Source organism: Phragmites australis, chromosome 23, assembly GCF_958298935.1.
Source record: "Phragmites australis chromosome 23, lpPhrAust1.1, whole genome shotgun sequence".
Lineage (NCBI taxonomy): Eukaryota > Viridiplantae > Streptophyta > Magnoliopsida > Poales > Poaceae > Phragmites > Phragmites australis.
The window spans coordinates 9,177,922-9,250,010 of record NC_084943.1 but is presented as its reverse complement, the minus strand read 5'-3'; the positions used below and the strand labels follow the sequence as shown (position 1 = coordinate 9,250,010).

Genomic DNA, 72,089 nt, shown 5'->3' with positions numbered 1-72,089 from the left:
AAGGATGCTTTAGTTTCACTTGAGGATATATCTACCTCTTTGCCTCCTGCTGTTGCTAACCTTTTGCAGGAGTTTGTGGATGTATTTCCAGCTGAGGTACCCCCGGGATTACCACCTATTCGAGGGATTGAACATCAAATTGATTTGATTCCGGGAGCAACTTTGCGAAATCATGCTGCATATAGGACCAATCCAGAAGAGACTAAGGAAATTCAGCGACAAGTTCAAGACCTTTTGGACCGTGGGTATGTACGAGAAAGTCTTAGCCCTTATGCTGTTCATGTTCTTTTGGTTTCTAAGATAGATAGTATTTGGCGTATGTGTGTTGATTGTAGAGCCATCAATAATATTACTATCAGATATCATCACCCTATCCCTAGGTTAGATGACATTCTCGATGAATTGAGTAGTTCTATAATTTTCACTAAAATTGACTTGCGAAGCGGATACCACCAGATTAGAATGAAACTTGGAGATGAATGGAAGACTGCTTTTAAAACTAAGTTTGGTTTGTATGAATGGTTAGTAATGCCTTTTGGGTTAACTAATGCACCTAGTGCTTTCATGCGATTGATGAACGAAGTTTTACGTACTTTCATTGGAAGATTTGTGGTGGTTTATTTCGATAATATCTTGATTTACAGCAAGTCACAAGAACAACACTTTGATCATTTACGTGCTATTTTTAATGCTTTGAGAGATGCACGTTTGTTCGGTAACCTCTAAAAGTGCACCTTTTGCATGGATCGAGTTTTTTTCTTGGCTATGTTGTTACTCCACAGAGAATAGAGGTGGATGAAGCAAAAATTGAAGCCATAAAGAGCTGGCCGACCCCTAAGACTATTACTCAAGTAAGAATCTTTCGTGGTCTTACGGTTTTCCATTAAATGAGTTGACAAAGAAAGGAGTAATATTCAAATGGGGACCTGCACAAGAAAAAGCATTCAAGTTGTTGAAAGAGAAACTTACCCATGCTCCATTGCTCTAACTCCCTGATTTTGATAAGACCTTTGAACTAGAATGTGATGCTAGTGGGATTAGAATTGGAGGTGTGCTAATTCAAGAAGGTAAACCTGTTGCTTATTTCCACGAGAAATTAAGTGGGCCAAGTCTGAATTATTCTACTTATGATAAAGAATTGTATGCTTTAGTTCGTGTTCTTGAAACTTGGCAACATTATCTATGGCCCAAAGATGAGCTTGAGTCGAGGACGACTCCAATTCAAGAGGGGGAGGATGATGAGCCCATGGCTCCTTCGGATACGATCAATGCCACCAATAATTCACAAATCATATAAGGTCCAATTGTAAGAGCACGTGCACGACAATTAGACCACCAGGTGAACTCGTTCCTTACTGTTCGTGTTTCCTTGGATGGATTACCACTAAATTCTTGTGATGTTTTATTGCATAGGAACGTGGGAGAAGCACCACAACCTTACTCGGACGTCACTCCTCGAAGGCCAAGTCTACTCGGACTCAAGGCTGAGCTCTAGTTGTGGTCGTGGTCGTGGTTGAAGTCATGGTCGTGGTCGAAGTCGAGTTCCAGGATAGCACATCAGTAAAATAGGCACAACTCTCTCATACGAAGTCCGTTTTAGGCCATCTTGAACATTCTGGAAAGCTTACGATGAGCCCTTTCCAATGGATATGAGCTCGACCAAATATTCCATATAGTTTAGTCAGAGTTAAAGGAATAAGGTGCTGCATCACCGTTTTGAACCCTGTCGGGTTTGTAATCGTGTCGGAGTCGGAGTCTAGGTTGTGCATGCCTCTCTCCACGGTTGCACAACCCTAGGTCGACCTCCTCACGCCCCCTATATATACACAGTAGCCATCATAGTTTAGACTTAGGTTTAGCTTAGATTATTCTATTTAATATAGTTTCGCCGCTTATCAGTTTATTGAACCCCAAACTTGAGTGCTTCAATGGTAATTAGCAATATTCAGATTGCATCTACCTGTTCTTGCTTGTATTCTCGATTCGCTTGCAGGAAAAGCCTTATTAGCGAGGTCAACCACGTCTTGGCACGATTGATAACCACGGAGTAGTGGTGTAGTGGTTTGCCAGGGTTCTTGATCTGTTCAAATCGGAGCCTTTGGATCATCAATGTTGAAACTCCACTAATCGACTTATCATATTACCTTCGGAAGATCGGGCAAATGCGCATCACACTTGTTCTCCAGGCCTCCACCTGCCACCTATATATGATAAGAATGATAGGTGGATGGCTCAGTACTGGGGTTAGACAAAAACCTCTTGGAAATCTAGTATTGGGTCATCCGCCTTGAAGCAGTAGAACTAGTTGCATGCAAATCAATATTAGTGCACTGAGGGCGAGTTCCATGATAGGGAAAACATGGTCCGCCAAAGCGCTACAACTCAAAGCGTCTTACACGTGAAACAAAACCATATGAATCATGGTAAGATCCACATCGGGCACCACCTGTAGGAGGAAACTGAGAAACACTGAAACCTCATGAGTAAGAGCGAGGAAAAAACTCATGTACACAAAAAGAGGGGTGGTACATGTCCTGAGTACTCCACTCCCACTCACGCCGCTCATCCCTCCTGGTGAAAGCAAAACCCAACTAGGTGACCCTCTCTCCGACAGTGGGTGCAATGTTAGCGTTTCTCAGAAGCTAGACTGCCGGTCACTCTATGTTCTCTCACAAATACTTTAACGTTTATTATGGAGCTCTCTTGGGTGGTGGTGTGGGTTTTTTCTTTGTGGGTTATGGTGTGTCGTTCTTCTTTGTGGGTTGTGTGGGGTATTGATCTTGGATTTCTCGACCTCAAGTGTAGTAGGTGTGGGGAAAATAGTCTTTCCATCCCCATTGTAAGTGACTCTCTCAAAAATCAACCCCAAAGCTAAATTCACCTTATCTGTGCACCTTTTGGTCTTGGCCAAAATGAAGTTCATCTTGCCCTTGCCTTCTGAGAATTTCTCCACAAGAGAAAAAAGATATTCTCATCCATAAGCTTTTCCACTTGCCCTCTAACCTAGCTAAGATTGTCCTTAAGGACGATGCAGGTAGAACAGTTTGGCTGCACATCCTAAGAACACTCAGCACTCCCTAATCTAGACTCTAGCTGATGTGTGTTTGCCCGATCATTCGAAGGTAATATGATAAGTCAATTGATGAAGTTTCGACGTTGATGATCCAAAGGCTCTGAACAGAATAGATCGAGAACCCTCGCTACCACTACACCACTACTCCGTGGTTACCAACCGTACCAAGACACGGTTGACCTCGCTAAGAAGGCTTTTCCTGCAAGAGAATCGAGAACACAAGCAAGAATAGGTTGATGCAATCTAAATATTGCTAATTAAAAAGGAAGTACTAAAGTTAGGGTTCCACAAACCAAACAAGCGGTGAAACAGTATGAAATAGAATAATCTAAGCAAACCAGAGCCTAAACTACAACGGCTACTGTGTATATATAGGGGGGATTTGAGGAGGTCGACCTAGGGTTGTGCAACCATGGAAAGAGGAGTACACCACTTGGACTCCCGACCCCGTCATGATTACAAGACCCAACTATGTCCAAAATAATGGCATAGCACCTTATTTCTTTGACGCTAACTAAACTATAAGTAATATTTGGTCGAGCTCATATCCATTGGAAAGGGCTCGTCGTAAGCTTTCCAGAATGTCCAAGATTTCCTAAAACGATCTTCGTATGAGAGATTTATGTACGTTACTAACGTGCTATCCTGCGACTTGACCACGACCACGACTAGAGCTCAGCCTCGAGTCTGAGTATTGGCATTCGAGGGGTGACATCTGGGTAAGGTTGTGATACTTCTCCCACATTCCTAAGTAATAATACATCACAAGAATTTAGTAGTATTCCATCCAAGGAATCATGAGTAGTAAGGAACGAGTTCACTGGTGGTTTAATTGTCGCGCACGTGCTCTTCTAATTGGACCTTGTACATTGATTGTATCTGAAGGAGCCATGGGCTCATCATCCTCCCCCTCTTGAATTGGAGTCGTCCTCAACTCAAGCCCATCTTCTTCTCCCAAGTATGGCTTCAAATCTAAAATGTTAAATGTGGGACTAGCCCCAAAATCTACAGGTAAGTCCAATGGTATGCATTGTCATTGATTTTCTTAATTCTCTTAAATGGTCCATCAGCTCTAAACATCAATTTTGACTTTCTTAGTTCTGGAAACCTACCCTTTCTCAAATGCAACCAAACTAAATCACCTAGTTCAAATTTTATTTCCTTCCTACCTTTACTTCCAGTAATATACTTTTCAGTCATGCTCTCTATATTCTTTTTAGTTGTTTCATGCAACTTAAGAATAAATTCAGCACATTTCTTAGCATCTAAATTAAGTCTTTCAAAAGTAGGCAAAGGTAGTAAATCAATAGGAGCACGGGGGTTAAATCCATACACTACCTGGAATGGACTTACCTTGGTTGTGGAGTGTATCGACCTATTGTAAGCAAATTCAATATTTGGTAAACACTCTTCCCACATCCTCAAATTCTTCTTTAGAACTGCCCCCTGTAACATGATCGATAATGTACGGTTGACAACCTTTGTTTGACTATCAGTTTGGGTATGACACCTAGTAGAAAAATAGTAGTTTCATCCCTAATTTATTCCAAAGTGATCTCCAAAAGTGACTCAAAAACTTTGTGTCACGATCCGAGACGATAGTATTAGGCACTATAAAATGTGCCATTTTAGAAAAACAATCCACAATTACAAATATGCTATCCCTCCCCCTCTTTGTCCTAGGCAAACCTAAAACAAAATAAAATGTGACTCCTAATATGTTTCAACGATTCATGATCAGAATGTATAACAAAATCTTTGGGCCACAAATAATGTTGCCAAGTTTCAAGCACTCGAACTAAAGCATACAATTCCTTATCATTGGTAGAATAATTCAGACTTGGCCCACTTAATTTCTCGCTAAAATAAGCAATGGGTTTACCTTCTTGAATTAGCACACCTCCAATTCCAATCACACTAGCATCACATTCTAGTTCAAAGTTCTTACCAAAATCAGGGAGTTGGAGCAATGGAGCATGTGTGAGCTTCTCTTTGAACAACTTGAATGTTTGTCCTTGTGCAGCTCTCCATTTGAAAACTACTCCTTTCTTTGTCAACTCATTTAATGGAGCAGTAATGGTGCTGAAATCCCACACAAATTGCCAATAGAAACCTGCATACCTATGAAAGCTTCTCACTCGTGTAACAGTCTCAGGAGTTGGCCAGCTCTTTATGGCTTTAATTCTTTCTTCGTCAATCTCTATTCCCTGTGGAGGAGCAACATAGCCAAGAAAAGAGACTCGATCCATGCAAAAGATGCACTTTTCGAGGTTACCAAACAAATATGCATCTCTCAAAGCATTAAAAATAGCACGTAGATGATCAAAGTGTGACTCATGTGAATTGCTATAAATCAAGATATCATCAAAGTACACCACCACAAATCTCCCAATGAAAGCATGTAAAACTTCATTCATCAATCACATGAAAGTACTAGGTGCATTAGTTAACCCAAAAGGTACCACTCATACAAACCAAACTTAGTTTTAAATGCAGTCTTCTATTCATCTCCAAGTTTCATTCTAATCTGGTGGTATCTACTTCGCAGTTCAATTTTAGTGAAAATTATAGAACCACTCAACTCATCAAGCTTATCATCTAACCTAGGGATAGAGTGACGATATCATTTAGTAATATTATTGATGGCTCTGCAATCAACACACATACACCAACTACCGTCTTTCTTAGGAACTAAAAGAACGGGAACAATACAAGGGCTAAGATGTTCTCGTACATACCTGCGGTCCAAAATGTCTTAGAGTTGTTGCTGAATTTCCTTAGTCTGTTCCGGGTTGGTCCTATATGCAGCATGGTTTGGCAAAGTTGCTTCCGGAATAAAATCAATTTGATGATCAATCCCTCGAATAGGTGGTAATCCTGGGGGTACCTCAGCTGGAAATACATCCACAAACTCCTACCAAAGGTTAGCAACAGCAGGAGACAAAGAGCTAGATATATTCTCGAGTGAAACTAAAGCATCTTTGCATATCAAAGTATAGCATGACAGCTCATTATCACAAATTTCAGCAAGGTCAGATTTAGTTGCAAGTATAACACACCCTTTTAGTCTAATTCTATCGGACTTAGAAGTTGTTGTTACTTTCTCCTCTTTGGGTGGAAAAACTTTTTCTGCTACTTGCTGATTTTCAGAATCGTTCTCAAACTCTTTTCTCTTATTTTCAGCTATTTCTTGTTCACATTTCACAATTTCAGCAGGGGTTAAAGGTAGAAAAGTTATTTTCTTTCCTTTATGCATAAGGGTGTACTTATTACTTCTACCATGATGTGTTGCATCAGTATCAAACTCCTATGGTCGTCCTAACAAAAGTGAACATGCTTGCATTGGTACTACATCAAAATCAGCACAATCATGGTATAAACAAATAGAAAAATGCGCCCTTGCTGTTTGCATTACCTTAACCTTACCACTATTGTTGAACTATTGAATATGATAAGGGTGAGGATGGTCTCTTGTCAGCAAGACAAGCTTCTTGATCATATCTGAACTTACCAAGTTGTTGCAGTTTGCTCCATCAGTTTCCCAAGGACTAGCAAAATCAAAATAGCGAAATTCATGATAATCTTTGACTATAAGGAACATCTGAAACAAATTGTGGCATTGTAGCAGTTCCACTTGCTACATTTGAGTGCTTAACACTCGCTGCATAATAAGGGTACGATAATCCTCCGTGGCAGCGGCATCAAACACTTCCTCATGATCGATATTTGTCTCACGACCATTCTCATCACCTGCTTGGTTAGCTGCTAGAGCATATTCATCCTCAACATCACTAGCACTTATATATCCACCATCTTCTGTTACAATGTACGCTCGCTAACTTGGGCAATCCTTCATGACATAGCCCATTCCCTTGCATCGGTGGCATACAATCCTGATCGATTGGCCTGTAAAAGAAACCGAAGAAGAGCTCTTGGCTGGACCCAACAAACTTATGGATTTTCTTACCTCAGGAGCGTGCAACATTATCGAAGTTACTGCTGAACGCGTCCTACTCAAGAAGGGGGCAACAGACTATGTAGCTGAATGTGGGGCTATTTTGACTTGTCTTGGTGTTGAATTTGAAGTGGTCGTGCTTTCAAAATTGCTCCTTGGCCTCGGTTGTCGTCCCTGCAATTCTTTTTCTGGTAGACATGCAAGTTGGAACAATCTAGGAACACTATTGTATTCTTTGTAATCAATTATGTCCTGAATTTCATGCCTTAACCCTCCATAAAAGCATGCCATTGCAGCCTCTTCATCCTCAATAATATCACAACGCAACATACTAATTTGTAGCTCCTGATAATATTCTTCTACGGTTCTATCACCTTGGTTTAAGTGCTACAATTTCTTAAGCAAATCACATCTAAAAGAGGGTGAACAAATTTGTTACACATAGCAACCTTTAAAGCATTCCATATAGTAGGTGCTAATCCATCGATGCATACTCTATTCCACCAGATAATTGCAAATTCTTTAAATTTACCAGTGGCTTGCCTAACTCAATGCACTTCAGGAACCAAATGAGCATTAAAGTTCTGTTCGACCGTCATCTCCCAATCTAAATACTTTTCAGCATCATAAGCACCTGCAAAAGATGATATATTAAACTTAACCTTAGCAAATGGATCATCATTAACACATGGGTTTCGTTGCAGAAAATTATTACCTCTCATACCTTGACGGCTGAAGTTCGATCAATTCTGTTGTCATGCATCAAAGGCGTCTTGTTCTTGCCTCAAAATTTCATCATTTGTGACGGACTCCTCATGCTCATGGTCTGCACCATGAAGATCCACACACAGCCATGGTTTGGTGGCTGATTAACCACTCGATCAAAGTGTGTATTAAGCATGGAAATACTATCATTAAGTCGTTGCAATGTAGTGTTTGTCTCTGCAAGCTTCTTATCAAAGTCATCAGTAATAGCTTGTCGATGATCATCCAACAACGTTGCGAGTTCTTCCCTCAAAACACACTCCTATGCATCTGATGCTTCTCCTGCCATGGTTAGTCGATGATAGAAAACCACAAAAGATAAATTATCCCTATCGACTACTAGGTGGTGGAGGTGGAGTCACACACTCTCAAGTGTCTTACCATGCTCTTGCAAGTGTTATTACTAATCACCGCAGTTGGTACACATGGTGGCTGGTTCGTGATACCTTATCGGGTGCGAGTGAGGTAGTTGCAAGGGGAGAAACCGTTCTGATTGAGTGAAGGTGTAGTTTGCACAAGCAATATTTAGTAGCAAGGAATATAAATAATTGAAATCAAATTAGCAAAGTTGAATAAAAGTCCACAGTACTCGTCACAGTTGCTGGCTCGAGCATGTTCTAGAACTAGCTCAAGCAAGCGGAAAACTATAATAGACACAAGCATAATAGAACAAAATTCGCAATGCAAACTGATTCTCTTTTTTTGTAATTCTCTCTCTCTTTTTTGCACTCTTTGCTTCTTCTTTTTTTGCACTCTTTGCTTCTTGCTTGCTTTTTTTCTTTTCTTTTTTTTTTGCGAATGTGACACAAACTCAAAACTCTTCTACTGCCTTTTCTAAGACCAGTGAGGTACGTGGGTCACAATCTTTTTCTAAGACAATGCTCGAAATGATTAGTACGTAGGGTGTCCGAGAGCAACCAAAAACAGGTAGACTCCGACTAGGTTGTGGAGGCGAAAATGAGTCGATAGTTGAATTCGACTAAGTGGTCGAACCCGAAAGGATGGTTGAATCGAACTAGGTGGTCGAGTCCAAGGTGTTGGGGGTTGATGTCCCGTACCCCTTCGTATGGCGAGTCAAAGTCCACTGGTGGCTGTACACTGGGAATATAGTAGTGATGTTTCAGGAAGTGCAGGCGCAAACTCTCACGGGCCTTCAGACGGAGTCCAAAGGTCGACGCGCGGCACCAAGAATCAGCGTAGGCAGAGACTCTAGCGGGCCTTCGGACGGAGGCCGAAGGTCGACCCACGGCGGCAAGAATCAGCGCAGGCAAAGTCTCTGGCTGACCTTACGAAGATGGAAGGGTGACTCGGAGCACAGCGTCAAGGTTGGCTGAAGGTGCCCTGAAGGCGTTGAAGCCCGTGTAGCCGTCTGGGGTATAATTGTAAATGTGCAAATGTACTTGATGGTACCAAAATACCCTCGAATATGCAGGAATGTGACAGTTAGGGGGGTAATTATAGCATGGAGTGGTTGAGTATGGGCTATAAATAGGCTGGCACTCTAATTGAGGTGACATATGAATTAAGATTACTCCACCCCACGAATACGTGTTGCATTACGAAGCCTTCAGCTTTCTCTCTTAAGCGAAGCACTTCCCTATTGTTCGGCGGCTTAGATTCCAACACAAGGAGATTGTAGAAACGGCTAGTGATTGAACCTGAGTAGATGGTCGAAACGACTAGTGATCGAACTTGAGTAAATGGTCGAAGCAACTAGTGGTCGAACCCGAGTAGATGGTCGACTCGACTAGTGATCAAACTTGAGTAGATAGTTGACACGACTAATGGTCAAACCCAAGTAGATGGTTGACTCGACTAGACACAATCTCGGCTATTGCAAACATGGGCAGACTGAGATACACGTCGACTAAACAACAAGGCTCAACACTAGAAACTAAATCATGATGACTCAACCAGCAACAAAGACATCGACGATGGACTCAAACTCAACAACACGAATATTAAAAACAAAATTTCGAACGCACAAAGTGGTTTGGACAACGAAAAAGTTAAGATCTAAATATTTTTGTGGGGCAATTTTTTGGACTCTATGTAATAGAAAATGACGAAACAAAGGGAAGAAGTGAGAATACCTTACGGCCTACCAAGGCTCTGATACCACTTGATGTGCGTCTGCCTGATCTTTCGAAGGTAATATGATAAGTCGATTAGTAGAGTTTTGATGTTGATGATCCAAAGGCTCCGAACAGAACAGATTGAGAACCCTCGTAACCACTACACCACTACTCCGTAGTTATCAACTGTGCCAAGACGCAGTTGATCTCACCAAGAAGGCTTTTCCTGCAAGTGAATCGAGAACAAAAGCAGGAATAGGTAGATGCAATCTAAATATTGCTAAGTACCAATGAAGTACTCAAGTTGGGGTTCCACAAAATGAACAAGCGGCGAAACTTTATAAAACAGAATAATCTAAGAAACATCCAAGCCTAAACTATGACGGCTACTGTGTATATATAGGGGGACATAAGGAGGCTGACCTAGGGTTGTGCAGCCATGGAAAGCGGCGTACACAACTTGGACTCCGACACTGATACGATTACAAGACCCAACTAGGTCCAAAACAGTGGCACAACACCTTATTTCTTTGACTTTGACTAAAACTATAAGGAATATTTGAACATGCTCATATCCATTGGGAAGGGCTCTTGTAAGCTTTCCAGAATGTCCAAGATTGCCTCAACTGACTTCGTATGAGAGAGTTATGCCCATTTTACTGACGTATTGTACTGCAACTTGACCATGACCACGACCATGACCATGACTAGAGCTCAGCATCGAGTCCAAGTAGATTTAGCCTTCAAGGGGTGACATCTGGGTAAGGGTGTGGCGCTTCTCCCACGTTCCTAAGTAATAAAAAAATCACAAGAATTTAGTAGTATTCCATACAAGGAAGTATGAACAGCAAGGTACGAGTTCACCTGGTGGTTTAATTGTCACACACGTGCTCTTCTAATTGGACCTTGTAGGATTTGAGGAATATTAATAGTATTGATTGTATGTGAAGGAGCCATGGGCTCATCACTAGCTCCTTTATACACTTGGCTTTCACATCAACATTGAGCAAAGGGCAATTTTTTGCAAGTACCTAAGATAGTAGTCTAAACTGACGACTTGAGCATGCAAAGTCTGAAGCTCGGCAAGATTACTCATGACCATAAGGAAACTATCAACTCCTCATCCTTGGCCCTATACTAAGCAATTCAAGCTCAAAAGATGAACATTCTAGCCTAGACTTGAGTTCCTTGACTTCATGAACCACTTTCTTGAACAATCTATCATGGCTAACAAGCACATCATTCAAGGTATCAACCTGAACAAAAAGTTGGTCGTAGGAGGGTGATACCTCAGAAGAATCAAGATTCGTGTCGCTATCATTGTCGTTTGCCATGAAGCAAAGGCCAGTGAAGTCCTTGTTCTTTATGGGCAACTCCTCCTTCTCCGAGCTTTCCTCCTCACTTGAGGAAGTGTTGACGTCACTAAGCACTGCTGTCGGAGGATTAACTCCAGTCGCAGGGATCCCGAGAGACCCCTTTTTAGAGATTCGGCCAGGGGGATGATCCTGAATACGTTCGTCGGAGAAATAAATGGGAATGAATGCAACAGCCGGTGGTGGGGGTGTTGACCTAGTGCAAGAAGAAGTAAATGCACCGGAATTTAGACAAGTTTGGACCTCTCGGGGGCGTAATACCCTACTCCTATATGGATACTGTAACTATCCTGAGGAAGTCCCTCAAGGATGTTGCTAGTTACAAGAATGTTGGTCTCTCTAAGAGCTTGAGGCTCCTTGTTCTTCGGCTGGGATTGGGCTCAGCCTTCCTCACAGTGTTCTCTTGCGCTGTGTTCTTGTCTATTCATTACCTCTAACCATCTTCTTCAGCTCTGCTCTTTTCACTTGGTCTCTGTTTTTCTATTCTTCGTCTCTTGTGTCTTCTGTTTGTGCCGCCGGCTGCTTTAAGTACTTGCCGGCCGCGACATGCCCCGAACGGAAGGAGAGGGCTCGAGTTCCGAGATGCCATAAATGGAAAGGGCATCATCATTTCCTCTGGGCGAAGTGACCGGGGGTGTAAAATGCGTCGCACGCCCGGTCATCCGTCACCATAAATGCCCTGGCAACGGGCGTCGTGGAGAGGACCCACCGGGCAGCCGCAGTGCAACCCGGCGTGCCCTCCCTGTCTTGTTTCCCTGCCATAGCAGCGTGGCAGACGGAACGCCTTGGTTCTTACGACGTTATCCCGAGACAAGCCGGATGGCACGGGACGGGACCCGTGCAATTAATAACCCCACGCCTCTATGCCGAAACATGGCAGGAATTGATGCTGAGTGCGGCGGGAGCAGTTGGAGGCGACAGGCCACGCACGCTCATTAAATGCGGCCTCGGGCCTTTGACTGGTTGACACCTCATTGGTAGGCCCCTCGGGGGTCTTTCTGGGTCGTCGGGGTACGGAGTGCTCGGGGGTACTGTTCACATCCCCGAGCACTCTCTCCCGAGAATGCCTTTCCTTGTCCTCGGGGTGCCGAGTGCTCGGGGATACTGTTCACCTCCCCGAGCACTCTCTCCTGAGCACTCTTGTACGGACCCTCGGGGAACCGAGTGCTCGAGGGCTGCCGCATGCAGCCCCGAGCACTCTGTCCCGAGCACTCTTGTACGGATCCTCGGGGAACCGAGTGCTCGGGGGCTGCCACACGCAGCCCCGAGCACTCTCTCCCGGGACTTAGCTCTCCTGATTGTCAGGGGACTAGGGTGCTCGGGGGTGACCATACACCTCCCCGAGCACTTTCTTCCCGGTACTTGAATTCCGTGGATCATCGGGGAACTGGGGTACTCGGGGGCCACCGACCGTGGCCCCGAGCACCTTCTCCCGGGACTTGACCTTTTCTCATCTTACAGGAGAGACCTCACGGGATGGCGCCATGTGGCGGATGGCTGGCCTGGCCTCGGGATTCGGGGACCCCCGGTTCCTGATACACCGACAGTAGCCCCCGGGCCCATTGGCAGGCGATAGCCCAGAGACTGCGGATGGGCCCTTCGTCGCGAACGAGGCCGAAGCCGGCGCGGACGCCACGTGGCGATCTATCAGAAGGTGGTCCTTTTGGTCTAGGCCTTCGGTACGGCCCAACGGGGAGCTGAATGGACACGCGTCCACACAACTCCCGAAAGGTATGACAACGGGACGGGCAGTGCGTGATGACAGGGCAGGCGGCACGCGTGGCAGCCATGCAAATAGAGGAAAATACACCTGGCAACCGCTGACACCGCACGACCTGTGGGAGACTCGCCTGGCGGTTGTGTCGATCGAGAAAAATGTCCCGCCGAGTGTGCTGTGGCAGGAGACGTTTGAATTCCCTGAGGTATAAAAGGAGGAGGGGAGCGAACGCTCCTCTTCTTTACGCCATCTCGTGATCCAGCCCTTGCTTTCTTCATGCTCTTGAGCCCTTAGACTCTCCCTAGGCGATCAGAGCACATCCCCTTCTCCACCGTCCAGACCATCTCCCGCCTCGACGAAATGCCGAGAGCTGGAGGAAGCCGCCGTGACAGGACTCCTGACGGCGTGCTGCTGGAGTCTCGCCTGTCGAACGAAGAGGCAGCGGGGAAGATCAGGAAGTTGTTGGTCCCTGAGGGCCAGCAGGGGGCCCTGGTGGTGACGCCAGCGAGCTTCCCGCCGGCGACGACCCGCCCGGGGTGCATCGTCCTGTTCACCTCCTTTGTGGCGGCCGGGCTAGTGCTGCCGTTCTCCACGTTCTTTCTTCAAATCCTCGACACCTACAGGATCCAGCTGGTGCACCTGAGCCCCAATTCGGTCGTCATCCTGGCGGTCTTCGCCCACTTCTGCGAGATGTTCGTGGGAGTGCCGCCATCGGTAACACTCTTCCGGCATTTCTTCGCGCTGCGATCTGCCAGGAAGAAGAGGGGCTTCTCCACTGCGGACGTCGCGTGGTGCTGCAGCTTCCGGCTGTGGGACGGCCTGGGGTAGCGATACATCCCCCAGGTGCTACAAAGCAAGTGGGAGGAATGGCAGCGCGATTGGTTCTACGTCGACGTCAACCCCCAGGACCGTCTCACCCTGCCGGAGGTGGTGGTGGAGCCCCAGAAGGCGACCTGGGAGGTGCCGCCGCCGACGGACACTCGGCTGGAGCCGGTCTTGGAGCGCATCCAACCATGCCACAACCCACATCGAAACTCTACGACCAAACCACCCCAATCCAACCATGCCACAACCCACATCGAAACTCTACGACCAAAACATGGTCGCTCGGTGGAGATAAGCGATAGCGATGCTCATGACCGAGAGCGCGGCAGTTCGAACTGATTATACACCCTGCAGGGGGATACTCCTGGACCCACACGACACAGGGACCATACGGCTTGTGCCACCCGCTAAGATGCACACAAGGGGGTACCCGTGACAACCTTTCCCAACCAGGCCCAACCATGTGGATCAACCATAGCTCGGCGAGGCGGTATTAGAACTACTCCCTGAGCAAACTAATACCGCTAAAAGCCCGGACTCAAACCGGACTCACACCGTCTATGACGAGGCCCACATGACCACGTCTGCGAAGGTAATCAGCTCGCCTACCATTATATCAGCATGTGGTGAGTAAGGTATGTGCTAAAGCCGACTACACCGATGATCGGTGCTTAACCGGTGCAAGCGGTCTACGGTGTCCGGGTTCCCTCCCCGAACTGCCTGAGGACTCCTCGTGAGCAGATGACACCCCTAACACCGCCCACACCTCGTCTCAACTCACCACTCACCAAACCGACTCATCATCAACACAACCATAAGTGTGAACAAGTAATAAGTCCTAGGCTCACGACAACGGTGGACGCCGTCGTCGACTTCTACCGGAAAGCCTAAGTACCACTAAGCATAGCGAACTAAAATTAGACCTCGATGACACCACTAGGCTCCTAGGAACAACACATGACACGTGACCGAAATGGGATAATGCATCGGCATAGGTTCTACCCAACTCAATACCTGACACATGCAATGTATACATAAGTGTAGATAACATATTAAATTTTCAAGTAGACACGGTGCAATATGAACGATGCTTGCCTTGCTACCCTCGATCAGAAAGGTGGGGCGCCTCACGCTCGCCCACGGCCTCCGGGATCGACGGATCGGCGTTCACTATAGAGAGCAACGCGTGCAATGTAATGAGCATGTATGAAATGCGACCATGTAAGAAAAATATGCTCCACAACACATGACAACATTATTCCAAGATCGTACTGTCCAAACCAGAATTTTCCAAGTGGTCTCATAAAGTTTGGAGTTCGTACGAATTTACTACGAATTTTACAAGCTATCAGCTATCAGGAAAGCCTGATAAACCGTGCTCGGGGTGCCCGGGATAAACAGTACTCGCGGGGTACTCGGGATAAACAGTAACCAGGGTGCTCGGTGAACAGTACCCCCGTGCTCGTGTGAACAGTACCCGGGAGTGCTCGGGGTGCTCGGGTGAACAGTACCTGGGGTGCTCGGTAAAATCAGCCTCGTGCAGCTCCAGAATAGCAGCTATTACGAAGGGAAAAACTAGGCTAAACTAACCTGGGAGTCTCTCTAAATCAAAGGTAAAAATGCCTAGAAGGGTGTACAGGGTCTAGACTTTGCTCAACCGTCTAGCAACATGATTCCTAACTCAAATCCACATAAATCCTCATTTGTCCCCAGACTGAAGAACTTTGCAACCCTAGTTCCAGATTCAAGATCTATCCAACCAAAAATGAGCATACTTGCCATGGGAGCCTAGCAGACTCACCCAAGGTCCTTTGCTGAGATTGGTGACCGCCAGTTGAAGGAGGAAACGACGGAAAATGGCTTGGAGAAGGGTGGAAAAACTGCTGCTTCCTTGCTTCACCCAAAGAACACCAAACAAGTTCAGAACCAGCTCGAATTCCTTCGGGGAAACTGAAAATGAATTGGATGGACGAGTAGTCCTTGAGCTGGTGGTCACGTGAGTACCACATATGTACCTTGATCTTGCTCCCAGAGGTAGGGATCCAAAAGGGGAAAAAAAGGGAGCCTAAGAGAGAGAGTGAGAGACAGCCAACTCCAACTTGCTTCCTCAAAAAGCCTTATCTGGTGGAGTGGGTGAGTAGTACGTATGGGCAAGTTTCTTCTTTTTAGGGGGAGAGAGAGTGTTGTTGCCCACCTATAGAGAGATATTTTCCACCCAAGTGGGCCCCATTTACCTAGAGGAAAGTCCAGACTTACTTCTAGCTCCTTTATTTCTCTTAGTTTTCCTTCTCCCACCTCATTGATTCAAAGTGAAGTGCTCCAGTGACCCAAACTGGAACATGAGGCTGAAATTGCATGTTTTAGGATTAAAACACACAATTACGGATTTCAGGACGTGACACCGGCGTGGACTAGTGGCCCGGGCGTCGCGAGCGGCGAGCTGCAGGCCAGCAGTGGGGCTGCTGTGGGCAGGAGCCGCCGCACCGGAGGAGGAGGCGCCACCGGCAGCGGGTCGGCGCCGGCACCGGAGGACCGGGGGAAGCGCCCCCGGCTCTTTATTCCTATGCTGGAGTCCCCGCCATCACCATTGCCAGGCAAGGGGGGAAGCCGGGACGGCCAGCCGTCTTGCGCGGGGCCGTCGGCGGGGGCGGCATCTGCAGTTCTGGAACCGCACTTTGGTCTGCTTGGGCCCGATCCGGCGCTCGGAGACCACGCGGCAGCCCCGCAGAACCCCCGGCAGAAGAGAAGGAGGGAGGACTCTGGGCCAGCGCCATCGAGCCCGGAGTTCAGGATTCCGGTAGCAAGATGGTAGTACCGAAGACCCACGACCACGTAAGTTTCGTCCTTCATTCTTTCTTGGGCGTGCTTTGCCCAAACTAAGTTCTGGATTTTGATCTTGTTCTTCTCCTGCAGGCCGCCTACGGGCGCCGCTGAGAGCCATGGGCGGCCGGAGGCGCCGGGGCCGGTGCCAGCCCCTGAGCCGAGCGCGCCCGAGCCTAGTGCACCGGCGGAGCCAGGGCTAGCAAGTGCGGCGGCGGAGACGGAGCCAGCGGACACGGCGGCGGAGACAGGGCCGACGGACGCGGCAGCGGTGCCGGAGCCGGCAGAAGTGGCGGCGGAGCCAGAGCCAGAGGGCGTGGCAGCGGAGCTAGGGCCGGCAGACGCGGCGGCGGAGCTGGGGTCGGCGGACGCGGCGGTCGAGAAGGGGCCGGCGGATGCGGCAGCCGAGACAGAGACGCAGCCGCTGCCCGAGCGTCCGACGCCGTCCGAGCCCGCCCCAAGCGCGCTGAGCGCGGGGTGGGTGACCGCGTGGCAGTTTTTGGGGACCCCGAGCCCCCCGGGGGAGGCTCGCAGGGGACCCAGCACCCAGCCGCCGCCCAGCCAACCCGCCGAACCTCTCCCGGTCGTGCTTGGGAGCGCCCGGGAGGTGATCGGGCGGCTGGAGGCGGCCGTGGTGGGGGAGATGGCACAGCGAGAGGCAGAGCGCGCCGCTCTGGCCACGAAAAGAGCGCAACTCACCGCGGCTTGACGCGTTTTTGACTCCCGCCTTGCCGCGGCGCGTGCCACCAACGAGGACGAGCAGCGTGCCATGGAGGAGGGCCGGAAGGCCTTGGAGGAGGCCCGCACGGAGGTCGCGCGGGAGTGGAAGGCTCTGGAGGACACCCGTGCGGAGGTCACGCGGGAGCGGGAAGACGCCGCCCGCCTGGCTGAGGCATCGTGGCAGCAGGCCACCGAGGCCCTTGCCAGGGAGAGGCAGGCGCTGGAGCGGGAGGAGGCGGCGGTGAACCGCGAGAGGGTAGCAGAGGCCTTCCAGGCCGACCTAGCTCGCCAGAAGGGCAAGGTCGACCGGACCTGCGCCGACCTCCAATACTGGGTAGAGGAGGTCCAGCACGTCGAAGGGGATCTCCAACACCGGGAGGAGGACGTCGGAATCTGGGAGACCGACGCCGAGATAACGGTGGTGGACTTGGGCGCCCGGGAGGATCTGCTGGCCCGCCGGGACTCGGGCAACTTATGGTGCAGACAAAGGGGGGAGGCCCTGGCCGGTACGCCCTAGGCTTCCAGCAGGTCTGCGACCACCTCGAGGCGCTACCCTAGGCCGTCCAGGAACTCGCCACCCGGGAGGGGCGTGGCTTGGCCCAAGCAGTGGTCAAACACGTCCTGGCTTGCTACCGGAGCCGAGACCCGAACTTCCCACTGGAGCCAGCTCAGGAAGGGGTGGTTGAAGCCGAGGAGGAGGCTGCCCGGGAGGCAGTTCTGAGCATTGCCGCCGTGGTGGCGGCCGGTTTCAAGCGGGAGGTGCTGCCACCCCCAGTCCCGAGGAGCGGCAACGAAGGCTCCGACTCCGACTCCGACTAGGCTTTTGTAGTAGTTTTTTCTTCTTCTTTTCTTTTTGACTTGATGTAAATATGGGAGTGATCCCTCAGAACAACTATCCTTTTTTGTGAATATAATGGAAGCCTTTCTTTTTGGTCGCAACTCCAGTATTCTTGAGTGCTTAGTATAGTCTCCGCTGTTTTCACTTGGTGTCCCAAGGAGTACTCAGTCGGACCGACCCCGACCTTTCCTTCCCTGAGAACGAAGTCGCCCCGATCGTCCTTCTCGGTGCGTTCAGCCCCCGAGCCCCCGTGAGTCCGCAACAGCTAAGTCAAAAGACAAAGGCACGAACTTCCTTGCTCGGGAGATAGATCGATCCAGCACGGAGCATGCCATGACCGGTGAACAATTTTCCACCTTGCGACCACTCAGTCAGCAGACTGGAGACACGCGCGGGTGGGAATGCGACCAAGAATCCCCATGGTTCGGTGGTGCCCAGGCTTAGGACGGACCAGACCGAGCACCGACAGCCTGCCCCTGAGGCCTAGGCTTCGTACTACTCGAGCAGCTCGAGCGATAGGATTACCCAGGGCGCCTAGGGACTCGGTAGTGCTCGGGGCCCTAAAAGTGGACCGAACACCACGACCACCATGAAAGACTTCGATTGGACATTACCGCACGTACGGTACACCTTTCTACGGACCGTCCTGTCATTCTAGGAAAAAGTGGACACGCGGTAGGGTTTTATGCGCGAGGAGACCATCTCACCGGGTAGATTAGAATACGAGGGCCCCCGAGGATGACTCGGGAACAAAATTTTATTGAATGTAAATTCGTCTGAATTTAACCACTCACCGGAGGGGCATGCGATCCAGGAGGGGCATGCGCTCTGAGCTCGGGGTGCCTGGGGACTTGGTTCCCATAGCCGGGGCGCCCGAGCATCAAGGGGCGCATGAGGAGCCCGGGGTCAGGCGATCTCGACCACTCACGCTTGAGTGGTAGGACCACCCGAGGACCCTTGGGGCCCAGCAGCGACCTAGGCACTGAGGCCCTCGCGGTCGAGCTGCTTTTGCACTTAATTGTCGACCTGTGACTTGACAAAAAAATAGAGAAATTCTTTGCTTGGTGCGCTCTGTTAGTGCGGTACTCGTTATAGACTGCTCTCGTTTTCAACCCGAGACCTCTCGAATACCCAGATCGGCGGACAAGAGCAGATAGAGGCATAACCTAGAGGTCCTATGGTTCGGTGGCGCCCAGGTATGATAGACCAGACCGAGCACCAACAGCCCGCCCCTGGGGCCTAGGCTCTGGACTACTCGAGCAGCTCGAGCGATAAGATTACCCGAGAACCCCAGGGACTCGGTAGTGCCCAGGAGCCTGCCACGACACCGAACACCACAGCCTACCACAACAGACGTAAGCCAGCGGTAACTGCCCGCGCGCATACCGATCGGGATTCTTTTATCAGTGGGGAAAAAGAGAGAGCGAACTTTCCTCGCACAATCGAGCATCTCACCAGACAGATTAAACATATGGAGTCCAGAAAAACGAAATTGACATGAGGATTGCACAATAACATTCATATTGTATTGACAGTTTTTTACAAGGTTGGGTGACTTACCCAGTTAGTGGTAGCCCCCGGTCAACTTGGTCGGGGGGGAAGCCCCTGGCCTGGTTGACCTGAGCCGCGAGCATGGCCATCTACGGGTAGAACTTGCGCAGGTGCTCGATGTTCCATGGGTTGGGGAGCGGTTGCCCATCTTCTGCAGCCAACCGGAAGGAGCCTTCTCGCGGGACACCGATCACGGTGAAGGGACCTTCTCACATAGGGGATAGCTTATTCCTTCCTTCGCGTGACTAGATGCGTTGGAGAACTAGATCCCCCACCTCGAGAGACCGGGCCCGAATGTGGCGCTGATGGTAGCGCCGCAGGCTTTGCTGGTAGCGAGCTGCCCGGACGGCGGCACACCGCTGGCACTCCTGCAAGTAGTCAACATCGTCGCGCCTCTGTTGCTCCTGTTCGCCTTCAGAGTAGGCATGCACCCGAGGGGAGCCTAGAGTGAGCTCGGAGGGGAGGACCACCTCAGCGCTGTACACGAGGAAGAAAGGAGTCTCCCTGGTAGCGTGGCTTGGCGTGTTCCGGTTGGCCCATAGCACGGCAGGCAGCTCGTCGACCCACCCCTTTCCATGCTTTGCGAGCACGTCGTAGGTCCGGGTTTTGAGCCCCTTCAGTATCTCCGTGTTGGCGTGCTCGACCTGCCCGTTGCTCTGAGGATGAGCGACGGAGGCGAAGCAGAGCTTGATGCCGAGATCTTCGTAGTAGTCCCCGAATAGGGCACTTGTGAACTGAGTGCCGTTGTCGGTGATGATTCGGTTCGGGACACCAAAGCTACTGGTAATGTCGCGGATGAACTGGAGCGCCGTGTTCTTGGTTACCTTGATGACTGGGACCACCTCTGGCCACTTGGTGAACTTGTCGATGGTGACGTAGAGGTACTCATAGCCCCCGATTGCTTGGGGGAATGGACCCAGAATGTCCAGCCCCCAGACCGCGAATGGCCATGATAGGGGGATGGTGTGAAGAGCCTGAGCTAGCTGGTGAATCTGCTTTGCATGGAACTGGCATTCTCTGCAGCGTCGAACCAGCTCGGAAGTATCCTGGAGAGCTGTAGGCCAGTAGAAGCCTTGCCGGAAGGCCTTCCCGACCAGCATGCGGAACGATGCATGGCCACCGCACTCGCCCTCGTGGATCACAACGAGAAGCTTGCCACCTTCTGCCCGGGAGATGCATTTCAGGAGAATACTGCCTACGCTACGCCGGTATAGATCCCCATCTACTATGGCATAGCGTTTGGACTGCCGAGCAACTCTTTCGGTAGATGCCTCATCCCCAGGGAGGAACTTTTCCTTCAAGTACCCTTGGATGTCGTCCATCCACGAGGCATCTTGAGAACATTCGGCAAGCGCAGCGCACTCGCTGGACGGCAGCACCCTGACGGGGCTTCCCATTGAGGGCGTCGCCGGGGTCCCCTGAATTGAGTTCGAGGTTTCCCCTTCGCCCTGTTCGGCAGGAAGGACGGAAGGCCGTGTGAGTCTTTCTTCAAAGTCTCCGGCAGGAACACGCGCACGGGAGGAGGCCAAGCGGGAGAGGTCGTCGGCCAGAGCGTTGTCACAGCGAGGGATGTACCGCAGCTCCAGGCCATCGAAGCACTTCTCCAGCTTCCTGACTGCTGCCACGTATGCCACCATTTGAGGATCCGTGCACTGGTACTCTTTGGATACCTGGTTGACCACCAGCTGGGAATCTCCCTTGACCAGGAGGCGACGAATCCTGAGGCCCACCGCGGCTCGGAGGCCAATGATGAGACCTTCATATTTCGCCATGTTGTTGGATGCGCGGAATTGCAGCTGCACGCCGTATCGGAGTTCTTCACCCGTTAGGGAGGTGAGAACCACTCTGACCCCCGTGCCTTTCAGCGAGAGGGAACCGTCGAAATGCATAATCCAATACCCGGGCGCATCGTGCCCGGGATATGCAGAGATCTCTTCTGGGATGACCTCAGTGACAGGCGTCCACTCTGCCAGCTCCACCGCCTACTTAACCACACGCCCAGTGCCTTCTCGGTTCCGGAGGATGGGTCCCAGTGGATACATGGTAACCAACGAGACCTTGTGTGCCTCGAAGTAGTGGCGCAGCTTCCGGGAAGCGATGAGCACGGCGTAGAGCAGCTTCTGAGCCTGGGGGTACCTTGCCTTGGCCTCCCAGAGGACTTCACTGACGAAGTACACCGGTCGCTGTACCCAGTGAGCTTGGACGGTGTCCTCGCCCGAGGGCCTGCTACAGCCCCCAGGCTCAGCGACGTGGTTGGGGCAGACCGGGTGCTCGGGCTCTACTCCCTGGTCAGGAGTAGCCGAGTGCTCGGGCTCGACCCCCTGCTCGGGGGGAGCCGAGTGCTCAGGCTCGACCCCCTGCTCGGGAGGAGCTGCGAGGATGGGGGAGTGCCCGGGGGCGGCCGGGAGCTGGGACCCAACACCTGGCCCCGCGCACTCGTCGTGCTCCACCACTAGCACCAAGCTTACGACCTGAGGAGTGGCCGATACGTAGAGTAGCAGTGGCTCACCTTCGAACGGATCCACCAGCATGGGTGGTGAGGTGAGATACTTCTTCAGATCACGAAAGGCCTTCTCAGCCTCCGGCGTCCAGTCGAAATGACCGGTCTTCTTAAGAAGCTTGAAGAGGGGGAGCCCCCGCTCCCCAAGTTTGGAGATGAAGTGCCCGAGGGCCTCCATGCAGCCGGCGAGATGCTGAACCTCCTTGAGTCGAGCCGGGGGTCGCATCTGCTCGATGGCCCGGATCTTCTCTGGATTGGCCTTGATCCCTCGGCTGGAAACCAAGAAACCGAGGAGTTTGCCTGCAGGTACCCCAAAAACACACTTCTCTGGGTTGAGCTTCAGGCGGGTAGTGCGGAGACTATTGAAAGTCTCGGTAAGGTCTTCGAGCAGGGTGGTGCGGTCTCGGGATTTGACCACGAGATCATCGATGTAGGCCTCGATGTTGCGGCCAACCTGCAAACCAAAAGGCATCGACATATAGCAATAAGTCCCCACCGGGGTGGTGAAAGCAGTTTTTTCTTCATCCTCTATGGTCATGCGAATCTGGTGATAACCAGAGTTTGCATCTAAAAAACACAAAAGATCACATCCCGCGGTTGCGTCTACAATCTGATCTTTGCGGGGCAAAGGAAAAGGATCTTTTGGGAAAGCCTTGTTTAGATCGGTGTAGTCCACGCACATGCGGAGCTTGCCGTTGGCCTTCGGGACGATAACTGAATTCGCCAGCCACTCGGGGTGGAGGACTTCTTGGATAAATCCGGCGTCAAGGAGCTTGCTAACCTACTCCCGGATGAATTCCTGGCGCTCAGGCGCCTGCCGCGGGACCTTCTGTTTCATCGGGCGTACATCCGGACGCACAGCCAAGTGGTGCTCGATCACCTCCCTAGGGATCCCGGGCATGTCAGATGGCGGCCATGCAAACACGTCGGCGTTAGCCCGGAGGAAGGTGACGAGCGCGCTTTCCTATTTGCCGTCCAAGTCACCACCGATACGGATAACCTGGGAGGTGTCTTCGCCCACCACGACCTCCTTTGTAGGAATGGAGGCGTCGGTGGCGAGTCGGGGTTTGGATGAAGAGGGTCCCGGGCCCCCTGGACAGCCTTCGACTTCGGCCTGAGCTGAGACCAAGGCCAGGTATGACTGCTCGGCGCAGGAGATAGCACTGCCGGAGTCGGCGGTCACAGAGATGGGGCCTGCTGGGCCCGGCATCTTGACTCTGAGATACGCATAATGCGCAGCCATCATGAACTTAGCGAGCGCCGGACGCCCGAGGATGGCGTTGTAGGGGAGGGGGAGCTCCACGACGTCGAAGAAGACGTTCTCTGTGCGGAAGTTGTCCCGACTCCCGAAGGTCACGGGTAGCTCGACCTGCCCGAGGGGCAGGGAGTGCCCGGGTGTCACCCTGCAGAACGGAAGTGACGGCTTTAGACGCCTGGAGGGCACCTGCAGCTTCTCGAAGGCCTCCTTGGAGAGGAGGTTGAGGCCTGCGCCCCCGTCGATCAGCACCCTGCCGACCCTTACATTGCAGATGGTGGGGGACACTACTAAGGGTAGTCGCCCCATGCCTGCAGTACTGGCGGGGTGATCGGCTATACTGAACGTGATCGGAGCGTTCGACCATCTCAGGGGCCTTGTGGCCTCTTCGCTCGGGGTTGCCGAGCATACCTCTCACTGCATGGTCTTGATGCCGTGCCGCGAGGAAGGCGTATAGGCGCCTCCGTCGATGAAGGTGACAGTGTGCTCGGGCTCCTGAAAGCCGAGCTCTGCGTTGACGGGGGCTGCCTCAACATCGCCTCCCCCGCGGGACTCGTCGCGCTCCCTTTGGCGCTGCTCGATGAGGCCCTTGACCGTACGGCACTCCGTGAGGTTATGCCATCTGGTCTGGTGGATTGGGCACCTTTTGCCTGGCTCGGGCCCTGCGGGAGCGGGGGCCCTTGCTGGAGCGGGAGCCCGGGCGGGGGCCGGAGCCCTTGCGAGAGCCGGAGCCCTAGGAGGGGCCCTGGCCAGGGCTGTCGCGGGCGCAGGCCATCTATCGACGGCCGCCCAGCGTTCTTTCCGGCGGTCGAGCTCTTGGGCCGGCCTATGGGCGGGGCCCTGGACTGGCTCTACGGGAGTAGCCTCGCGCCTCCTTCTCTTTTTCTTTTCCCGCCTGTCAGAGCGGGAAGAACTTGGTTGGTCGGCGGCGGCCCTGCTGGACCGTTTTAGATTCTAGCTCGGCGTGGAGAGGTTGCATATCAATTGGAGTTGCCGCCGTCCCTCTCCGCGGTACATAATGTGTTTCATGTCTCACAACTCAAGAAGTGTCTCCGAGTCCTGACCGATGTCGTTGATGTTGCGCCCGAAGAATTGCAACCGAACTTGACATATTGTGAGAAGCTGATGCGAGTCTTGGATGAAGCCGAGCGCAAGACACGTCGGAGTTCAATCAAATTCTTGAAGATTCAGTGGAGTAACCACTCCGAGTCCGAAGCGACTTGGGAGCGGGAAGATCAGCTTTGTTCCGAGTATCCTGAGTTCTTTGAGAATTTGTAATACCAATGTAATATAGCGTATTTGGAATCTCTCGCATGTATGTGTTCATCTCTATGATTGAATAAAAATCTACGTTGGATTCCATCTCTTGCGTCATGATGTCGGCTAACAGCTTGCTAAGTCATGACAGCGTGCTCATTGTCCCCTCTCCGGCTCGTACCGAATCTCGGGACGAGATTCTTTTTAGGGGGTGAGGTTTGTCACGGCCCAGAGTTTCTAAACACGTAATTAAGCGCTAATGAGCATCATTAGCATCATTTGTTTTTGTTTTGAGCAGTATAGACATGCAATGTGGATTAAACCGAATTTGGTTAAACCAGGTTTAACTGATGCGTTGTAAAGCATCTCCCAAAACTTCTATGGAACATAGGGCTGGTGACAATTTTAGAAATTAGTAGATGCCAGGAGAAGAATATAAATGAATTTTCCCAAATTTTTGGGAAATATTTAGAAGGCATAAAAATTATCACAAGTTGGAAAAGATAGCATCTTTGAACAATTTTTATTCAAAATTGGCTCAAGCATTCTGGGTCAAACAAGTTTAAATGGGTTCCTTATGAATTTTAGTTTCAAACAAAATTTGTTTTACCAATTTTGGGCAATGGGAAGGCTTCCATTTGGTTAAGGTCTGTGGAGTGGGATATTTGCATTGCCGGCACTGTTCACGGCCCCACCCGTCATCCCCTTCGCACACACAGCTCTCTGCTCCCCCTTCTCCCGCTCTCTCAGCAAGCAAGTGGCGGCAGCTATCCTTGACTTCGGTGGCCAAGCTACAATTGCCGGCCAAAAGATCTCAGCCCACGTGCCTTATCCTTTCCCCCCCTGCCCTCTCGCCTGGCTCTCTCCCTTTCTCTCCCTCTGCTCGCTCTCTCACGCGGGAGGCACACGAGCAGAGCAAGCTGCACAGCACCAACCACCGGCAAGAATCACCGCGCCGCCGACGGTTTCCGTCGAGCCCGAGCCCATTGGAGCCGCAGGGAGGAGCGCCTCAAGCTCCTCCGCCATTTCCCCTCCTCCCCCGGTCGTTTTCCGCACGGGTTGAGCCGGCCGCGTCTTCTTCCCCAACGGCGGCAGCCATCTCCACCCTTCTCCGTTGAACCGGCGAACCGCTGCCTTTCCCCGGCTACCGAACTCACCGTAAGCATCACCGTTCCCCACTGAGTCTAGTGCGCGTGTCCGTTGGGGCTTAGCCCGTCGCCGGCGCGCCTTCTGCCGTGCAGCCGTGCGCCGCCGCCTACGGCGCACGCCGTCGGCCAAGCCACCGCTGAGCTCCTTAGTGTTCGACCACACTGTTGGGTCTGCGTGTCCTCGTAAAAGCTATAGCCACCCTCATCCGAGTCTGTTGCGTCGCCGTTCGCCGTCGGCGCGTCAAAACCGTGCCGCCGCCGTGTAGTTTCCGCTGTCCGCCGCCGTTGGCCATTCTCCGGCCCTCGTCGGCGACCACGTATGCCTCAGCTAGGTCCACGTGCGCATGCTGGAGCCGCAGCTGCCCTTCCCGGCCGCCTGGACTGCGCCGCTCGCCGCCGGCGGGCACAACCCGAGCCACCGGCTGGCCGCGCTGCGCTGTGTGTTGGGCGGGGTTCAATTTTGACCCGAGTCAAAATGGGCCTGGTCCCACTGTCTGTGCCTGTGGCTAGTTTGGCGCCGGTACAAAAAGGCGTGGGCCCATTTTAATATTAGAGGAAATCAGAAATTGCGAAATGAATATCTGTTGAGTTGATAAATCGGCTGAAATCTTGAAAAATGCATAGAAAATTTTGTAGAGCTCCAAAATTAATGAAATCAATTTTGTTGGTTTTGTTATGACATGGTCTATCCATTAAAAATACCAGTGTCCATGAAATGTGTGCTGTGAATTATTGAATTAATGAAATATGTCTAGGCTTTGATAATTCATAGTTAAAGTTTGGTATTTCCAAAATTGATGAATCTAATTTTGTTATTCTTGTTTTAATACCCCCTGTTCAGCAAAAATAATCACCCACATGTTAGATGTTGTTACAATTCTATATAGGGTTAAGCTTAATTAATCCTAGAAGTGTTCAAACGTTTAACAGTAATCCCATTTAAGAAAAATCTTCGATGCTTTAGAACTTGTGCCCTGACGATTTGCACTGTTATCGCATTCTATGGAGCATCCTTCATTTCATAACATTCATATTCATTACATTGCACGCGTTATTCTTTTAGGGAACTTTGACTTGGCGAACGAAGCGAACGAGGCTGTCCCCGGAGGTTCGCGCAGTGGTGATCGTGACTCGGGTAGTGTCGGGCAGCAGTCAGGGCAGCAAGGCAAGCATCTATCATATTGCACCGTGTCAATTCGAAATCTAATATGTTATCTACGCTTATGTATACATTGCATGTGTCGGGTACCGAGTTGGGTAGAACCTATGCCGATGCATTATCCCATTTCAGTCATGTGTCATGTGTTATTCCTAGGAGCCTAGTGGTGTCGTCGAGGTCTAATTATAGTTCGCTATGCTAAGTGGTTCTTAGGCTTTCTGGTAGAAGTTGACGACGGCATCCACCTTTGTCGCGAGCCTAGGGCTTATTACCTGTTCACATTTGTGGTTGTGTTGATGATGAGTCGGTTTGGTGAGTGGTGAGTTGAGATGAGGTGTGGGCGGTGTTAGGGGTGTCATCTGCTCACGAGGAGTCCTCAGGCAATTCGGGGAGGGAACCTAGACACCGTAGACCGCTTGCACCGGTTAAGCACTGACCGTCGCTGTAGTCGGCTTTAGCACTTACCTTACTCACCACATGCTGATATAATGGTAGGCAAGCTGATTACCTTCGCAGACGTGGTCATGTGGGCCTCGTCATAGACGGTGTGAGTCCGGTTTGAGTACAGGCTTTTAGCAGTACTCGTTTGCTCGGGGAGAAGTTCTAATACCGCCACATCGAGCTATGGTTGATCCACATGGTTGGGCCTAGTTGGGAAAGGTTGTCACGGGTACCCCCTTGTGTGCATCTTAGCAGGTGACACAAGGCGTATGGTCCCTGTGTCGTGTGGGTCTAGGAGTATCCCCCTGCAGGGTGTATAATCAGTTCGAACTGCCGTGCTCTCGATCATGACCATCGCTATCGCTTATCTCCACCGAGCGACCATGTTTTGGTAGTAGAGTTTTGATGTGGGTTGTGGCACGGTTGGTTTAGGTGGTTTGGTCGGTATGTGGTCGGTGGTTTGGTGGTAATGGTTTACTCTTGTACACTTGTTTATATATCTGTTCTGATCAGTTGGTTGGCAGGGTTTGAGTTGGTGGTTGGTTAAGTCAGTTGCTTACACCTAGAGTCTAGGTTGCTTACCGCTTAATGAACTTAAACATGTCTTAATCCTTGCTACAACTTTAAATGCATGATCCTTGGAGTTGAGAATATATACTCATACTGTGTAAGACTTGCTGGTACCTTCGTACTAAGGGTACTGCCCTTAAGTTTCAGGTTCACAGGTTGGCGAGGAAGAGGCAGTGTTCGGCTACTTTGTGCCTGCCGATCAGGGTGGCGGGCAGGAGTAGCACCTTCTACTCCGAACTCCGGTGCTTTTGGTATGGAGCCTAAGGGCATACGGCTCCATACTCTTTTGTTGTATAGGTTTATCTTCCACTGCGTAGTTGTTGTTGTTCCTCTTTTGTTGTAAATTGTGGAAGCAGTTGCATGTTTAAGTATTGTAATACAGCTTAATTACTTGCTCTCTATTAAACTGTGTTGTGATATTTGAGTTGGAAGGCATGTGTTCCGATCCTGGGCACAAAACACGTGCCGGGACTACCGGAATGGTATTCTGGTTAATCGTCGAGGTTGTGATTATGAATAATGATCCTCCTAATAATTAATTAGAATACTATTTGGACGGTTCCTCACATTCCCCTGCCACAGCAGCGCAGCAGACAGAACGCCTTGGTCCTTACGATGTTATCCCGAGACAAGCCGGATGGCACGAGACTGGACCCGTGCAATTAATAACCCCACGCCTCTCTGCCGAAACATGGCAGGACCTGACGCTAAGCGCGGCAGGAGCAATTGGAGGCGACAGGCCATGCATGCTCATTAAATGCGGCCTGAGGCCTTTGACTGGTTAACACCTCATCGGTAGGCCCCTCGGGGGCCTTTCTGGATCGTCGGGGTACCGAGTGCTCGGGGGTACTGTTCACATCCCCTAGCACTCTCTCCTGAGAATGCCTTTCCTTGTCCTCGGGGTGCCGAGTGCTTGGGGATACTGTTCACCTCCCCAAGCACTCTCTCTCGAGCACTCTTGTATGGACCCTCGGGGAACCGAGTGCTCGGGGGCTGCCGCATGCAGCCCCGAGCTCTCTCTCCCGAGCACTCTTGTACGGATCCTCGGGGAACCGAGTGCTCGGGGGCTACCGCACGTAGCCCCGAGCACTCTCTCCCGGGACTTAGCTCTCCTGATTGTCGGGGGACTAGGGTGCTCGGGGGTGACCGTGCACGTCCCCGAGCACTTTCTTCCCAGTACTTGGATTCCGTGGATCATCGGGGAACTGGGGTACTCGTGGGCCACCGACCGTGGCCCCGAGCACCTTCTCCCGGGACTTGACCTTTTCTCATCCTACATGAGAGACCTCGCGGGATGGCGCCATGTGGCGGATGGCTGGCCTGGCCTCGGGATTCAGGGACCCCTGGTTCCTGATACACCGACAACTGCCATGAAAGCTCGAGATGCCACCTTGGCCGCCTTCTTAGCCAACTTGTAGCGGTTCTTGAAGAAGGGCTTCTTGTTCTTCTTGTGCTTGTCATGGTCATGGCCACGATCTTCCTTCTTCTTGAGCTTTGGGCAATCCACCTTGATGTGAGTGGTATCACCATACTCATAACAAGCCCGAGAGCCACCTCTCCTCCGGTCTCTTCTATTGTTATAGAAGTGGGTGAACTTCTTCATGATCAAAGAAAGATCCTCATCATCAAGTGTGTCCACTTGCTCCTTTGTAATAGAAATCAAGGAAGACAAAGCAAAGCCACTGGGTGAAGGATTAGTACAAGAAAAGCCAACTCTAGCAGGACTACCACTGCTAGGTCCTGAAACCAATGCCATGTTCTGAGACAGGGGGTTTCCAAGCCTATTCTAGCCACCTTGTTTATCTCAGTGGATTTTAGCTTATTGAAGAGTATATCACATGTCAACGTGTTATTGAAGAGTATATCACATGTCAACGTGTCATAACTGGATGACTCTTCAATTCTCGAGATCTTCACATCCCATATGCTATGGTCAAGAGTATAGAGAAGCTTGATCGCCCTCTCATGGTCAGAGTAGGGCAAAACTCCAGTTAATCTAAGATTGCTAACAATCCCATTAAAATGAGCAAATGTGACATCCAAAGACTATCCGTGGCCTTGCATGAACATCTGATATTCTTGGTTGTATGTTCTTTGGCGTCGAGCCATGATTTGGTTAGTGCCCCATGAAAGACAATAAGGGTGGACCAAATCTCATGAGGAGTACAGAGATATTGGACTCTGTCAAACTCATTATGACTCATGCTGGTGAACAATATATTTCGAGCCTTGTTGTTGGCTTCATATTGTTCAATTTGGGCCTGAGAAGTATGAGGAATAGGAATCGCATAGTTAAAATCTACAACCTCCCATATTATACTTTTTTGACTTAGAAGGTAAGCCTCCATGCGCACTTTCCAACAAGAAAAGTCACGACCTACAAAGAGTGCGATCTTCCCATGTCTCTCCATTGTCCCCTACGGGTCACAAAGCCGGTTAAGATCAACAAGTGATCAAAATAGTCCTGATACCAATTGTAGGACTGAGAACGGCGACTAAAGGGGGGTGAGTAGGTGACTCACAAATTTCTTTGAATGGCTTTCTCCTATTTTGTCAACCAACAGAATTCTAGACCCACTAGCAACAAGAAGAACAACTTAACAAGGTGGAAAAATCTCAGCTCATCAACCAAAACGAAAATCACAATCAAAAAGGAAAAACTCTCAACAAAGCAACAGAGCCAATAAAAGTAAACTAGAAGGATACAAACACTTCATTTCTTGTAAATGTCAGCCCTCTTTTAGGTAGATTACAAATTAGTTTAACTCATAAAAGCTCTCACTTACACATAGGCTAAGCACTTCTCTCTCTCTTCGTCTGAAACCCTAGCATATAAACTCAAATAGATGGCTCAAACCTCCCACACAGCCCTACCCCTCTATTTATAGGCCTAGGGAGGTAGCTTAGCCCTTATGCTTCCTTGTTCCCAAAATACCCCTCTCTTCCAATGGCCCCCTACCTACCACCTCGGCATTTTGGTTCATTTTTTGATCCATCCATCGAACGGCCATGGCACCTTCACGACTTAACTTCGCCTCGACGCAAGCTTCATGATGATGTCGTGCCCTCCATCCTTCAACGGCTTCGAGGCCAAACCGCGAAACTACCTTGCACGCTTATCAAAGTGTAACTTGCTTCCACTTGCTTTCATCTCCAGGAAGCATCTCGATGTCGACGTGTGTACTCTGTCTTTCGATCTTGACCGCTGAAAAGTCTCTCCTACTCCCGATCCCTTAGGTCACCATGTCACTTGCACCGGTATCCCCTTCGCTTGACTCGATCAACACGTTGTCTTCATCATTTCTTCCATGCTTTGCTTGATCTCCATGTGCATAGCTAGGATCACCTTTGACTCCACATGGCCCCCTCGATCGTTCGGCACCAAGCACCACGCTTAGCCTCAATTATCCCACTGTCGACCGCCAAGTTGCATCTATCACATCATGAGACAAGCACACACATATCTCCAAATCCATTATAGATCAGTCCGTAGACAAAATCCTCAATTAAAGCATATCTCAGAATAATCGTGAACGCCAGATAATCTAGTGTTCACAGCTTTTGAGCGCTAGACCATCCGGCATGTACTCCTTCTTTGGACCAGCCATCTTGCAATCTCTCTGCATGAAAAGCTCCAACGTTCATCCCTTTGAATGCCAGACCATCTGGCGAGTACAAGTCCACCAAAGCCATTATGTAACCTCTCTACAAGAAAAGCTCTGGCGTACACTTCATCCCATCGCTAGACCATCCAGTGAGTTCACATTCATCAGACCACCATTCTCCAACCTTCCTACAAGAAATAATTCGACATGCATTACTCTCCATCATCGGACTATCTAGCGAGTTTAAGTCCACTAGAGCTGACTTGCAACCTCTCTGCAAAAAATGCTCTAGCGTGTATTGCTGTCCATCACTGAACCATCCGACGTGTATTTTAATTTCTACTTCTCAATTAAAAAGCTCTGGCATGAATCTTATCTAAATACCAGACCTTTTGGCATGTACAAAATCTCTAGCATCGGATCATCCAACATGTACAATTGCGGCGAACCCTAGCGCTCAAAGCGAAAAAAACTAAGCCAAAATGAGAGTGCGCACGCATGCTGAAGAGCTAGGGTATACATACATATAAGTCATAGGTGACGGGTGATAAATGTCACCTATCACCTATGAGTATTACCCATCACTTATTTGAAGTAAAAGGTGATAGGTGATAGATGTCACCCGTCACCTTTTACTAGGTCATAGGCGATGGGTGATAAAATGTCACCCGTCACCTTTTACTTCGACTCAACCATATAAGTCATAGGTGACGAGTGACAAATGTCACCCGTCACCTATAAGTATGACCCATCATATTTTAACATTAATATTACAAATTCAAATTTGACATTAATATTACAAATTCAAATTTGACATTAATATTACAAATTCAAATTTGACATTAATATTACAAATTCAAATAACTTGAGACTTAAAATTCAAATTTGACATTAACATTAACAATTCAAATAACTTAAAAGTCAAATTTGAGATTAATATTACAAATGTGACATTAGTATTACAAATTTGACACTGAAATTCAAATTTGCCATTTTCGGAGTGTGAGTGTACTCTCTCGCACTTGTTCATGCAAGACATATTCTTGCATCAACAGCGTGCCGTCTGTGGGGAGTCAAACAATATAAGTGCTCGAGAGGTATGATGGCCCCTAGAAAGAAGACCACCTGGGCTGCGGCACAGCTAGTTGACGCATTGGCCATGCCTGTACGAATGAACACATGCCAAACCGGCGATAACCCCTCAACCGGGGGGAAAACGAGGGCCCTGTGACCACCGGTACTCCAACCATGACAAAGGTTGTGGCTGGAGTAAGGGGCCTTCGTCTCGGGAGCCCTGCAATAGCAGCATGACGGGGGCCAAGCCAGGTACTAAAGGGCTGTAGCCGACACCGCCGCGTGGACACCACCTTTGCTAAGCAGTAGTCATGCGTTGTGGCCCTCCAGGCTCAGCTGGAGGAGCTGCTAGCGACCCTGCATGCTACGCAGTAGCCTGCCTGAGGGACCACCACCACTCCGTTAACGGCTAGTGATGCTAGCTTTGGGGACTGACGGGGGCTTCATCCCCACAGCCCAACACCGCCAATACCTCCTACGGTTAGTGCGCAGTTTTTGGAGCCTCGGATTCGTCATTGCGAGGCCCCAGTGCAAGATCACAACTCTCCCTTATAGTCGAACTTGCATGCCTCACCCTTCTCGCAGGGCTTCAAAACCCTAAGATGCCTAAGTTTAGGAGAGACTCAGACAGGATGAGTTTGTCCGCTGGTACGCCCTTGCTCTAGAATCCAATGGATGCAGACAGGCCACTATAGCCAACTGCTTCCCCCTCGCTTTGGAAGGCGTAGCCCTTCGATGGTTTTTGACGCTGGAGCCCAGGACTATTTTCGCCTAGGCCCAGCTCCATGACCTCTTCTGCAGCAACTTCCAAGGTACCATCATCGAGCTAGTGACCTCTAGACGCCTACTCGACATTAAACAATAGCTAGGCGAGACTGTTTGGGATTATGTTTTGAGGTTTTCCCGAACCAAGTCCCAGATTAAGGGCATCTCAGATTCATCAGTCATTGACACAACAACTCAGGATCTAGCTGATGGCCCCTCTATGATCGACTGAACCGGCACCTGGTGTGGTCTGTAGAGGCCCTTTTGTGCAAGTTCGAGGAGTATGCACGCGCAGAAGAGGAGCGGCTCTGCTAGGGGCTCATGCAAGCCACCAAAAGTCTGCCTCACAAGCTAGATCCTCTCACGCTCTTCCCCTGCCAGCAAAATGGGGCTCTGAAGAGAATAACGGCTTCGGATGGTCAGTCCTTAGGAGCTGCAGTGGGTCATAAAATTTATGCTTTAGCTTAGGGTTTAGATTAGTCTCTTAATAGACATTGTGATTCTATAGCTATTGATGTGCAAAGCATTAAGGACAACATGAAAAGCATTGAGGACACATTGAAACAGCCTTTGTCATTTGATGCTAGCACTTTAAATCCCAATAACTATGAAAAATTTCAGCATGTCTCGTTTAGTTCATCGCCACAGTCTATGACACCCACACCTATGCAACAAAACATGCCGATGTGACAAACTCAAAGCTGGACCAATGTTGGTTCGACTTATGCGGTGACACCTCCACTTAATACATTAAATACTAGTAAACTGGAGGTTTCATCATTTGTTTTTCTAGTTCCAAGCACTTCATCTAGCATAACTAGTTTGATTCCACACATAGCTAATAACCGAGTTACTGAAATTTCAGCAAGCATGATGCTAAGTCCATACAATATCGTCGCATATAGCACACCTCCCATACCTCCACAAGGTATCGGCATCTCTTATGGTCCATTACCGGATACTTAATTAATTGTGTCTCCACCAGATACTACACATCCGCAGTCCGTAGTGTCTCTGCAGAGCATTCCACAAAGTAGTGCAAATCATGTTCGGCCATGCCGGCCAAGATCTCCGGGCATAGATTGGTGGTACACCAAAGATAAAGAAAAGCTTTTTAAAATCAAAGATGATGAATAGATGATGAATTCAAAGATTTTGAATTCCAACCATTAAGATCCTTAATTAGTTTACTATAGAGTTTTGTAAAAACCTTTTTAAAATCTTTTTTCACTCAAAACAGCAAAGAAAAAGGAAAGGAACTCTAATGCATTTACCTGGTTCCTAACAAAACTCAGCATGCACTGCACACAAAATAATAACCTATATTGATTGAGAGATTAAGAAAATAGGTTCTAAACCTATGCAACTGGTGAAGCTATTCAATAATCTTGAATATTTTTAAAATTTGTAAATTCTGAAAATCAGGGTGTTATAAATCTACCCCCCTTAAAGTAATCTCGCCCTCAAGATTCAGGCATATTGAAAAAGAGATAAGGGATCTTGATCTTCAAGTTTTCTTCTCTCTTTCCAAATTGCCTTTTCTTCTCAGTGTTAACCTCATTACCCTGACATACTCTGCTCACTTTGCTTTTGATGGCTTTCGCAACTGTCTCAACAAATCTTAATTGATTACCCTGAGTATGTTGGATTTTCTCGAATATTCTATTCCTGGTATCTTCAACGGTTGGAGTTGTCTCTAGTGTACTATTCTAACTTTTTGACATGTGTCACATAGGACCATATACTTTACAACATCAGTCTTGTTTCCATACTACCGATAACAATCCTTGAGATCATGATACAACTTAGTGCTTTCTGATTCCTAAGAGTTCCGTAGCTTTAGCACTCCTGATAAGTTTACTTTATTATTATTATTTTTAACGATATTCTTATCTGTTGATTGACCTTGGCGAACCTTCTTATCCTTGAAGATTTAGTAAGGCATATCCTAATTCCAAGGACGGAGTACTTGTTCTTAGCAATCACTTCTGTGGTCGGAGTGCAGCTTCTGGGTACTTTTCTTCCTTTAGCTCACTTTATTACAACATTACCTTTGGTGACTAGCCATTTCCAATATTGGTCTTTAAGTTATAGAACCAAGAGATTAGCTAGGAAGATTACCCCCCTTAAAAGGAGAGAACTTCTCTTACTTACATTTCCAGTTCTTGAGAAGTAGACAGACATGTAGCCTTTGACATGGAATATATCACTCTTTTTTTGTGCCTACTGAACTTCTGTGAGCTTGATGGGATCTTGTCGATCTTGGCTATCTTGAATTACAACTTGAAATTCATGACAGTCTGAATGTTGAACTAAGATCTCCATATGGGATTTAGGGTTGATCTAGTTCCATGCGAGGTGCTTCGTGGGACACCTTTTGACCCAATGCGTAGGTTCTTCATAGTGGACACACACCTTCTTATCGTCAGGTACAAGGATCCTCAGGGGACATCGATGGGCATAGCGTCTTTCTTCTTCACAACAAAAACACACCTTCCTTGTAGGGGTACTCTGCAAATTTTCCCTCAACCTGTGAAACTTCCTAGTTGATAGAACAAAGTGCTTTTCAGGAGTGGAATGTAGCTGAGAACTGTTGTTTGCTTAATGGTCTTCGAAGACTTTCTTCCTCTTCTTGTTGTTTCCTTGCTTTCCACGCTCGTCCTCTGCACCCAGAGCTTCGACGATCTATAGTAGACTTTCTATATTCTAAGTCATGCCTTGAAGGATCTGAGTCTGCGTCTCCAAAACTTGTTCCTTGTTGAATTTAGGTGGCATCTGCTGTATGTTGTTGTTATTGTTGTTGGTACCTTTACCAAACTGATCTTTCTTTGTTTTCTCCATCTAATCGGGATTGAGGCGGAAGGTTTGGCAAGAAAAGAAGGGACTAGAAGGAGAAAACCCAGCTATACTATTAACTATAGAGATATATAAGGATGTCGCTGTTACTAGATGCTAAAGCATCCCACAACACACTCCAGCACTCAAACAGAAAATCCAAATCACTCAAGGCACACCACAAAAAAGCACACTACTAACATCGTTCTAATGTTTCCGAAGATTAGGGGATAAAACCTCCGATAACTCAAAAAACTAAGACTGGGAGCGGTGTTGAGGTAGATCTTCATGTCTTCAGTATTGTGGTAGATGATTTTTTTCCTTGTAGCAGGTCTTCAATTCATCATCTGAATCTTCATTTGAGGTAGACGCGTCAAGTGAGATCTTCAAGTGCATCCTTCTCAATCGGAGTAATTGGGATGGTTCAACAACTAAAAGTTTGAAAGGGGGAGTGTTGGAAATTTATTTTTCTCAATAGATTGAAATGGGTAAGTAGAGAGAGAAACAAAAAGGTTAGAAAAGCATGGGTCTGGGTTTTTCAAAATAGACATTAAAATATGACCTTATGGCACGACCATTCTATTTAGGATTGAGTCCTACGGTAAGTATGGCTCTGATACCACCTTTGTCACACCCGGTTTTAACGGTCAAAACCAGATGCAGCTTATGTGTGCCCAGGATGTTCAACAAACATAAGGACGTCACAGGTGAAGTAACAAAAGTAATACTTTTATAGAATAAACGTTAAACTCTTACAGCAATTGACATATATTATCTTCTATGTAGATATCTGCAGCGCAAGAGAAGCACTGGTGTCCACCAACACCGCAGCAAACCTACGGGGAGACACGTGCCAAGAACATCACAACCTCATCTTGATAATCTTCAACATCTTCACTCACTGAGCAGCACCACACATCTCGTATGGCATAGGGAGAATAGCAAGTGTGAGCACATGACGTGCTCAGCAAGTGTGGGAAAAATAATGATATGTAGACTTTCAACAAGAATAGGCTAACACATGGTATATTTGCGTAAATGCGAGTAATGAAAAGATATTTGGACTCAAAAAGCATTAAACAATTGTTAAGTGAATGTAACCCATACAGTGCAACACCCAGCATAAAAGGCTCCTCACCTTGCATACCATAACCATCTAGTACTTCCTGTACTATAACCAAAACCACAACCAAAACCATAATCACAATCCACTAATCATAATCTACTAATCCTGTATGGATCCAAGTTTCCCATAACCATGGGAACAGCTATTATAATAGTTTTACACTCTTCAGAGGTTGTCCAGCTTTTCCCACGAGTCAATGAATTCTATGTTGCCGTGTCCACGAAACACTTAACACAAGCCAGTGGTATACCGCCAAGAAATCACTGAATGACATTTTCTACTAACCAGAGCCTAATCCAGTATGCATCTGACCCCTAGGTTTCACCAACAGGGTTTACGCGAGTCTAAGTCCTACCTAGAAGCCCCCTTTTGTGCTGACACAACACACACTGGATAGACTCTAACTAGTATGTCACGCCTTACCCATATCACTCTCGTGGTTGGTACGTTACTTCTTGGGTTGTCGCTCGACGAACCGGTCCTTACTTAGGTTACTTGAGCAAAGACTAAACCAACAACATAACCATGGCAGCCACCAAAACCACTTTGCTCAAGGCCTAAGGTTCCATATTACTAACAAGTTCATCATTATCATTGCATATATCCACTAAAAATGTATATGACACTTCCCAACATTCCAAAAGCGTAGCTAAGAAAATATACCCAAGAGAATCATATCAACTACCCCTTAGGCTTCAAGGAATGTAAAGGAAGAATTAGGTAAACCCTAACATAGGTGACTACCCATCAAATTGATAGACATTGCATGCAATTTTGTAAAATAAAACATTTAAAACATAGTTTCAATATGATCACAGACACTTTCCTTTTACCCAATGCTGCTCAGTGTTGTCAGAACCTTGGTCCTGAAGTCCCTCGAACTGTTCCGAAATATTATCGACTAATCACGAGAACTACCGACAAACAACACGAAGGGAAAAACTTAGAATAACATACCAAATATCATAAAAACACTTTAAAAACACTATGGTTGGATAGGTATGATTTTAGAAACAATTAGATGCAAGAATCACCTAAATCAGAGTTAATATGAAAAGAAAACAGTTCTCGGGAGATGGATTAGACTGAAAAGGAAATGCTGATTTACCGAAACTATCTTCCTATGGAAAAAGGCTTTATTGCACAATCACTACGTCAGGCTTGACAACATCATTGCACAAGATTCAAGAAGTGTAGGGCAGACCAGACTTCACTGACTAGGCTAAGGAGGATGATGTGGTGCTGACTTGGCATGCTATGCAAGTACCATCTTGGATTAGAGACGGGATATGCTGAGATCTAGTCTCAACCACCCATGATCAAATGCCGGATACTACCGGTGACTCTGTGTAGCGGAGGTGGCTCGAGTTTCATCGGAGATGGTGATCGGGCGCGTAGCCACTGACATCGATGTTGGGCTTCGATGGCATTTCAGTAAAATAAGGGAAGTATGGTGTAGTACGCGGAAAAACTAACTCAGTGATATGGTTGGTTTTGGAAGGGGTCATCTGAGGTAGTGGCAAAATAGTGATGACTGCTACTAGGTTTGGTGGTAACCACGAACAGATGCAGCAACGAAGATGCTCGTGTTCCCAGAGATTGGATATGAAATTTGAGAAACTGTCTGAACAAAGACATTCATATTTCCTGGGAACACAATGCTAGGGCATGGGTTTTGGTAGATCATCCACTGAAAGGAATAACGATCAGCAGAGATGAAACGGGTGACAGTTGCGACATACTGTGGTTGGCAATCGTGTTTCGGTCGTGTCGTTGCACAAACAGGGATGGGATCCTAGGGTCACGTAGAAGACTCGATGGGACACGATGTGACGTGGTCGGTCCATCCATACAGATTTTGGATTGACGAGGAACGCGAATGCAAATCTGATGCATGCGCAGAACACGTCCAGAAATTGGACAGCGGGCATGTCGACCTTGATTCCGGTGGTTTTGCTGCTCTACTAGTCGACCTCGTTGGTGAGGGTGTGGGGAACATCATGGGTCCTGCAGTGGTGAAAGGGATTGGTGATTTGACCTCTGGTCAACTGGGAACATCGACGCCAATCGGTGTTGGTGTGGCTGTCCGCAACGGTGACAATCATGGCGGTGTAGATCGGGCTTTGGGCAGGGGCTAGTGCATGGTTAGGGACTTAGTATGATGGTAAAACAGTAGTAAGGGAGGAGGAGAAGGGTTGTTCACCTTGCTTCAATGGTCGAGAAAGGAGGATTTGGGGAGAAGATGACATAGTGCGTCATGGGCGGTGATGGCTCCGGTGAATGGATAGGACATGTCAAAGATTAGTTCCTAACAATATGTCCATAAATTGACTGGGTACCTTCAAGTGCAGGGATTACTCACGAGACGAGACAATCGATGTATATAGGTTCGAGCCTCCAATTGGAGTAATACCCTACGTCCTGTGGGGGTGTTGCTGCCGTATATTGATGATCTCAAGTACAAGGAATGTGGCTAAATCTATTATAGAGAGTATATCAGATCTAATCTAACCTAAAGGTAAAGTTGCCAAATATCTTCTCTGCTAGGGTCTTGATGCTTGCCTTGAGTTCTCCCTCTCTCCCCTTAGCCTTTTTGCCTTATATAGGGTTGAGGTATTGACTCCTATCTAGCTGTGGTCGATAGGGAGTTGTCTTCCTTTATGTCCAAGTAGATAAATCTATTTTGAGTACTAAGTCATATCGTGTTAGGTAACCAATCAAAACTTTCCTGATATGTACTTCCTTGATTCGGAGAGTATTAGGTACCACTGATTCAGTTCCGTGATATCTAAAGCTTCTTAATATGTGCTGTACATACCCTATCCGTATATGATAGACTCCTTATGTTCATATACCCCATAATTAGATATTCGACAGTAGCCTCCTAACTCTACTCAGGAGGAAAGGTTTCCATAAGCGCCCACTCGCGTACCACCAATTTTAAGCTTGGTCAAGTAAAGTGGATCAGTCTCATAGTCGAAAGAATTGAGCATAGGCAGGTCCTTCCTCTAGTATCAAGTGGAAGCTCAGCCGGGTCGAGTGCCCTGTGGCTAACCGCACTTGAGACTTGAAGGAAAAGACTAAAGAACTCAACTGATCGACACTCGACTCCGAGTAGAGTTAAAAAGCCTTTCGAAATTTGAAACGATGGGTGTAGGTGCATTTAATGAGGGTAGAAGGGCATGCAAAGATTCGCACATCATCCTCATACCACTTTACATGCCGACTGAAGCATTGTAAAAAAACAAGCGTGGTTGTCGAAGATACGGTAAATTTTCCCTTTCCGAAGAAAAAATGACTTCCGTGTCATAGCTTGAGGTAGGGCCTATCTGAGTAGAAAACTCTATCATCCTACTCTCGTGACCTCCATTGCAACCTACCCTTCAATCTCGTCCACCATTGTTCGTTTCCACTCAGAGAACTTCATCTTTTCCCTTTAACTCTCATCGCAGAGACTTTTGATTGGGCAGCTCTTCCCTTGGGAGTGCTCGACATCATCTCCAACAAGCTGGTTCATTTGGAGGATTTTGCCTTTTTTCGATGTGTCTGCACCGCGTGTCCAGAAGTGCATAGAATGGTGGAATTTTCTCCATGGATTTTGAAATGGCAGTTCGTACATGAGGATGGCTTGGTGGAGGTGCATCGTCTGGGGAGCAAAGTAGTTTTCAACCTTTGTTTTTGAGACCTGGTCCACAACAGCTGGGAGATAATCAAGGCTTCGAACGGGCTCTTGATTGTTATTGAACGAGGACGTAGGGTCAAAGGTAGGGTGATCAACCAGGTATCAGGATGGTTTTTTAACCTTCCTCCGCTTTCGTATGGCGCATTTTGGGTCAGTCTAGAAGGATGTGTAGTGCGGAGGAACGAGAATTTGTTCATCATTGTTGTCCCAAGGATGCCTTGCTTTCACCTTCAGATGACAGAGGGAGTGCACATATATCTTGTTGACGGACCACTGCGATGGTTCTGAGTTTTCAATAGCAAGTTTTGGTGGCGTATTGTGGATTTCTTGGATAGAGTGGCTTCAGGAGTTCCATCAGGTGTGATGGCATCATTAGAACAATTAACCCCTGAGCTCGAGATCTGGCAACCTGGTCTTAGAGGTTCTCAACTGCTTCTGGTCGATACTTATGCATTTTTCTTGAAATTTGAAGAGCAGATTGATGATACAGCTGAGCACAATGCACTAACACCGGTTTCCCTTCACAAATTTGGTGATAACATATGGGAGCCGTTAGAATGGGAAGCTGTCCCCTGGTCGAAGGAAAGAACAATCTTGGTAGGCCTGACATCTGAAAAAGCCGTCCCTCCAATACCCGGGATTACCAATCCTAACTGAATTCTGAGCTTCCACCGGACGAACTCAACTTATGACCAAGATGATTATAACGTGCTTGAAGTTTCCTACAATGGGGTGTCCAGAACTGTAAAGTCCCTTGAAGGAAATTTCAGGTGGTGTTCTTGTAAATGGATATCATCGAAGCTTTTTTCCTTAGTCGGGTAATAGGCTTCCTGTTAGGATTTCTGAGGGATGTAATGGAGTCACTACTAATATTTTGCCTGTCTAATATGCTACTTCCCTCCATTCCCTTACTCTGTTGATGACTAAAAGGGATGCTGCCATTGCTTAGCGGGATGCTGTTGTCTTCGCTGTTCAAGAGCTGAAGGAGCAGACACTCGACCACATGACCCAATCAGCTTCTGCAAGCGCTACTACATTGCTTGGTATCTTCAAGAGTTACAATCCCATGCTTGATACCTCGTTGGTAACAGTCGGGTTTAATTGTACTAGTGAGGAGTCTGCAAAACTTGTCGAAAGCATCCAGCCAATAGTCCCAGCCTTTGTCGAGTGTTTGAGGCTTAGTTTGCTTAGTGATGATAGTGAGGAGAGTCCCTCAGACTGATGGTCCATCCTGTTCTGGCACTTGTAAGATATATTTTATGATCTGAGAATGCCCGCAACAATGCTACACTTTGCCAGCCTATTATGCTTTTATCTGCTATTTCCTTGTCGATGAAATAGGATTAGCATAGGTAGATGCAAAAACTGATAGATACATGTTGTCACCGTTCTCAAGACCATATGATTATGTATCTGTCAACTTGAACTATTAACTAGATAAGCTATTAGATGTGTGGCCTTCAAGTACTTGAGAAGACCATAATAGTAAGGAAAAAGACTTATACATAGCTTAGAGCATATCGAATTTTTTGCAAACTTTTATCAACTTGCGCATGCAATCAGCATATAAACATGAACTCAATAGAGAGCTCACATGAGGCAGACTAGGACTTCAGAACCCTTTTGGCCGTAGGCGTGAGATGTTTGACAATCTCTGTGCCGTTATACCTCCTGAGGTATAATTATCCGTCATCGACCCAACACATGTCTCCGTTGGTTCTATTCAATGTGATTGATACAGAGCCAAATAAAATTTTGCAAAAAACATATAACAAAAAATATGGTATTATGATGTAGCCCCTGGCTCTATGGTCGAGGAAGAAATTACTCAATCAGAGAGTAAAAAAGGGCATACCTGTACCATTGGTCGATAATGTAGTAAAGTTCCAACATCGAAAGTATGCGATGTAGCCCCCGACTCTCTGTTTGATGTGGTAATCAAGACAGAGAGTAGAGCATATGCATCAACACACCATCCTCGACTTAATACTCGAGAGTGCAAGCCCCCAAGCATTATTGTTTCAACAGCGATGTGGATACCGAGTGAGCTCGAACCTCCAGGTAGGTGGACATTAAAAACCCACTCCCGTTTGTGCTCGTTTTCACCGCAATCTTGATGTGATGCGTCATAATGACTGCCCATCCCTCTTAGCAGAGATGAGACAAGCCATAATGCCATCATGACATCTCAACTTCGCTGAACACGCTACACGGCTAAGGCAACACCATCATTTCAGATTTTGACGACTACGTTTATACAGTACAACCCGTTCCCCCCACTATAAATAGAGGTGACTCAAAGCCGTCTGTCCTTCACATCGCCCCCTTTGTTTCCTTTGCCCATTGTCTTCTAGGACTTGTAGAGCTTGAAGCCATGGCCTCCACTCCACCTCGTGAACTAATCCCAGAAGTCCTTTCCCCTAGACCTCTCACCATGGTCCCTCCTGAAATCATCATCGTTTCCTCTGACGATGAGGACTCGAGTGTAGGCCCAAGAAAGAGAGGGAAGAAGCGCCCACCGCGCCCTTGACGGGCACTCTAGGACCTGCCTACGCTCGATAATCGATGTCCCCTCATTCAGCACGTTCGCCATTACATTAAGACTTATGCTTCAAGCCAGACAATGCAGCACTCTACATGGGGGAGGATTGAGGATGGTGGTGATCTCGACCGGATCATCGACCAAACCGCCATCGAGGTCTTCGGTGGTGGAGCCTTTAGGTCATCACCGGCTAAGGAGGTGCGATCATCTTCTCCATCGACAACTGCCAGATCGCCTTCGCACCATGAAGAAGACCACTCGGCATCACCGGCACCGGCTAGTAGCGCCAGCAGGGTCTTCACCTTGGCCACTTTCCCTAATCCTATGTTGTACGGCGGCCGGTTCCTGGAATGGTTAGCTACCACCTGAGGGAGGAATATAAAAGGTTCCTCGACTTGTTCAAGGGAGAATAAGGATCCATACACTTCCATACTCTTGGAGGTTTTGTGCTAGATCTAAACTGATCCTTTCTATCAATTTTGCACTAGCCACACGGATTAGAGTCTATGTAATCGAGTAGCCAACCGAATCGAATGTAATTGACTTACCTATAACCTACCTTTTCTATGAATAAAACTTCTGGAGTTGATTGATGTTCCACGAGTGCTCAAGTATCTCGCCATTTGGAGTAGATAGCCGTACAGACCCAGGTCGAGTGACTTCAACTACTATGTAAGGTCCTTCCCACATAGGTGATAACTTGTGGCGCTGGGCCTATTTCTGCACCTTCAGTAGGACGAGGTCCCCAACAGCGAGTTGTCTGGGTTGAATTTTCTTGCTTTGATATCAATGCAACGCCTGCTGATACTTAGCCACTCAAATAGATGCTCGATCTTGGTACTCCTCGAGAAAAGTTATTTCATCCGCTTGTAAGTTCTCCTTCCCTTCTTTAGAGTAACTTTCCACTCGAGGTGATTCGAACTACAACTCAGTCAGGAGCACTGGTTCCGCTCCATAAACTAAGAAGAATGGAGTTTCACCGGTGGCCCTATTAGTCGATGTACGAACGACCCATAGTACCGAGGGAAGCCCTTTTACCCAGCATTTCGAGTAAGCTTTTAGCCTATCGAAGACCCGAGTTTTGATACCCTGCAAGACTATACCATTAGCACGCTCAACTTGACCATTACTCTGCGGGTGAGCTACTAAAGCTAAACAAGCCTTAATGCTAAATTTTTCTCAGAATGCAATGAAGGTTCCGCTTCTGAACGGGCTACCGTTATCCGTAATTATCTGATGTGGAATGCCGAATCAAGTAATTATGCTCCTCATGAACTTCTTGGCCGTTTCTGTGGTTATTTTTCCTACGGGTTTGGCCTCTATCCACTTGGTGAACGTGTTGATCGCCATGAATAGGAACTTGTAACCACCTTGGGCCCTTGGGAATGGTCCCAGGATATCCAAGCCTCAGACAGAGAAAGGCCAAGAAAGAGGGATTGTTTGCAGAGCTTGGGCTGGTCGAGTGGTCTGCCTTTTAAAAAATTGGTAGCTTTCACACTTTTTGACCAGCTCGGAAGCATCCTGGCGGGCAGTCGGCCAATAGAATCCCTGGTGGAATTTTTTCCGACCAAGGTGCGAGAAGACGTATGATTACCACACGTGCCTCCATGGATATCGAGCAATATTTTATTGCCCTCTTCCTGAGTGATGCACTTCATCAAGATTCCGTTACTCCCCTTTCAGTAGAGCTTGCCATCTACCAAAACGTAGAGCTTGGATTAACAAGCAATTTTCTCTATAGATGCATCATCATCAGGGATGTCTCGACCCTCGAGACAGGCTTGGTACGGAGTCATCCAAGTTGGGTTGCGTTCAAGTAGTGCAGCATCCGTGTCTGTGTGTTCTACCTCGCTGACCTGACTAGACTGTTGGCCGGGTTGGGCAGCATCTGTTCACCGAACTATCGGGATAGATGGCTTAAGGAGTTTCTCAACGAAGACCCCTATGGGTACCAGCACTTGAGAAGAAGCGAGCCAAGCAAGTTCATCCGCACCAGAGTTATCACTCCTGATATGCTTCACTTCTAGCCCTTCAAACTTTTGCTCGAGCTTTTGTACCTCAAGTAAGTAAGCTGCCATGTTATCATCCAAGCACTGGTAGTCCTTTTGAACTTGGTTTATGACTAGTTGTGAGTCCCCTTCCACAAGGAGTCTTTTAATCCCAAGCGATGCAGCTATGCGGAGCCCGTTTACCAGTCCTTCATATTCTGCAACATTATTAGAAGCTTTAAAGTCTAACTGAACAACGTACCTGAGTTCGTCGCCTGTTGGAGATTTTAGCATAATGCCAGCCCCCGAGCCCTGGAGCGTCAATGATCCATCAAAAAAATAGCGTCCAGTGATCTTCGACCATGTTTGGCCTTTCTTCCTCAATGCTTGTCCATTCGGCGATGAAATCTGCTAACACTCCGAATTTCATGCTTGTGCGTGGTGCGTAGCTTACGTTGAACTCATTTAGTTCTCCGCCCATTGCGTGATTTGTCCAGTAGCTTCCCAATTGTGTCCTACACCTTTCAGCGAATACATCATCATGACCGTGATCTTGTGCGCTTGAAAGTAGTGCCATAATTTCCGAGAAGACATCAAGACTGCATATATCAGCTTCTATACTTGCAAGTATCGTAGCTTAGCATCATGTAGAACCTCACTCACGTAATAAATAGGTTTCTGGACCTTGGCCTTTTTCTTGAGACATTCCCATTTGATAGCCAGTACCGTGCTTACAACTTGTGGGGTAGCTGCAATATACAAAAAGAGCTCCTCTTTCTCGTTAGGCGGTGTAGGAATCAAGGGGAAAGATAAGTACCTTTTTATGTCATGGAAGGCGCGTTCCGCTTCTTCTGTCCACTTGAATCGGTTTTGTTTCTTCAACAACTTGAAGAAAGGTTTTCCTCGCTCGCCCATCCTAGAAATGAACCAACTAAGAGCAGCAATGCAACTTGTCAATTTCTGAACCTCCTTCAGCATTCGAGGTGACCGCATCTGGTCGAGAGCCTCAATTTTGCGTGGGTTGGCCTCTATGCCACAACTTGACACCAGGAAGCTGAGAATCTTGCCGGACGGCACACCAAACGTGCACTTCTCAGGGTTGAACATCATGCTATACTTCTTGAGGTTGTCAAATGTTTCCTTGAGATCGTCAACCAATGAATTTCTGGTTTCTGACTTGACTACAACATCATCGATGTATGCTTCTACATTGCGTCCAATTTGGGGTTCTAAACAGTTTTGAATACACCTTTGATACGTAGCACCAGCGTTTTTAAACCAAAAGGCATCTTTACATAGCAAAATACACCGAAGGGAGTAGTAAAAGTTGTTTTCTCTTCATCCTCTAATCCCATGCTAATTTGGTGATACCCTGAATAGGCATCTAGAAAATATAGCAATTCGCAGCCTGCCATAGAGTCGACGATATGGTCGATGCGCGAGCTAAGAAAAGGATCGTTGGGGCAAGCCTTGTTGAGGCCGGTGAAGTCAATGCACATTCTCCATCTGCCATTGGCCTTCTTGACGAGGACGAGATTAGCGAGTCGTGTAGGATGACGCACTTCTCGAATGAAGCCCACCTTTAGGAGTTTATCGACCTCCTCCTTGATGGCCCACTTCTTATCTTCTACAAATCTTTGCTACTTCTATAGCACAGGTTTGGCGCCGAGTTTAACAGCTAGTTGATGCTCAATCACCTCCCTGGGGATCTTAGGCATATCGGACGATTGCCATGCAAACACATCTTGGTTTTCCTGGAGGAAGGTGATGAACTCGAGTTCCTATTTGGGGTCAAGATAGGCCCCAATATTAACCGTCTTGGATGGTTCAGATGGGTTGAGGGGCACTGCCTTGATGCAACCACTAGTCTTCTTATTGTTGACACCATTATTGATCTTGCCTTTGGCGTCGTCGGATTCAGAAGTGCTAGCAAGACTTACGAGCCTGGAGTCTTTGGCCTTGACGACACCTTGGTGCCTTTGATGCTTAGAATTTACGTCCTTGTGGGTGATAGCCACTCGACCGAAGTGTTCAACCATATGCGGGCTTTGCTTGTCGCATTTGACCACTGCACGCGGATCCCCTTTAACTATAATTGTCCCCGTAGGACCCAGGATCTTGAGCATTTGGTAAGCATAGTGAATCACCGCCATGAACTTGCCTAGCATTGGGCTGCCTAGAATCACATTGTACGCCGTCTCAAAGTCCGTGACATCAAAGGTTAGCTTTTCTGTACGGAAATTATCGGGCGTGCCAAACGTGACTGGCAACTCAATCCGGTCGAGAGGCATGGTCGATGAGTTGGGAGTTATGCTGTGGAAAGGCTCGACTCCTATTTTAAGCTCTGATCTTTGAATTCCCATTTTGCCCAAGGTTTTGGAGAAAATGAGGTTGAGTGAACTACCACCATCGACTGGAGTTCTGGAAACTTTGATGTTGAGTATGGTCGGCTGAACCACAGTTGGGTATCGACCAAAATGTGGTATCGCGACCAAAAGGGTTCAACTATTCCGACCACCTGAGATACTGAGTGGGCCCAGTTAAGGCCAAGTTGACATCTCGTTCAACCGCCTTATACTGACTTTTGGACTCGTACGTGGTGGATCCTCCAAAGATGTGTGCCAATGTCGCGGCCCAGAGTTTCTAAACATGTAATTAAGTGCTAATGAGCATCATTAGCATCATTTGTTTTTGTTTTGAGCAGTATAGACATGCAATGTGGATTAAACCGAGTTTGGTTAAACCAGGTTTAACTGATGCGTTGTAAAGCATCTCCCAAAACTTCTATGGAACATAGGGCTGGTGACAATTTTAGAAATTAGTAGATGCCAGGAGAAGAATATAAATGAATTTTCCCAAATTTTTGGGAAATATTTAGAAGGCATAAAAATTATCATAATTTGGAAAAGATAGCATCTTTGAACAATTTTTATTCAAAATTGGCTCAAGCATTCTGGGTCAAACAAGTTCAAATGGGTTCCTTATGAATTTTAGTTTCAAAAAAAATTTGTTTTACCAATTTTGGACCTTGGGAAGGCATTCAAATGGATGGCTAAAGTAGTGGGGATATTTTGCCGGTCGGTGACTGTTCCTCAGGCCCGCTTGTCATCCCCCGCTCCGGCTTCTCTGCTCTCTCTGTCGTCCCCTCTCACAGAGCAAGCGGCGCCGCCATGTTTGACTTTGGTGGCCGCCTCCACGTTGCCGGCCAAAAGATCAGCACCCAGGCCTTATCCCCCCCCCCCCTTTGCCCTCTCTCTTTCTCCTCTCTCTGCTCCTCTCGCGCGGCACCAGCGAGCACAGAGAGCAGCACAGCACTGAGCAAAGCAAAGCCGCGGCCACCGGCCAAAAACGCGTGCCACCGGCGTGTTCCGCCGAGCCCGAGCAGGGTGGAGCACCGAGGGAGGACGCCAAGGCCCTCCTCTGCCGTTTCCCGCATGGATTGGAGCCGTCCGCGCTTTCTCCCCCAACGGCGGCAACCGAGCTCTGCCGTCCTCCATCGACCCGCTGTGTCCTCGCTTCTCCGGCCCAACCCGCTGCACGGTGAGCTTCCCCGTGCTCCTGTACACCTTATGCGCGCGCCGTTTTCCCTCCGTCCCGTCGCGCCACAGCTCTCGCCACCGGCCGTGCCACCGTCGAGCTCCTCGGTGTTGGGCCATGCCATTTGGTCCACGCGCCCTCGTAGGAGCTATAGCCGCCCTCGTCCGAGTCTATTGCGCTACGGTTTCACCGCCGGCGACGCCAACCGTGCCGCCGCCGTGCTAGTCTCACCCCTCGTCGCCGCTCGCCGTGCTCCGGCCGTCACCGGTGTCGATGTGTGCCCCCACCGTAACCGTGTGCTCATGCTAGTGCTGTTGCCGCCCTCGGCCGGGCCGTTCAGGCCGCCGCTCGCCGCTGGCAGCCACCACAAGGGCTGCCGGCCATCCGCCTGTTGCGCGCGCGCCGTGGCCGTGGGCCGATTTTTGACTTCGGTCAAGGGAGCCAGGCCCGCAGTTAGTGGCTTGAGCTAGATCAGCACTGGTAGAAAAAGGGTTGGGGCTATTTAATATCTGGTTTAAGTGGAAAATGCAGATAGATTTAAATATATATTGATAAATCGGCTGATAGCTTGTATAATGCGTAGAAAAATGTATATAGCTCCAAAAATATTGAAACAAATTTTGTTGGCTTCGTATTACCATGCTCTACATGTTAAAAATACCAGCAGCCATGAAATGTGTTCTGGGAATTATTGAATTAATGAAATGTGTTTAAGCTTTGTTAATTCATAGTTAAATATGGGTAATTCCAAAAGTGATGATTCCAATTCTGTAAATCTTGTTGATTTATTCCCTATTTAGTAAAAATATGCATTTTCATGTTTAGCACAGTTAGCATCCTAAATTGGTTTAAGCCTTGGTTATGCTTGGATTAATCCAAAGATGATTGAATGGTTAACCCTAATCTCAATTAGGAAATCTTTAGTGCATTAAACTCGTGCCATGACGCTTTGCATTGTTATCGCATGCTATGAAGCATCATTCTTTTCATAACATTCATTACATTGCACGCGTTATTCTTATAGAGAATGTCGATTCGACGACAGAGGCGAGCGAGGCTATTCCCGGAGGTTCTAACGGTGGTGATCGTGGTTCGGGTAGCTGTGAGCAGCAGCTAGGACAGCAAGGCAAGCATCGTTCATATTGCACCGTGTCCACTTGAAAATCTAATATGTTATCTATGCTTATGTATACATTGCATGTGTCGGGTACTGAGTTGGGTAGAACCTAGGCCAATGCATTCTCCCATTTCGGTCACGTGTCATGTGTTATTCCTTGGAGCCTAGTGGTGTCATCGAGGTCTAATTATAGTTCGCTATGCTTAATGGTACTTAGGCTTTCCGGTAGAAGTCGACAACGGCGTCCACCGTTGTCGCAAGCCTAGGGCTTATTACTTGTTCACACTTGTGGTTGTGCTGATGATGAGTCAGTTTGGTGAGTGGTGAGTTGAGATGAGGTGTGGGCGGTGTTAGGGGTGTCATCTGCTCACGAGGAGTCCTCAGGTATTTCGGGGAGGGAACCCGGACACCATAGACCGCTTGCACCGGTTAAGCACCGACCATCGGTGTAGTCGGCTTTAGCACTTACCTTACTCACCACATGCTGATATAATGGTAGGCGAGCTGATTACCTTCGCAGACGTGGTCATGTGGGCCTCGTCGTAGACGGTGTGAGTCCGGTTAGAGTCCGGGCTTTTAGTGGTATTAGTTTGCTCGGGGAGTAGTTCTAATACCGCCGCGCTGAGCTATGGTTGATCCACATGGTTGGGTCTGGTTGGGAAAGGTTGTCACGGGTACCCCCTTGTGTGCATCTTAGCGGGTGGCACAAGCCGTATGGTCCCTGTGTCGTGTGGGTCCAGGAGTATCCCCCTGTAGGGTGTATAATCAGTTCGAACTGCCGCGCTCTCGGTCATGAGCATTGCTATCGCTTATCTCCACCGAGCGACCATGTTTTGGTCGTAGAGTTTCGATGTGGGTTGTGGCACGGTTGATTTAGGTGGTTTGGTCGGTATGTGGTCGGTGGTTTGGTGGTAATGGTTTACTCTTATACACTTGTTGTTTATATATCTGTTCTGATCAGTTGGTTGGCAGGGTTTGAGTTGGTGGTTGGTTAAGTCAGTTGCTTACACCTAGAGTCTAGGTTGCTTACCGCTTAATGAATTTAAACATGTCTTAATCCTTGCTACAGCTTTAAATGCATGATCCTTGGAGTCGAGAATATATATATATACTCGTATTGTGTAAGACTTGCTAGTACCTTCGTACTAAGGGGTGCTGCCCTTAAGTTGCTTTCAGGTTCGCAGGTTGGCGAGGAAGAGGTAGTGTTCAGCTACTTTGTGCCTGCCGATCAGGGTGGCGGGCAGGAGTAGCACCTTCTACTCCGAACTTCGGCTCTTTTGGTATGGAGCCTAAGGGCATACGGCTCCATACTCTTTGGTTGAATAGGTTTTTCTTCCGCTGCATAGTTGTTGTTGTTCCTCTTTTGTTGTAAATTGTGGAAGCAGTTGCATGTTTAATAATTGTAATCCAGTTTAATTACTTGCTCTCTATTAAACTGTGTTGTGATATTTGAGTTGGAAGGCATGTGTTTTGATCCTGGGCACAAAACACGTGCCGGGACTACCGGAATGGTATTCTGGTTAATCGTCGAGGTTGTGATTATGAATAATGATCCTCCTGATGATTAATTAGAATACTATTTGGACGGTTCCCCACAACCCGTTATCAGAGCTTGGTTTAATTTAGTAGCCTAAACATAATTAGTGTGTTGTTTAGTAAGTCGACAACTCCACCTAAACAACCCACAATTTATGTTTACGCCTCTTCATGTTTAATATGTATTAAACTGCTATCGTTTATGCCCCAAAGTTAAAATGCGTATTATAAGTGGCGTTTATTTGTCTTATACCACATTGTTTCGCTTTCGACCCTGCATTGATTCATGTTGAGCATTGCATCTTCGGCTTTGCATCGTCGGAAGGTAAGGTACGACGCTCGGTGGCGGTTAATCACCGAGGGCTTAGCCGGAAGCGAGGCAGGGGCCCGGCGTGTCCTGTACGGTGATCCGTACGGGAAGTGAATACGCTAGCGATAGCGTATGAACATCCACCATGCGATGGGAGACATGGTCGTCTACTCGTGTGGCGATTACACGAGATGTCCCGTAGGGTCTACGGGAAGTGAATACGTCATTGTCGATGTATGGATTGTCGCTTGTATGGCATGTGGTACAAGGTTGTCACGGGTACCCCCTTGTGTGCATCTTAGCGGGTGGCACAAGCCGTATGGTCCCTGTGTCGTGTGGGTCCAGGAGTATCCCCCTGTAGGGTGTATAATCAGTTCGAACTGCCGCGCTCTCGGTCATGAGCATTGCTATCGCTTATCTCCACCGAGCGACCATGTTTTGGTCGTAGAGTTTCGATGTGGGTTGTGGCACGGTTGGTTTAGGTGGTTTGGTCGGTATGTGGTCGGTGGTTTGGTGGTAATGGTTTACTCTTATACACTTGTTGTTTATATATCTGTTCTGATCAGTTGGTTGGCAGGGTTTGAGTTGGTGGTTAGTTAAGTCAGTTGCTTACACCTAGAGTCTAGGTTGCTTACCGCTTAATGAACTTAAATATGTCTTAATCCTTGCTATAGCTTTAAATGCATGATCCTTGGAGTCGAGAATATATATACTCATACTGTGTAAGACTTGCTAGTACCTTCATACTAAGGGTACTGCCCTTAAGTTTCACGTTCACAGGTTGGCGAGGAAGAGGCAATGTTTGGCTACTTTGTGCCTACCGATCAGGGTGGCGGGCAAGAGTAGCACCTTCTACTCTGAACTCCGGCGCTTTTGGTATGGAGCCTAAGGGCATACAGCTCCATACTCTTTTGTTGTATAGATTTATCTTCCGCTACGTAGTTGTTGTTGTTCCTCTTTTGTTGTAAATTGTGGAAGCAGTTGCATGTTTAAGTATTGTAATAAAGCTTAATTACTTGCTCTCTATTAAACTGTGTTGTGATATTTGAGTTGGAACGCATGTGTTCCGATCCTGGGCACAAAACAAGTGCCGGGACTACCAGAATGGTATTCTGGTTAATCATCGAGGTTGTGATTATGAATAATGATCCTCCTGATGATTAATTAAAATACTATTTAGACGGTTCCTCACAGCCAAGCTGTGGTCTGCCTCATGGAACTGGGGCTCGCTGCCCTCGACGTTTGACTTAGTCTGCTTATTGCCATGCTTAGCATTCGCCTTGATCTTTTCACCAAGCTTCTTCTTAAACACATAGCACTCATTGAAGTCTTACTGGTTGCTCCGATGGATGGGACACCATTTTCCACCACCTCGACTGAGGCCTTTGTTGTCCCCAGTGTTGCGTGATTTGTTCTTGTCGACCGCAGCTATAGTCGTATTGGGACCCTTGCGGTTGTCACTGGGTTTGGTCTTCATTCCTTAGCTCTTTGAAGACTTGGGTTTGTCCTTGCTAGATTGAAGGTTTTAGCGCGCACCTATGCTTTTGCTCATTTTGTGCACTTGTCGGCTAACTCTAAAAGCTCTTTGACCATACAGATCTTCTGAGTAGCCATCTTTCCATGTAAATATGTGTCTTGAATACCTTGTTTGAAGGCGATGATTACCTACTCATCAAAGAGATTCATTGTAGCTGGTGGAGATCGTTCTCCATTCCTGGGCACTCAAATGTGCCTTGGAAATTGGCTATGAACTGAGCCTTAAGTGCTGACCACGAACTAATCGAGTTGGGCAGAAAGTTTTGCAACCAGGACCTTGCAGGTCCATCAAGGGCAGTTAACAAGCAATTGGCCATTACTCGATTGTCACCACCGGCTGCTCGTATAACAGTGGTGTAGATATGCAACCACTCATTAGGATTAGTTTTCCCGTCATATTTCTGGATTGGGTCGGCTTTGAACTTGTCAGGCCACCGAATTGATCAGAGTTCATGCATGAAAGCCTCGCAGCCTTCGTCGAACTCATCAGGAGGAGGTGGTGGGGGACTGTCATGCCTGCCTCTTCGAGCAGGGGAGTCATGTTGACCATCCCATCCTATAGATCTGCGGTCATAGTAGCGGCGATCATCTTCACGGTGGTTTTCGATCACCGTCCATAGATCATGCCCATTGCGAGGAATATGATTCCTCAGGCCTTCCTGATTTCCACGCCTATGGACAGGGCAACTACGGTTTGGCCCACATTGTCGTGTTCGGGCTCGACCACCTGAGCTTCCCGTCTGAGATTCCCCTACTTTGGTATTCATTGGAACTTCTGAAAATGCCATCTTAATTTTCAAAAAAACGCACCACAAGATAAACTGTTTGAACTCAGACTTATCGGCGCAGCACTGATTTCGGGGGCCATAACTCCTAGCTCCATTATCCAAAATGGGACTTCCATAGGTTAAAATTGAAGCCTCCACGAGACCTACAACTTTGGTATTGTCAAGATTTGCATTTGAGGCAATTTTGAACTCCAAAACTTCATTTGAAGATGAGGCTATCTCGGACTCCGCAAAAATTTGCATATTTGATAGATCCTTTGTGTTGAGCCTTATAGATGACTTGTGTGCCGGCCAAGGCCTTGGGGTTCGATATGATTGATTCTAACAGCACCTTTGACATATATAGGGTTTTAGAAAAGAAATTTTTGCAGAGAAATTTGAATAGGGTTTGAATTTGAATTGAGCTTGGAGTGAATTTAAGAGAAACAAAAAATGAGGTTGAATAAGAATAGGAGTAGATAAGGAATTTGAATTTGGATTTGGGTAGAGTTTGAGAAAGAGGAGAGATTGGCTTTAAACACGGATTTGGATAAGATTTGAATGGAACCAGAGAATCATCATGTATGACCAAGGATTGAATAGACCATGAATTCAACAATTTTGAATTCCATCCATTAAGATCCTTAACTAGTTTACTACAGAGTTTTGTAAAAATGTTTTTAAAATCTTTTTCAGTCAAAACACCAAAGATAAACAAAAAGAAAAAGAACTCTAATTCATTACTAGGTTCCTAACAAAACTCAGCATGCAATGTGCACAAAATAATAACCTATATTGATTGATTGATTAAAAAAATAGGTTTTAAACCTATGCTACTGGTGAAGCTATTCAATAATCCTGGAAATTTTTAAAAATTTGTAAATTCTAAAAATCAGGGAGTTACAAATCTACCCCCACTTAAAGGAATCTCGCCCTCAAGATTCGGGTAGATCGAAAAAGAGATAAGGGATCTTGATCTTCAAGTTTTCTTCTCGCTTTCCAAATTGCCTTTTATTCTCAGTGTTAACCTCATTGCCCTGACATACTCTGCTCACTTTGCTTTTGACGGCTTTCGCAACTATCTCAACAAATCTTGATTGATTACCCTGAATGTTGGAGCAAGAGTTCATCTTTCCCCAGCAAGTATGGCGAGAGTTTCTTCTAAGGAGGAGACTCAAGCTTGGAGACGAAGTTTAAGTGGAAGGAACACCATGAATGTATTGATGGCAGAAAAAATAGATCACTCTGGGAGGAGTATCACAGCGTGACTTGGTGTATTTTCACCTCTGTGTCTTTTTGCTGTCTTGCCTGTCCTTAGCCCAGGCGACCGTGGCTCCTATTTATAGGGTCGTGCACAGCTTGGCGTACAAGTTATCATAATATACAAATATCTGGGATCTGACCGATTTACTGGGCCTTATCCTGGATAACTGCTTTCTACCCTATCAAGGAGATAAATATCTACCGTGGTAATTATCGTGGTGCCTGCCCCCTAAAGAGGGCGAGCTGGTCGCCAACTGTGGCCCGACGCCACACTGTCAGGGGTGTCAAGATAGCCTCCATCATGCTGGGGTGTTAGAGCGGCATCCACTAGCCTAGGTATTTAATACCGGTCACCTCTTTGCAGGCAAGGTACGACTGGTGCTCCTACTCTGGCAGATCTTTCCTGAGGCCTAATGACTCACCCAGTAGCGTCCGGAAAGCTGGCCCGAGCAGCGAGAGGCCGAGGCTTCGGGAGACCAAGCCTTTGGGAGGCTGAGGCTTCGGGAGGCAGGACTCCGGAAGGCCGGGGCCTTAGGAGGCCGAGGCTTCAGGAGACCGAGCCTTTGGGAGGTTGAGCCTTCGAGAGGCTGGGCTGGTTAACCCAAGGGGCCGTCGGGGGTCCTTAACAACGACCCCCAACACTGAGTATGTTGGATTTTCTCGAATACTCTATTTGTGGTATCTTCAACGGTTAGAGTTGTCTCTGATGTACTATTCTAACTTTTTTTGACATGTGTCACATAGGACCATATACTTTACTACATCAGTCTTGTTTCCATACTACCGATAACAATCCTTAAGATCATGATACATCTTAGTGCTTTTTGATTCCTGAGAATTTCGTAGCTTTAGCACTCCTGATAAGTTTCCTTTATTATTATTTTTAACGATCTTCTCATCTGTTGATTGACCTTGGCGGACCTTCTTATCCTTGAAGATTTAGTAAGGCATGTCCTAATTCCGAGGAAAGAGTACATGTTCTTAGCAATAACTTCTGTGGTCGGAGTGCAGCTTCTGGGTACTATCTTTCCTTTAGCACACTTTATTACTACATTACCTTTGCTGACTAGCCGTTTCGAATATTTGTCTTTAAGTTCCAGAACGAAGAGATTAGCTAGGAAGAGTACTAACTGATGGACTCAGAGAGGGAGCAACTGTACCGGCTGATGAACTGCCAGGAGATTGTTTCTCTATTCCTCTGTGCAAATAGTAGATGGCATTGTTTCTCTTGATGATCTAACACTAACCATTTGCTGTTCTTGTTGGTCAGTTTTTTAATTGCTCATAAGTGATATGTTTAGATCTAGACCCATCACTTATATGTAGTCATCAGTGACGGGTCTTAATCCAGACCCATCACTATGTGCGTTATTGGTGATAGGTATGCACCCGTCACTTATATGTAGTCATCAGTGACACGTTCGGGGTGACTGGTCCTACACCCATCAGTTATTTAGCTTATGACCCGTCACTTTTGAGGTTTTTTCACGTAGTGGATCAACTCTGCTACCATAAAGCGGAAGTAGTCGATCACATCGACCATCTCATCGACCACGAAGAGGAAGTAGTTGATCTTGTCGTAGTATCCTTATCGTTGATCAGCACTACAGCAATGACAACAGCTCCTCCATAGTATCCGTACATATAGGGATGAAACGTCATACACCGTTGTGCTAGCACCGTGCCTAGCTAAGGCTTCATAGGGAGTTCGAGAACATGTGGCGGTCAGGATTTTGATGGTCGAACCTTTGTGCGCACAGCCCCTGCGTCCTCTTATATAGAGCACACTAATGAGTTTTTAACCATATTAAAACTCATCATGACTCTAAACACTAATGAACTTTTAGTCATATGAAATCCCACTTGTAGATCCAATCTGCATATATGCAATCGTAGTCACCAAAACTGTTGAACTTCTATGTTTAACAAGTTGCATGTAATTAGACTAGGTTTTCGAGTGTTAGCCCCATTGAGCAACAACACTAGTGAAATTGTAGGCGAATGGAAGAGAACCAACACTGGAAAAACTGTCGATCGTGAATTCGTTATCACCAACAATCTGCTTCGACCGTTCGCATGGCCCTGTAATTTTCCCCCTGGATTTGCCGCGAATGCATGCTATCTCCGTTTCTCAGCCAACCCATAACTGTGTGGCCCGTTGGCCGCGACCGGGCAGCTGCCGCCGTATTAGCCACACATGTCTGGATTATATCAAACAACAGCCACTCCTTCCATATCCAGATATCCGTGCGCATTCCCTCTCGTTTGATTATATGAACAAGAGACCTCACCTGAGGCAGAGGGGCTGCAGCATAACTTCCTAGCGCTCTTGCTCCAGTCCTCGGCGAGGAAACAATGGCCCCCTCCGTGATGGCCTCGTCGGCCACCTCCGTCGCACCATTCCAGGGGCTCAAGTCCACCGCTGGACTCCCCGTCAGCCGCCGGTCCAGCAGCGCCAGCCTCGGCAGCGTCAGCAACGGTGGAAGGATCAGGTGCATGCAGGTAATCAACGAGAGACATTCATGTAGGAGCTTTTTCAATTGCTGGCTTGCTGCTTTGGGTGCTCGCATAGGAAAGCACAAACTGATGGATATGTCTCTGCATTGATTGTTCAGGTGTGGCCGATTGAGGGCATCAAGAAGTTCGAGACCCTGTCCTACCTGCCGCCACTCACCACGGAGGACCTCCTGAAGCAGATCGAGTACCTCATCCGGTCTAAGTGGATTCCTTGCCTCGAGTTCAGCAAGGTTGGGTTCGTGTACCGTGAGAACGCCAGGTCCCCCGGGTACTACGACGGCCGCTACTGGACCATGTGGAAGCTTCCCATGTTCGGATGCACCGACGCCACCCAGGTGCTCAAGGAACTCGAGGAGGCCAAGAAGGCCTATCCTGATGCCTTCGTCCGCATCATCGGCTTCGACAACGTCAGGCAGGTGCAATGCATCAGTTTCATCGCCTACAAGCCTCCGGGCTGCGAGGAGTCTGGCGGTGCCTAAAAACAGCCAGCCTCAGTCGTGAGGCAGCTAATGTCCATTACTCCACGGAGTACATGTTTGTTTCGGGAGCTTTGAAGCCTTTTATTTACGTTTTCCGTTCATTTCTTTATCCATCAGAGTGTGTGTATGTACTACATATGTTGTGTTAAGACGACTACAACTACTATTGTTGGGTGAGGAACATGCCAATGTAAGCGCTGGCTATACCCATGACAGTTAAGAATAATAATGATGATACCATAATATTAGTACATATTCTCAACTACCCAATTATGTGCTGTGTTTGTAATATGAATCTCATATCATTGTGACCTTTGGAAATTTCCATGCTATTTATCAATTTAATTTTGCTTAATTTCCGTGCCTTTTCTTGTCGCTATTGTTCATATATTAGTTTTGAGCAAAGCAGAAATATATACTTCCGTCATATTACCGAGTGTCTAGATTCCTTAATTACTTCAATATTTTTTGTGCACATTAATTCTCTCGTAGTTTGTAATTCATCATATTGTCATATTACATAGTAGGAACATATACTAAAGTTTTCCTTCCAGAATAAGAAAACATTTTGTAAAAACATTAAGTTGCAGGCATCCATCGCAAACTACAGAGCGAAGTATGTTGTATCTGCCGTTGTCTATTGCATGCATAGAGGAGCTCGATCTGTCTGATCGTGACCCTTTCCTGGTTCCAAGGTCATCTACACTAATTTCATCTTCACAGCGCAAAGATTGAAGGTCCAAAGCGTACCTATTAAATAGAATTGGCTAAAAACAGAAAAGACGTTCTTGATGAACAGTAAAATATACCAATGTGTCTGCCCTATTTCCGACATGCAGGCCTCAGTAGTGCTCACCAAATCACTGCTATGGACAGGGTGGTTATCACTAGCAGTTCGGAACCTTCATCATAGATGGTTTCAGAACATCAGTGTTTATGTGTCTTTGATAAACAATATCACATATGGCTCAGAAACCGTCAGTGATGTGTTGTCAAGGATGGTCCTCTCTGTAGCAGTGATTCTCTGGTGAGGTACTGCACGACTCTCATTGTTGCAGGCGGGAAGCTCCGAAATGAATGGATTCGTCGGCTTTGCCATCCCCAGCCTGACGTGTTGCCCTATTACATAGGCCACAAGATCTGGACCTCATCTTTGGCCTTATTTCCTTCGTCTCCAAGTAGTCAGGATGCTAGATTGCTTGGCAATAAGTTGAAGCTAAGCATCTTGACTCTAACCTCAGTCAGCTCTCGCATGGACGAAGCTATCTATTTCACAAAGTGATGAGGATATCACTCCTATGGATACACTCACTACAAGTAATCCTTTGGAGTCGGTTATTGCTGCATCGTTGTAAGTTCCTATGAAACGAGCTAGTGCACATCGTTTAAATCATGAGGTGAGCTTGTTCCTCTCTATTCGTATCCATACTTATGAGGATGAGATGATACTTAATAATTCTTGTGATGTTTTGCTACTTAGAAATAAGAGAGAAGATAGGAGTCTCATACAAGTCGGACCACAAGAGGAAGGACATCCAAGACAAATTGGACAACAAGTCAACTACAAATCGGCATCTGAATTCGATTTGGATTCAGCAGACCACCGTACAACAAAAGGAACATTTCTCTCTCATAAGGTATCCTATGGTGTTAAGCCACAGCTTGAAAAGATTATGATTATCTTTTCAACTGATTTGGCCCTATTAACAGATTTCTCGTGAGTGACTCAGAAGTGTCAAAATGAACTGATCTTGTAACATATAGAGATAGAGTCGAATTTTATTTTCTTAGTTTATTTTGAAACATCTAGGGGGTTTGCATGCCCCATAAATAGAGATCACGTGCAGCTATAATAGTTTGGTTTTGTTTAGATTGAAGTTTAGCTCTTAGCTACTTTATGGTGTAAACATCCGTGTTGGTTAAACCGCCTGTTTTACCATCGACCCCCAGCTTATTGAGTATTCAGAATTTGTTATTGAACCTTTAGACTCTTATTTGCAATTTCAGATTGTTTTGATCTTATTCTTGCTTGTTCTTCGATTGTTTGCAGGAAAAAAAAGACCTTCTTGGTCAGGTTCACTACTACAGAATAGGCTATGTAGCCGGTTCAAACTGTCATCACTGCCAGTTTTGGAACCGACAGTGAATTAGTGGCAGTGATAATCTAACTACCACTGGCGGTTCTAGCCTTGAACTGGAAGTGATAATCCATCCACAAGGGCAAAAATACTCTATCGTGAACTCCTCGGCATGGGGATAGACAGAGACCCCATGCCAAAATGTTTATAGTAGAGTATTTTTATATCTAAATCTAAATTCACAGTAGAATCTCAATCAACATTAGGATCAATATGCCCTACGGTGCAAAACTGCTCAGAGCTCCCGACTCTTGGTGGAGCGGTTATGCACCGCAAGGCACACTGATCCCCATGCTCAAGCTTGAACCTAATTTGAAACTACAATCTTGTTAAGACCACAATGACAAACAGGAATGGATGTTGCAAAGCTGCTATACCAGGAGCTTTGCGCCTTAGGATCTAGGCTTGTAGTATTGCACCATACATTAAAAAACTCCTAGTATAGCAGTATTATGCCATCTGTTTTACATGTTGCGATATCTGAGTGACAATAGTACATCTAAATGGATGGTGAAAACATAATCATCTTGAAGCAAATGTGTTTTCTGCCACCCATTTGGATCTACCTATTGCCACAATCTTGAATATTGAACTAACTCAGGAGATGGAGAAGGGGAGATAGGCTCGGGAGATGGAGCAATAGGCTCGGGAGACAGGGCAACAGGCTCGGGAGACGGGGTGACAGGCTCGGGAGACAGTAGACGACTCAGGCTCAGGGAAACGAGGTGACGGGCTTAGGAGATGGTGAGGTTGGCGATGGGCTTAGTAGACGGCGAGGTTGGGGACGGGCTCAAGAGATTGCTTGAACTCAGGGAAATGATAGTGGTCGTGAGGTCGGCGATGAGCTCAAAGAAAATGGAAGACATGCCCGGGGGGTAGAGACTATCGAAGTGGTGACAGTGACCATCGCATCACTTCGATCGCCACTATCCCTCGGGAATGATTTCTAGAGATTGGGAGCGAAGTGAGATGGGGAGTGGACTAAGGGAGATGGGCTCAGGATTTATATAAATATTATCACTACCGGTTTGGAATATGAATTGACAGATATAATAGTTATTATTTTTTATTCGTATTTGCTCAATTATTGCTTTATCGGTGAGCTTACAAACCAACAGTGATAATCCTTATCATTGCCGGTTTGGAATACAAGCCAGTAGAGATAAGGATTATAAATGTCGGTTTGTATTGGCTCAATTATTGCTCTGACTATGAGCATATGAACTGACAGTGATAAATTTCACTGTTGGTCATAGCTAGAACTAGCAGTGATAGTGACTATCATTGTCAGTTCTTAATGGCTCACAGTTAGATCTGCTAGTTGAACTTATGAACTGGTAGTGAAACTTTATCACTTTCGGTTATTTCCGACTGGCAGTGAAAGGGGTGCAGAAATGACCTATTCTCTACTAGTGGTCGATCATGCCCTAGTGTGGTCAATAACACTCCAAAGTTGGTGTATCGATTGATAAGATGCAATATCTTGTATGGTTGTAGTCAAATCATCAACGTCCTCTCCACCAAAATCGATAGCTACCTCCTCCCTTCGAAAGATCGGGGTCAGGAGACATACCAAGTGGCATTAGTGCTCGAGTTGATCGGTGAGAGATTTTCTATGTAGTAGATTCATGTTTTTTACCTATAACCCATGAAAACAAAAAAAAAGTTTTAGAACTTGTCCAAAACAATTTGAGCTTTTCGACATTACCACCTAGTCATTGATTTTTTCGAATCCTCGGCTACACCGTCATGTCGAGTTGTTGGTCTTAGTGTCCAGTTCCCTTAGAATTTCAAGTTATGTTCACACTGTGTCACACTACTATGGTACCAACCATCACCTTGCTATGACGCAATCACTATCCAACATCATTCTCATGTCGCTTCTACCATCATCTTCGCTATCGCTGAGCCAGTTAGAGATAAGGAGAGCTTCAAAGTCAAGTCAGATTTGGATACAGAGACCAATCCACGCACTGTTCAGTAAAACAGTCATAACTTTTGCATACGGAGTTTAATTTTGATGTTCAACCTCTACTTTCGAAGCTATTGAGGATGCGCTTATGGAAAAAATACATGTGTTTACCAGTACCTATCTTGACTCTTAAAAAAGGCTCAAAAGATTGTTGATACGACATCTAATGTTTTTTTTCAAAAACTGACCTCCTCTGAATTAGCTAAAAGTTTTGGATACATAGTGCTACATCTGGAAGGCAATGCTCCATAGCGTTTCATCAATCTAAGTTAACAAACTCATGTCAAAAAACATTCAACTTCTAGTTTTCAACTTTGTGACCCTACGTGTGGCTTTTTAATCCTACCAACTAGTGTTATACCAGATCTAGTGTGTGGATTATATTGTTGTTTAGTGTGTGGATTTTCCTTTGGTAGATTTGTAGAGTGATTTTCTAATGTTAAAAGAAAAAAAGAAGAGAAAAAAGAGACAGAAAAGAAAGCAATTTTGTTATCTTTTCATCTTTGTCTTATGCTATGACTTCATTTGTTTCTAGGCTCGTGTCTCTAGTACGGTCTAGCCTAGGATCAACACAGTAGCATCGTTGAATGATTTTTCAACTGGCTTTGGCTAACATGGTTGTGGCTTTTTCTAGAATAGGGCAACCCTCCCAACTTCACAAATCTTGCTACTATTGTACAGGCTTTTTCTTCCAAGGCAATCGATACTACCAATTGCCGATGCATGTCACCTTCCTATTTAGATTGGTAAGAATGGGCGAGTGCTTGATTTAAAGCTAAGTGGAGTGGCCTTTTTCAACAAACCACATCCTAGTAGTTGATAGGAACATATTATTACTATGATTTGTTTCTTGTCTTCAACTAACCATGCCAGGACTAGATGAACATATAGATAATCCATCATGTCATTCACCACGTACCAGGGAAATCAAATCACAAGTGAAGCTCCATACAAAAGCACTTGACAAGGATGTACCAGTCACTAATGACTGCCTTGGTCAGTTAGAGATAGTGAGGATTGGAACCAACTCCAAAGTTACAATTCCGGAGGCTTTTGTAGGTGTCGTCAACACTTCTCTTGCAAAAATCATAAGGCGAATTGATGCGATAGGGTGACCTTCTGCTGCTCCTGCTGCTGCCAACAACAACAGCATTTTGGGGAGCGAGATAAATGATAACGGTTACGAATATGTTGATGATACTGAGCTTGATGATGCCAACAATTGCATTGATCATGTACGGTGCCACCTTCAACGCAATCAACATGCATGGGACCTTTGCACCCTTGTTGCGAGGTATGTGACAATGATGATTCACTTGGCAAAATTAAATCCATTACGCCCCCTTTTGATGGTAAATATGACCCTTATTCTTATCTTAACTAGGAATTAGTTGTTGATAAAAAATTTACTTATGATGAATTTCCTGCAAATAAAAGGGTTAGAGATGCTAATAGTGATCAAACTAGTTATGGTTTAAAAAGAATTATGCATGCTAGATTTGTTCCTTCGTATTATGCACGTGACTTGTTAAAAAAACTGCAACAATGGAGAGAAGTTAGTAAAAGCGTACAAGATTACTTTCTGGAATTGCAAATTGGTATTCTTCGTTGTGGGTTAGTGAAGAATGAGGAAACCGCTATGGCTAGATTTTTAGATGGTTTGAATCGGGAAATTTAGGACATTCTTCAATATAAAGATTACAACTCTATCACTCGCTTGTTTCATCTGGCTTGTACAGCTAAATGGAAGTGCAGGGATGATGTACAATTGCAATATCCAGCAATTATATGGCTTGGATTCAGAACTAACATTTCTATATGGTGTAATAATACATGGATGCCAGAAGCACTTGCTGCCACAACCAACTTCAACTGCACCACCGCACCATCTATTTTAAACAAGAAGCCATGCCCTACTACCTCGAATTCAGCAACACGGTCATCTAAGGCGCCCAAGGGATCCATCCAATCCCCCCCAAAAAGCTTCATCAATTGCTTTCACAAGACACACGTGAGATACTCAGTGCCATCAATGCTAGGGCTATGTGTGAGTAACTATTCAAATTGTATTTAGAATAATCATTAGGACGATCATTTATACAATCACTACCACAATGATTAACTAGAATCCAATCTAGGTAGTCCCGGCATGTGTTTTATGCCTAAGATCAGAACATACACTTTTACAGCAAGCTTCATCACATCAAGGTATAGTAAAAAGCGAGTAATGTAAATATATTATAAGTCCCTAAGTTATTATAGTTTTTGACCATTTAAAGAAAATGAGCGCTAGGAGGACAAAGAATAGTTTCATCTCATAGCCGGTTAGAGTTGCTACGCTGTGGAAAATAAAGTTTATTAATAACAAAAGATAGGTGGAATTATTTGTCCTGAGACACCACCCCAAAACAACATCACATAAGTAGCTCGCACTACTCTTACCCGTCACCAACATCAGCAAGCATGAAGTAACCGTATACTACTTCTTCCTCATCTGCAAAACTCATCAAAAGCAACGTGAGTACGAAGATAGTCACAAGACTTAATACATAATAGGTACATATAATAACCTGACTTTAAGGATTATGCATTTAAGGATGTGTAGCAAGGAATTGACCAAAAAGGGGTACATCAATTTATATGAAAAAGCCTTTTTGTCGACTCAAGATTATGAGCATCTACAACCTAACAACTTGTACCTCATAACATGAGATCATAACAATAAACATATCCATCACATAATCATACTCTTTCCAACAAAACCAACACTAATCACTTCCCAACAAAATCACCTACAACCAAACATCAGAAACTCTACGATTGATGCGGATGGACATAAGCATGCTCATAACCGAGAGCGCGATAATTCAAATTGATCTTACACCCTGCAAGGGGTACATCTTTACCCAAATGACTCGAGTCCATCCTCTTGGCCCCAGAGACAACCTTTCTCATACCCAGAACTACCCACTTGCACATGCCCCTATGGAACCGGGGTTACCACAAGCGTGTCCCAGACACATCCGGCTCCCCACCACCTTACTTCTCCTCACTCTTTTGCTTTTACACGTCATAGGAACGCAAGTCAAGCATTAGCACAGCGTATGATAATTGGCTCATTTATACATTTATTGAATATATAGAAGTATAGAAAGTGCTTAAGCCAACGGCAAATAATGGTCGGTGCTTAATCGATGCAAGCGGTCTATGGCATTCAGGTTACTCTCTCGACCTACCCCTAGCACCGCCCACATCTTGTCTCATCCTCACAACTCATATATCCCAACTTCATTTTCATTATGAAACAATAGTTAAGCCCTATAGCTCGCGAACGATGGTCGAACCACCGCTTGATGTGAGGAACCGTCCAAATAGTATTCTAATTAATCATCAGGAGGATCATTATTCATAATCACAACCTCGACGATTAACCAGAATACCATTCCGGTAGTCCCGGCACGTGTTTTGTGCCCAGGATCGGAACACATGCCTTCCAACTCAAATATCACAACACAGTTTAATAGAGAGCAAATAATTAAACTGGATTACCATTATTAAACATGCAACTGCTTCCACAATTTACAACAAAAGAGGAACAACAACAACTACGCAGCGGAAGATAAACCTATACAACAAAAGAATATGGAGCCGTATGCCCTTAGGCTCCATACCACAAGCGCCGGAGTTCGGAGTAGAAGGTGCTACTCCTGCCCGCCACCCTGATCGGCAGGCACAAAGTAGCCGAACACTGCCTCTTCCTCGCCAACCTGCGAACCTGAAAGCAACTTAAGGGCAGCACCCCTTAGTACGAAGGTACTAGCAAGTCTTACACAGTATGAGTATATATATTCTCAACTCCAAGGATCATGCATTTAAAGCTGTAGCAAGGATTAAGACATGTTTAAGTTCATTAAGCGGTAAGCAACCTAGACTCTAAGTGTAAGCAACTGACTTAACCAACCACCGACTCAAACCCTGCCAACCAACTGATCAGAACAGATATATGAACAACAAGTGTATAAAAGCAAACCATTCAAACCAAACCACCAACCACATACCGACCAAACCACCCCAATCCAACCATGCCACAACCCACAGCGAAACTCTACGACCAAAACATGGTCGCTCGGTGGAGATAAGCGATAGCGATGCTCATGACCGAGAGCGCAGTAGTTCGAACTGATTATACACCCTGCAGGGGGATACTCCTGGATCCACACGACACAGGGACCATACGGCTTGTGCCACCCGCTAAGATGCACACAAGGGGGTACCCGTGACAACCTTTCCCAACCAGGCCTAACCATGTGGATCAACCATAGTTCGGCACGGCGGTATTAGAACTACTCCCTGAGCAAACTAATACCGCAAAAAGCCCGGACTCAAACCGGACTCACACCGTCTATGACGAGGCCCACATGACCACGTCTGCGAAGGTAATCAGCTCGCCTACCATTATATCAGCATGTGGTGAGTAAGGTATGTGCTAAAGCCGACTACACCGATGATCGGTGCTTAACCGGTGCAAGCGGTCTACGGTGTCCGGGTTCCCTCCCCGAACTGCCTGAGGACTCCTCGTGAGCAGATGACACCCCTAACACCGCCCACACCTCGTCTCAACTCACCACTCACCAAACCGACTCATCATCAACACAACCATAAGTGTGAACAAGTAATAAGTCCTAGGCTCGCGACAACGGTGGACGCCGTCGTCGACTTCTACCGGAAAGACTAAGTACCACTAAGCATAGCGAACTAAAATTAGACCTCGATGACACCACTAGGCTCCTAGGAACAACACATGACACGTGACCGAAATGGGATAATGCATCGGCATAGGTTCTACCCAACTCAGTACCCGACACATGCAATGTATGCATAAGCGTAGATAACATATTAAATTTTCAAGTAGACACGGTGTAATATGAACGATGCTTGCCTTGCTGCCCTGGATCAGAAAGGTGGGGCGCCTCACGCTCGCCCACGGCCTCCGGGATCGACAGATCAGCGTTCACTATAGAGAGCAACGCGTGCAATGTAATGAGCATGTATGAAATGCGACCATGTAAGAAAAATATGCTCCACAACACATAACAACATTATTTCAAGATCGTACTGTCCAAACCAGAATTTTCCAAGTGGTCTCACAAAGTTTGAAGTATGTACGAATTAACTACGAATTTTACAAGCTATCAGCTATCAGGAAAGCCTGATAAACCGTGCTCGGGGTGCCCGGGATGAACAGTACTCGCGGGTACTCGGGACAAACAGTACCCGGAGTGCTCGGTGAACAGTACCCGGGGTGCTCCGGATGAACGGTACCCGGGGTGCTCGGCAAACAGTACCCGAGGTGCTCGGGTGAACAGTGCTCGGGTGTTCGGTGAACAGTACCCTAGGGGTGAACAGTGCCGGGGTGTTCGGTTGCTCGGTGAACAGTACCCGGGTGCTCGTGTGAACAGTACCCGGGAGTGCTCGGGTGCTCGGTGAACAGTACCCGGGGGTGCTCAGGAAAATAGTACCCCCGTGTGCTCTCGGGCGGTACAGTAAAATCAGCCTCGTGCAGCTCCAGAATAGCAGCTATTACGAAGAGAAAAACTAGGCAACATGATTCCTAACTCAAATCAAAGGTAAAAATGACTAGAAGGGTGTACAGGGTCTAGACTTTGCTCAACCGTCTAGCAACATGATTCCTAACTCAAATCCACATAAATCCTCATTTGTTCCCAGACTGAAGAACTTTGCAACCCTAGTTACAGATTCAAGATCTATCCAACAAAAAATGAGCATACTTGCCATGGGAGCCTAGCAGACTCACCCAAGGTCCTTTGCTGAGATTGGTGACCGCCAGTTGAAGGAGGAAACGACGGAAAATGGCTTGGAGAAGGGTGGAAAAACTGCTGCTTCCTTGCTTCACCCAAAGAACACCAAACAAGTTCAGAACCAGCTCGAATTCCTTCGGGGAAACTGAAAATGAATTGGATGGACGAGTAGTCCTTGAGCTGGTGGTCACGTGAGTACCACATACGTACCTTGATCTTGCTCCCAGAGGTAGGGATCCAAAAGGGGAAAAAAGGGAGCCTAAGAGAGAGAGTGAGAGACAGCCAACTCCAACTTGCTTCCTGAAAAAGCCTTATCTGGTGGAGTGGGTGAGTAGTACGTATGGGCAAGTTTCTTCTTTTTAGGGGGAGAGAGAGTGTTGTTGCCCACCTATAGAGAGATATTTTCCACCCAAGTGGGCCCATTTACCTAGAGGAAAGTCCAGACTTACTTCTAGCTCCTTTATTTCTCTTAGTTTTCCTTCTCCCACCTCATTGATTCAAAGTGAAGTGCTCCAGTGACCCAAACTGGAACATGAGGCTGAAATTGCATGTTTTAGGATTAAAACACACAATTACGGATTTCAGGACGTGACAAACCTCCCCCCCTAAAAAGAATCTCGTCCCGAGATTCAGTACGAGTCGGGGAGAGAACGATGAGCACACTCATGTGAGAGATTCCAAATATACCATATTGCGACATCTTTCACAAGTCCTCAAAGAACTCAGGATACTCGGAGCGGAGCTTATCTTCCCGCTCCCATGTCGCTTCGGCTTCTGTATGGTTTCTCCATTGGACTTTCAGGAATTTGATAGAATGGCGCCGTGTCTTGCGCTCGGCTTCATCCAAGATACAAATTGGTCGCTCACAATATGTCAAATCCGGTTGCAACTCTTGGGGTGCAACATCAACGACTTCCGTCGGGACTCGGAGACACTTCTTCAATTGTGACACATGGAACACATTGTGTACGGCGGAGAGAGACGGAGGCAAGTCCAACTGGTACGCGACCTCTCCACGCCGAGCAAGAATTTCAAATGGGCCAACATACCGAGGCGCCAATTTGCCTCGGACTTGGAATCGATGAACGCCTTTGAGAGGTGAGACCTTCAGGTACACGTGATCCCCCACCTCAAATGTGAGCTCTCGGCGACGTCGATCCGCATAGCTCTTCTGCCTAGACTGGGCCGTGAGAATACTCTTGCGGATATTCTGGACATGGTCTTCTGCCTCCTTGACCAAATCCGGACCCAGAAAAGCCCGCTCACCGGATTCAGACCAATTCAGTGGCGTACGGCACCTCCGACCATAAAGGGCCTCGAATGGCACCATCTCAATACTAGCCTGGAAACTGTTGTTATACGAAAATTCCGCGAACGGCAGGCATATGTCCCACTTCTTCCCATAAGTGAGCACACAAGCACGGAGCATATCTTCGAGAATCTGATTTACCCTCTCCGTCTGACCATCCGTCTGCGGGTGATACGCCGTGCTGTGGAACAACTCGGTTTCCATAGCCTCCTGGAAACTTCTCCAGAAATGAGAAGTAAATTGTGTACCCCGATCAGAAACGATCTTCTTCGGCACTCCATGGAGACAAACAATTCTAGTGAGGTACAACTCTGCATACTGCTTAGCAGAGTAAGTCGTCCTGACAGGAAGGAAATGCGCGGACTTTGTCAACCGGTCCACAAAGACCCAAATAGAGTCATACCCACTCGAAGTCTTCGGCAAGCCTGTAATGAAATCCATCCCAACTTCTCCCCACTTCCAAGATGGAATGGGCAAAGGCTGGAGTGTGCCGGCAGGCTTGATGTGTTCAGCCTTCACCCTTCGGCAAACGTCGCACTCAGACACATACCTAGCAATCTCCCGCTTCATGCGAGTCCACCAGAAACGGGGTTTCAAATCCTGATACATCTTCGTACTGCCAGGGTGAATGGATAGCAACGAATCATGAGCCTCATCAAGGATCTTCTTCCTCAGCGCTTCGACCCTCGGAACCACTAGACGGTCCCCAAACCAGATAACGCCTTGATCATCCTCAGTAAAGCACAAGGCCTGCCCGATCTTCCTCTTCTCTCGAATTCGGGCCATACCCTTATCATCCCTTTGTGCAGCCTTAATCTCATCAATGAGCGTGGACTTGATTTCGAGATTGGCAATAAAACCATCCGGCACCATATCAAGCCCAAGACGCCGGAAATCATCACATAACGTGGAATCCATTGGCGAGGCTATAAGACAGTGACAATGAGCCCTTCGACTCAAAGCATCGGCGACCACATTCGCCTTGCCAGGATGGTAGTGAACCTCTAGCTCATAGTCTTTGATCAACTCAAGCCACCTGCGCTGCCTCATGTTCAAATCTGACTGCGTGAAGATGTACTTCAGGCTCTTGTGATCCGTGTAGATACGGCACAAGTTGCCCATCAAGTAGTGGCGCCACATCTTCAGAGCGTGCACGACAGCTGCAAGTTCAAGATCATGTGTCGGATAGTTCTCCTCGTGACGCTTCAGCTGTCGGGATGCATATGCAACGACTCGGTCCTCTTGCATCAAAACACAGCCGAGACCGATGCCGGACGCGTCGCAATACACATCAAACCCTCTGGTCACATCAGGCTGAGCAAGCACTGGAGCGGTCGTGAGCAATTTCTTCAATGTCTGGAAGGCAGATTCACAGGCATCTGACCACTCAAACACGCTGCCTTGCTTCAACAACTCAGTCATCGGCTTCGCAACCTTGGAGAAGTTCTCGATGAACCGACGGTAATAGCCTGCAAGCCCAAGAAAACTCCAGATCTCACTGACATTCTGGGGCTGAACCCAGTCGAGCACATCCTGCACCTTGCTCGGGTCAACTGCCACCCCGTTCTCTGATAGAACATGTCCCAGAAAAGCCACCTCCCTGAGCCAGAACTCACACTTACTGAACTTGGCATACAACTGATGCTCTCGGAGCCTGCCCAGAACGATACGGAGGTGCCCAATGTGCTCTTGTTCAATCTTGGAGTATATCAGAATGTCATCGGATGAAAACAATGACAAACTTGTCCAACTCCTCCATGAATACCGAGTTCATGAGGTACATAAAGAAAGCCGGCGCATTAGTCAAGCCAAACGACATAACGGTGAACTCATACAAGCCGTATCTAGTAGAGAACGCTGTCTTTGGAATATCCTCTGGTCGGACCTTGATCTGGTGATAGCCCAGCCTCAAGTCAATCTTTGAGAAGACTCGGGCTCCAGTCAACTGATCAAACAAGATGTCAATCCTAGGAAGCGGATACACATTCTTCACCGTGACTGCATTCAGCGGACTGTAATCAACACACATCCGGAGAGTGTCGTCCTTCTTCTTCATGAATAGAGCCGAGCATCCCCAAGGTGAGGAACTAGGACGAATGAAACCCTTCACCAGCAGCTCCTGGATCTACT

General features: G+C 47.2%; 2 protein-coding genes across 2 annotated transcripts; both read left to right on the top strand.

Moving 5' to 3' along the window:
- The first annotated feature begins 13,318 nt into the window (after positions 1 to 13,318).
- Positions 13,319 to 42,351, top strand: LOC133905970 (uncharacterized). The gene is made up of 4 exons (XM_062347790.1): positions 13,319 to 13,450; positions 16,176 to 16,519; positions 16,697 to 17,084; positions 42,079 to 42,351. Exons 1-4 carry the CDS (start codon positions 13,319 to 13,321, stop codon positions 42,349 to 42,351), a joined length of 1,137 nt encoding a protein of 378 aa, XP_062203774.1.
- A 15,647-nt stretch (positions 42,352 to 57,998) lies between these two features.
- LOC133905915 (ribulose bisphosphate carboxylase small subunit, chloroplastic) lies at positions 57,999 to 58,974 on the top strand. Its single transcript, XM_062347720.1, has 2 exons — positions 57,999 to 58,227; positions 58,341 to 58,974. The coding sequence occupies exons 1-2, from the start codon at positions 58,081 to 58,083 to the stop codon at positions 58,719 to 58,721; spliced, it is 528 nt and encodes a 175-aa protein (XP_062203704.1). The 5' UTR covers positions 57,999 to 58,080; the 3' UTR covers positions 58,722 to 58,974.
- The last annotated feature ends 13,115 nt before the right edge of the window (positions 58,975 to 72,089 follow it).

Coding starts and splice junctions, on each gene's coding strand:
- LOC133905970 (XM_062347790.1), top strand. CDS start 13,319: ATGCCGAGAGCTGGAGGAAGCCGCCGTGACAGGACTCCTGACGGCGTG. Junction 13,451..16,175: donor AGGGCCAGCAGGGGGCCCTG/GTGGTGACGCCA, acceptor TACGGATTTCAG/GACGTGACACCGGCGTGGAC. Junction 17,085..42,078: donor GCGCGCTGAGCGCGGGGTGG/GTGACCGCGTGG, acceptor GCCATTGCTTAG/CGGGATGCTGTTGTCTTCGC.
- LOC133905915 (XM_062347720.1), top strand. CDS start 58,081: ATGGCCCCCTCCGTGATGGCCTCGTCGGCCACCTCCGTCGCACCATTC. Junction 58,228..58,340: donor GAAGGATCAGGTGCATGCAG/GTAATCAACGAG, acceptor TTGATTGTTCAG/GTGTGGCCGATTGAGGGCAT.